The 71,085-nt window shown below is 53.0% G+C and overlaps 1 protein-coding gene across 1 annotated transcript; it reads left to right on the top strand.

The window, feature by feature from the left end:
- Positions 1 to 34,707: 34,707 nt before the first annotated feature.
- On the top strand, positions 34,708 to 52,203 carry LOC127580912 (uncharacterized). The gene is made up of 7 exons (XM_052034894.1): positions 34,708 to 34,827; positions 39,492 to 39,641; positions 39,818 to 39,868; positions 41,447 to 41,767; positions 43,290 to 43,610; positions 51,336 to 51,440; positions 52,090 to 52,203. The coding sequence occupies exons 1-6, from the start codon at positions 34,773 to 34,775 to the stop codon at positions 51,428 to 51,430; spliced, it is 993 nt and encodes a 330-aa protein (XP_051890854.1). The 5' UTR covers positions 34,708 to 34,772; the 3' UTR covers positions 51,431 to 51,440; positions 52,090 to 52,203.
- The last annotated feature ends 18,882 nt before the right edge of the window (positions 52,204 to 71,085 follow it).

Raw genomic sequence — 71,085 nt, 5'->3', positions numbered from 1 at the left:
CGTTTTATTCTCAGCTCCTGAATTCGCTGTAACATCCACCTCATAATCACCAGCGTCCTCTCTCCGCAGATCACGGATTTCCAGACTGAAGTTCCCGGCATGAAGAGTTACCCGTCGCTTGTACTCCTCAGCACCGGCGTATTCAATGTTGCCCCTTCGACGTACTTCACTATCCTGGTTCTGGGTGATATCCGCATCCACTCAACCTCAGCAACGTCCGGTCCGACTGGGATCCCGGGAGGTAAGGAGACCGAGTGTCCCAGAGCTCCGTTCACAGTGGGAGGGGGAGCCCCAGTCGCAGCTGAGGAGACAAGAGGAGGCAGTCAGCAGGTGAGCTCAGTGACTGGAGGGGGAATCGGAGCTGGGAGAACCACAGACACAGCAGCAGGCCATGCGGCCCATCGTCTGGCTCCCAGCCCTGTGATGGGCCCAGCCCACAGTTCCTACATCACACAGAGACCAGGCCCCCTGCCCCAGACCACGCCTCCCCTCCCCAGGTGCTTCCCTGCACCGGCTGCCCCTGCACACTCTGCACCGTCTGACCCGAGACATCCCTAGAGCTGCCTCCTTCCCTTCCCCACCCTCTCCCCACCCCCATTTATTACCCACGTTTGTGCAATGTTTATGCTTCACCTCCCCCCCACCCCACCCCCGGTCTCTGTCACACTCTCCACCTTGTCCGGTGGGGTGACCCTCCTTCAGAGCCATAGTGACTGCACCCGGCAGCTGCGTCCCTGCCAGCGAAGCCCCTCGCCGATCACAGTGGGGTCCAGAGTGAGCCCAGCCCTGTGTAACTGTGGAGGGGCTGCAGAGAGTCGGTGGCCAAGGCTACCAGTAACTCAGCCCCTGTTGCAGCCTGACACCATCAGTGGAGGCCGCCTTCTTCCTGAAGACCAAGCGGGCAGTGTCCCTGGTCCTGACCAAGGGGCTGACTGTGGGTGGGAGCTCCCTGCCGGTGGACCCACTGGAGGTCACCGTACAGAGGGTCATTCCTTCCCATGTCCCACCCCTCATTCTGGGTGGGCTCAGCCCACCACGTATCCCATCATATGAGGGTGAAATCGGGGATCACCCCAAACCCACTGGGTTCCCCGGTGAGCACCCCACCATGTTTCCTCCTCGACTCCCCCTTCCAGTCACCAGAGAAGGAGCGGGGTCTGTCAGCAGCTCACAGGGTTGGTGGGATCGGGAGATGAGTGGCTCAAAGTCAAGTGGCAGGGGTTACCAGTGATTGACTCTGGCCATTTATCTGCCTCAGCTTGTGGTATGATTGCATTTTGTTACAAAGTAGCCAGGAGATCCATTCTATTTAAATGGAAAGATCCCATTCCAATGGATTTCCCAAACTATATCATGTTTAAACTTAGAAAAAATCAGGAGTGGTACTATTGAGCCTTTAGTTAAATTTGAAGAAACTTTGAGCCCATTTATTCAGCATTTTCATATGATGTAAGTTGACCTTTTCTGAATCCTTCTCAATAACTTTCTATTCGAATATAAAGGAGCTGAGTTAATGACATAATCCTGCTTTTACCGATGAATTATGACAGCCCTGCTTTTGTTTAGATTTTGTGAATTATTAGTATTTGTTTTGTTTTTGTTCTTTTTTTTAGTTTGGTGTTTTTTCATATAATCAAATTTCTTTTTAAATCCTTTTCATTCTCAATTATCAAGAGATTGGGAGGTTCAGATTACATATTTTTACTCTGTGTCTGTATACGTTAACTGTTATTATTGCAATCTCAATCTCTTTGTATCACGTGTATAGTCACTACTGTAATGTTTATTAATTTGAAAATTAATAAAAAGATTGGAAAAGAAAGAAAGATTGGTGGCAGGGTGGGTTTCAACTGGTTGGGCTCCAGTCCTGGGGAAGGAGGGAGCTGTTCCATTGGGACGGACCACACCTGACCCAGGCTGGGACCAGAGTTCTGGTGAATCAAGGAACTAAGGAGGTAAAGAGGGCTGGAAACTACACAAGGAGTCAGTGGGTGTGGGGAATGTTGGGGAAAGTCCCAGTGGAGAGAAATCTGGATGGTAATGAGAAAGGACAAGACGGCAGTGCACACCAGTGAGTGGTGTAAGGAAAGGCACATTGTGTCGGGAAGGGACAGAGCACACAGACACAGGAGGGTCCGAACTAATCGAGTCTGTGGAAGGTGCAATGGACCCAAGGTCAATAGGACCAGAAAACTGCTGAAATGTCTGAAGTCGAGACGCAGGAGACAGCAGATGTGGAACCCGGAGCAAAAAATTAAACTGGTGCAGGAAGTGAGTGTGTCAGACGGCATCTGTGGAGGCAGAGGGATGGGGGATGTTTCCTGCATCAGGACTGAGAGTGCAGAGGGGAGACAGACAGAATTGAGGGGAGAAGTCACATTTGCTGAAGAAGGACATTTCAGATGTCATGGAACAGAAAGCCTCGCCTGGAGAACAGGAAATGTGGCTTCCCTTCTACCGTGGTCATTGGAGCCCTCCCCACATTTCCTATACGTCCATTCTCACACTACCCCCCCATGCCGCCCAGGCAGGACAGAGACCGGGTTCCCCTGGTCCTCACCTTTCACCCTACCAGCCCTCACCTCCAGCACATCTTCCACACTCCCACCAGCTGCAACGTGACCCCACCACCAGTTACAGCTTCCCCTCCCCACCCCTTTCTGCTTCCCCGGGGACTTCCCCTGCCCTCGCATTGAGTGTAACGCCTGTCCCCACACCTCCTCCCTCACAACCATCCCGGGACCTAAACAGCCCTTCCAGGTAAGGCAGAGATTCACTCTCACCTCCTCCCACCTCGCCTGCTGCACTCGGTGCTCCCGATGTAGACCGAGCGCAGACGAGGCAACCGTTTTTTGGAGAACCTGCGCTCTGTCCATCTCGAGCTTCCAGTTGAAGGTCATTTCAAGCCCCCTCCCCATTCCCAACTGACCTGTCTGTGCTCTGCCTTCTCCACTGCCAGGGTGAGGCCAAATGTAACCGAGAACAGAACCTCCTGCTCCACCTGAGTCGTCTATAACCCAACAACATCAGCACTGAATTTTCCAACATCAGGTGACCTGCACTCCCTCTGCTCCCTTCCCATTCCGACAGCTCCACCCAGGGACTCTCGCCCTTCGGTCCCCCTCTCTCCCTGTCCCATACTGGGCAGAGGGTGACAAATAGGGGTCAGTTCATCAACTTGTTGTGCACGATCCTTTAGGGAAGAGCGACCAAAACATGACAGAAGTTTTCATAGAGTCAGACGGCATGGAAACAGGCCCTTCAGCCCGATGCTTCAATGCCGACCACAGTTCCAATCTAAGTGAGTCCCATTTGCCTGCCTTTGGCCCATATCCCTCTAAACCCTTCGTCTCCATGGACCTGTCCAAGTGCCTTTTCAAATGTTGTTACTGTACCTGCCTCATCCACTTCCTCTGGCAGCTCGATCCACACACTGACCACCCTCTGGGTGAAAAAGTTGTCCCTCAGGTTCCTGCTAAATCTCTCACCTCTCACCTTAAACCAGTGCCCTCTAGTTCTTGATTCCCCAACCCTGGGGAAAGGACTGTGCACATTGACTTCATTCAGAAGGATTGTGAAGTTCACCCTGAAACCAGGGTCTGAAATGTAAGGGATTAATATCATCTCCTGCATTCAGGGCTCCAAGTGTGGCCTCCTCTACATTGGTGACACCAAACGTAGACTCGGTGACCGGTTTACAGACCACCTGCGCTCTGTCTGTAACCGCGATCTGCATCTCCCCGTTGCCAGTCACTGCAGCTCCCCCCCCCCCCCCCACACCGTCACTGATCCGTCAGTCCTCGGCCCCCTCCACTGCCAGGAGAATTCCAAGCGCAAACTGCAGGAACAGCACCTCATTGGAACCTTACAGCCTAACGGCAGGAACATTGGATTCTCCCACTTCAGGTAATCCTCTCCCCATTCCCCACAATCCCTCCCATCCCACCCCCCCCCCAACGTGCTCCTTCTCTTCTTCCCTCTCCCAGCCCATCTCCCTATTTTCTGCCCTTTTTCTCTCTCTCCTTCCCTTTGCCCCGTCCCCCGGTGGATCTGCTCTCCCCTCCTCCCCCGCACCCACCTATCACTGTCTCACCTGCATCTACCTATCACCAACCTGTGCCCACCCCATCTCCCCTGTTTTGTCCACCTATCACTGCTCTGCTTCTCCCTCCTATATATCGGGCTTCCCCTTTTCCTATCTTCAGTCCTGAAGAAGGGTCCTGACCGGAAACATTGACCGCCTGCTTTTCTCCACGGATGCTGCCTGGCCTGCTGAGTTCCTCCAGCATCATCGTGTTTTCCATCGAGTTTCCAGCATCTGAAGTCCTTTGTTTCTCATTGATGGGTACAGATAGGGTATTTACACATAGCAGAGGGACATAGCAGAGGGACCCAAAACTTGAGGGCTTGCTTTAAGGTGGATGGGGTCTTGATGGTCATCAGGGATACAATGGGTCGAAGAGCCTGTGTCTGTGCTCTCTGACTCTGTTCACAATGAACATCAATGAATCGGATTCAGGAACACCAAACGTGATATTCCAAAATTTGCTGACATGATACTGGGTGGGATTGTGAGCTGTGAAGAGGATGCAAAGAGACCCCCCGGTGGTCACCCACTTCAATTCCACATCCCACTCCCACACTGACATGTCCATCCACGGCCCCCTCTACTGCCACGTTGAGGCCAGACCCAGGTTGGAGGAACACCACCTCATATTCGTCCTTGGGAGTCTCCAACCTGACGGCCTCAACATAGATTTCTCCAACTCCCGGTAACCTCACCCCTTCTTTATCTTCCCCCCCACCCCCCCCAACTCCTTTGTCTTCCCTTATTCCTGTGGCTCCCCTCCCCTGCCTTGATGACCTGCCCGTCTCCTCCCCTCCCATCCTCCATTCTTTATTCCATGGGACGTACGGGTTAGGAAGTTGTGGACATGCTATGTCGGCGCCGGAAGCGTGGTGACACTTGCGGGCTGCCCCCAGAACACTGTGCACAAAAAGATGCATTTCACTGTGTGTTTCGATGTACATGTGACCAATAAAGAGATCTTATCCCTCCCACCAGATTCCTCCTTCTTCTTCAGCCCTTTGCCTCTTCTACCTGTCACCTCTCAGCTTATTACATCTTCCCACACCCCCCGCCCACCTACCATCCCCCTCTCACCTGGACTCACCTATCACCTATAACCTGCGTGTGCTCCTCCCCCTCCCTCCACCTTCTCATTCCAGCTTCTGCCCTCTTCCTTTCCAGTTCTGATGAAGGGTCTCGGCCTGAAACGTCGACTGTTTATTTCTCTCCATAGATGCTGCCTGACCTGCTGAGACCCTCCGGCACTCTCTGTGCATTGCTCCAGATTCCAGCAGGTGCAGAATTTCTTGTGTCTTCAAGATGATTTGGACGTTTAATGGGCAAATATGTGGTATAATGTGGATGTTATAATGGTATAATGGGGAGTGACTCACCTCCTCACACCACAAGACCTCTCCTCCATCTCCAAGGTACAAGCCAGGAGTGTGATGGAACACTCTCCACTGCCTGGGTGGGTGCAGATCCAACAACTCTCGAGAAGCTCGACACCGTCCAGGAAAAGCAGCCGCTCGATCGGCTCCCCGTCCACCTCCCTGAACACTCCCTCCTTCCCCCACTGGTACACAGTGACTGCAGGATACACTGTCCACAGAATGCACGCAGTTACTCACCCAGGCTACTGTGACAGCACCTCCCAAACCCACCACCTCCACCACCCAGGAGGACAAGAACGCCACCACCTGCAGGTTCCCCTCCAAACCCCCCACCCTCCTCACTGGGAAATCTGTCACCGGTCCTTCACCCTCACTGGGTCTGAACCCTGGAACTGCCTCCCCGACAGCACGGTGGGAGCTCCTTCACCAGAGGGACTGCAGTGGTTGGAGAAGGCAGCTCTCCCCCACCTCCTCCGGGGTAACTGGGGATGGGCAGTAAATGCTGGTCTTGTCCCTGATGCCCAGATCCTGAGGAATAAATACATAGATCCCATTTGTCTTTCTCCGTCACATTACTGACCTGCTGCCCCTTTAAGAAACTTTGGGCAGACACTCTTGTGTCCCTCCACACCACTTTATATCATTCAATAACGTGATAACACAGACCATTCGACCCATCGAGTCCATGCTGGTTCCCAGCAGGGCAGTCCTGCCTGTTACATACCCCTCTCCTTCCCTCCCTGTACCCCTGCAACCCTTTCTCCCTCACACATGCCATCAACCGCCCTTGATTTTTTCCATTTACCTGCACGAGGGGTAATTTGCAGTCACCAAGTAACCTACCAGCACGTCTCTGGGATGTGGCAGGAACCCACACTGTCTCAGGGAGAACGTGCAAACTCCACGCAGACAGTTCCTGAGGTCAGGATTGACCCCGGTGCCTGGACCAAAGGGTCCGCTCCCCTTTCCTTCCTCCCACTGAGCCCAGTTTGCATCCAATCTGCCCTCTCCCTCAGGTCCCGTGGGCTTTTACTGTCTGCACCAGCCTGACCTGTGGGACCCTGTCAACATCCTCGCTGGAATCCGATTGGACCAAACAAACTGTCCCAGCGCAACAAAGTGTTCTGAAGACACAAGAGACTGCAGATGCTGGAATCTGGAGCAACACACAAACTGTTCGAGACCCTTCATCTGGTTCGAGGTTCGAGACCCTCCATCTGGTCCACATGAACCATCGACTGTCCATTTCCCTCCACAGATGCTGCCTGACCCACTGAGTTCCTTCAGCAGTTTGTTTCTTAAAACAGTGTGGTGGTGTGGGTTATGTATTCTCTCTCTCTCTCTCTGTCTCTCTCTCTCTCTCTCTCTCTCTGTGTTTGAGGGAGCTGTCTCTCCAGTATGGTGACATCCTGTAGGAGCAGAGTGAGGACAGGAGTTGGAGTCTGTTAATTTTATCCATCAAAGAGCTGATGTGTCTGAACCCCCAGAGCCCCTGTGGGGGTTGGGAGCTGGTGTCAGGGTGTGGTGAGCTGGTTCTCACAGGCTGAGGAGTTAGTGAAACACTGCGTCAAATGGTGGCAGGAAGGAAGTGAGAGAGGCTGAGAACATTTCTGGGAAGAAGTGGAGAGATGTGTGAAGCAGAGAATGGAGCTGACTCAGGATATATATATATATATATATATATATATATATATACACACACATACAGAGAGAGAGAGAGAGAGAGAGGGAGAGAGAGAGAATCTGTGGTGACAAACAGAGAGAGGGACAGACAGACAGCCAGCAACACAGACAAAGGCAGAGGCAGACAGATCCACAGAGAGACTGAAGCCATTGAGAGACCAGGAGACGATGTGAATGAAACCAAGAGAGACGGGAAACGACAGGGACAGAGAGAAAGTGTGTGAGGACATTGACAGAGAGAGAGACGGACAGAGAATGGACGGGCTCAAGGAACTGAGGGAAAGAGAGAGAGTGGGAGAGAGAGGGAGAGAGGGATCAGTGCATCCTATTTCAGGCTGTGGGATAGCAGAAGCTACTGACTACGATGGGCTGAAAGGCCTATCCACACACGTCTTCCTGCTCTGCATTTCTCCTGCAGTTTCACCCCGGCAAAGTGACTGCCCCTTTCTTATTTCTATCCACATGGACTCATTGGAAGAGCCTTCCAAGACATCCTCCCGCAGCACTGCCCAGGTGTTTTCCCCAGTCGATGTTACGATTCTCCCTCCTCTTCCACCTTCCCACCTCTCACCCTAAAACTTCTCGACCCTGAAACAATGAGCTGCCGGTCCTGCCCTTCCTTCACCCACGTTTCTGTGAGTGCAATGACATCATATTCCCACGCAGCGATCAGTGCTCGAAGCTCATCAGTCTTGTGTGTCAGGCTCCTTGCAACAAGCTGGAAGCAGTTCAGCCTCCCAGTCCCCCAACGTGCCTCATTGTGCCTCTGTCTGCCCTGCCCACTGCACCTGCTGACTTTACCTTCTGTATTTGACTCCATCTCCTCACCTGCTGGACCACTGCTCTGCAGCCCATCGAATGAAGAGACTCGGACCAGAAACAGCAATGGCTTCTCTCTCCACAGATGCTGACTGACCACCGAGTATTTCCAGCAGCTTCTGCTTTGATGTTAAAATCTGATCTTGCCCACATGGCAAAGAGCACAGTGCGGGCAGGGGGCTCCTATCAAGGAGAATTGCTCCGTCTAGAAGCTTTATTTGGAAGTTTGCAGCTTTGGGGATGGTCAGAGGGACGACAGAAAACAGCAGGAACTGACCTCAGAACCACTCAGTGGTCTGAGACAGGGGAATGCGCAGCAGTGTTGCACACAGAACAGTGAGCACACACAGCAAGGTCAGAAACATGTCTCACTCACCTCTCTCTCACTGGCTCAATATCTGTCTGTCTCTGTGTATCTTCACACAGAGCTCCTGTCCGTTTCTCTCCCTGTATTTTCACCCACAGCTTTTCAGTCTCTCTCCCTTGCCAACCTCATCTCTCTCACCTCATCTGTGTATCGAATTCTTTCTCTCCCTCACTCTCTGCATCTCCTTCCCACTGCCTTTCTCCATTTGTCAGTTTCCATAGATGTGGTGTGTGTGTGGGTGTGGTGTGTGTCTCCCTGCATCTCCCTCTCCCTCTGCCTCTTCCTCCCTCTCTCTACCTCTATTTTGGAAGAGTCTTTCTCTCTATACCTCTCACACCCTGCCCCTGTCTCCGTCACTGCTCTCTGGAGGATGTGTAAAGATCGTCCAGTGTGTCCCGGAGCTGCCGTGAATCCTCCCCCTGCCAGCAGAGTTGCCCTTTAAGTGGTGCACACGTGGGGAACCCAGAGACCGGAGCTGTTTGTAGTGAGCTGACAAAGAACAGTAGTTTCCTGCACCTGGGGCTCCAATTTACACAGAGATGGTACAGACTGGAGGGGCCGAGTGGCCTCCTTAGGTTGAGATCCACTATCTGTTGACTGTTGCCACTGAGATCTGAGGCTGATGTCCAGCCCTGCAGCAGAATTGGTGATGGAAAAAGTCAGACACAGCTGTGTGGATCCCGACTGGAGATGTCCGGCCCGGAGTGACTACTGGGAGGTTTCACCTGGAAATGGGATGAACCTCATGCACTCCGGGTTGCAGTGATTTCCCAACATGCCCACTCAGAACAGGCACAGTGCGATCCAATCTCCAGACCCCTCTCCCTGCCCAGAGACAGGCACAGTCCCTGCTCCACATCCCTGACCAGGACTGTCCCAGACCCCCACACACAATTTGTGACAGGTGATCACACCCTCACTGCACCTTCCTGACATCACAGGCATTTGGCCGTTCCATTAATCAGCTCCCTGACGGCTAAAATTCAGATTCCAGTTCCAGATGCAGACAGCTGTTCCCACACAGAGTCACCACAGGAGAGACAACTACAGCCAGATACAAACAACACTCCCACAACCATAAATGGTGCTTTCCAGCTGTCCCTGCCCCAGGAGTGTGTGATGGGACAGTGTAGCGGGATTTTCACCCTGTTTCTGACCCTGGGAGTGTGTGATGGGACAGTGCAGAGGGAGCTTCACTCTATGTCTGACCCTGGGAGAGTGTAATGGGACAGTGTAGGGGGAGCTTCACCCTGTGTCTGACCTGTGCCCTGGGAGTTTGTGACGGGACAGTGCAGAGGGATCTTCACCCTGTGTTTGACCCGTGCCCTGGGAGTGTGTGATGGGACAGTGTAGAGGGAGCTTTACCAAACCCTGCTGCCCCTGCCCTGAGAGCACTGCATACAGAACGGTCCCGTATGCAGAAGCGATCGGAACCGGGAGAGAGGGAAGTGAAACAGAAAGACTTGTTTTAAATAAAACTCACGGACAGAGATGGAGAGAGTCAGCCAGAGTGTCAGCAGCTGCCCAGTGTCCATCTCTCTCGAGGACGGGTGGACGGGGTACTGAGATAGAGATGTCTTCTCCCCTCCCCGAGTCTCTGGTGGTGAGCAGTCCGGTCTGGCGGTGAGAGTGCAGAGGCGCAGTGTGAACAGGAAGCTGGGCTGAGAGGAGGTGTGACCACAGGCAGAAAGGCACAACCCCTGGTGTCAAGGACAAAACATTGCAACAGAGCGGCTGGGGGAGGGACAGCTCAGTCCCCGAAACCTCCACAACCTTGTCCTTCAGGGGTGCTCCTGAGGATCACCTCACTCCTGTTGGAATGTCACTCCTTCCCAGATCCCCCACCATCCCTTCCCTCAGACGGCTCAGTGGGGAAAGGACCCTGGGGTGAGGGGGACATTTCCATCCTCCTTCAGACAAGACACAGTGAGGAGGCAGGACTGGAGCAGTCAGCAGTGTGAAACAGAGAAACGTCCCGACTGCAACAGGGTCGGGTCTGACGAACAGAACACAGTGAATTCCTCTGCGCCCGCCCATAATCACAGCAGGATATCTGCACACTGACCGGTGACTCTCAGTCCTTCTCTCTCAGGGGGATATCAGTACACTGACTGGTGTCTCTCAGTCCCTCTCTCTCAGGGGGATATCTGTACACTGACTGGTGTCCCTCAGTCCCTCTATCTCGGGTGGAAATGATGTTCTCTGGTCAATAACTGGGAAGAACTTGGTCATCAAGTGCGATGTGCTCTCAGTGCTGCTGTACCTGGTGCAGGTGTGTTCTGTTCCCCGCTCCTCTGTCTCGGCAATCTCCTGGGACATCTTCTGGTTTATCAGGGGTCCAAGATGGAGTGAGACAGACGGGTCATGCTGCACAAGTCCCCTGAGAATGGGGGCAAAAGTGTACCCAACGTTGCCCTCATCCTGATGACCACCGTGTGTGGCTGTATCAGCCGGTGTGTGGACCCCAAGTATGTGGGCACCATGTGTCACTACTGCTGAGGTTCTACCCGTCCCTGGTGCTGCGAAAGGCAGGACTGGCCCCTCTACCACGCAACGTCCCAGTCAGCTGGACATTGCAGTACCACCTGTCCTTTGTGGAAGATTTCTTCATTTGACCACAAGTCCATCAGGCAGTGGTCAGCATGGAATGTACTTCAGACACTGGGGGACAGGGACACTATGCAATGTGTGGGATTGTTCCCGGAGCAAACGCTCCAAACCATATGGCAGAACGTCTCATCGCCAGATCTGACCAACAAGCAAAAAGACCTGGCTTGGCCGGTGGTGAGAGGTGCTCTAGCAGTCAGAGCTTTCCTCTACAGATGACGTATCATGGAATAAGAGGGTGACCAGAGTGAAGAGGAAACGTGTGCCTGGAGTCGGAAGAGGTAGGGGAGGTCCTTCATGAATACTTTGCTTCAGTATCCACAAGTGAGAGAGACCTTGACGTTTGTGAGGATGGCGTATGACAGACTGATGTGCTGGGGCATGTCGACGTGAGGAAAGAGGATGTGCTGGAACTATTCAAAAACATTAGGATAGATAAGTCACCGGGGTCGGACGGGATATATCCAAGGTTATTATGGGAAGAGATTGCTGTGCCTTTGGCAACGGTCTTTGCGTCCACACTGGCCACAGGAGTAGTGCCAGATGATTGGAGGGTGGCAAATGTTGTTCCTTTGTTTAAGAAAAGGGAGTAGGGATGACCCTGGGAATTACAGGCCAGTGAGTCTTACTTCAGTGGTGGGCAAATTACTGGTGAAGAGTCTCAGAGACAGGATTTATGGTCATTTAGAGAAGCATAGGCTGATTAGGGACAGTCAGCATGGCTTTGTGAGGGGCAGGTCGTGCCTCACGAGCCTGACTGAATTCTTTAAGGATGTGACAAAGCACAGTGATGAAGGCAGAGCAGTGAATGTGGTGTACATGGATTTCAGTAAGGAGTGTTATAAGGTTCCTCATGGAAGGCTTATTCAGAAAGTCAGGAGGCATGGAATCCAGGGAAACTTGGCTGTGTGGCTTCAGAATTGGCTCACCCATAGAAGACAGAGGATGGTGGTCGATGGAGCGTATTCTGCCTGGAGGTCGGTGACCAGTGGTGTTCCGCAGGGATCTGCTCTTTTGACCCCAGCTCTTTGTGATTGTTAGAAATGACTTGGATGAGGATGTGGAAGGGTGGGTTAGTAAGTTTGCTGATGATACAAAGGTCGGTGGTGTTGTGGATAGTGTAGAAGGTTGCTGTAGATTACAATAGGATATTGACCGACTGCAGAGCTGGGCTGAGAAGTGGCAGGTGGAGTTCAACCCCGATAAATGTGAAGTGATACACTTCGGGAGATTGAATTTGAAGGCAGAATACAAGGTTAATGGCAGGACTCTTGGCAGTGTGGAGGAACAGAGGGAGCTTGTGGTCCACATCCATAGATCCCTCAAGGTTGCTATGCAGGTCAATAGGGTTAAATAGGCTTGTGGAGTGTTGGCTTTCATTAGTCGGGGGATTGAGTTCAAGAGCCACGAGGTGATGTTGCAGCTGTATAGGACTGTGGTCAGACCACACTTAGAGTATTGTGTTCAGTTCTGGTCACTTCATTATAGAAAGGATGTGGAAGGTTTAGAGAGGGTGCAGAGGAGATTTACCAGGATGTTGCCTGGATTGGAGAGCATGTCTTATGAGGACAGGTTGAGCGAGCTGGGACTTTTCTCTTTGGAGAGAAGGAGGATGAGATGTGACTTGATAGAGGTGCACAAGATGATAAGAGGCATAGGTGGAGTGGACAGTCAGAGACTGTTTCCCAGGGCGACAATGGCTAACACGAGGGGACATAATTTTAAGGTGAATGGAGGAAGGTATAAGGGGTAAGTTTTTTACAGAGAGAGTGGTGGATGTGTGGAACGCACTGCCTGCAGAGGTTGTGGGAGCAGATACATTAGGGACATTTAAGAAGACACTCTTAGAGAGACACATGAATGATCGAGGAATGGGGGCTATGTGGGAGTGAAGGTTTAGATAGGATAAAATGGCAGCACAACATTGTGGGCCGAAGGGCCTGTACCATGCTGTAGTGTTCAATGTTCCTCGGGACGGCTGCGGTGGGGAGGAGAAGGTCACCCACCTCTTTGCAGACTGTGGATTTGCTGAGAGGCTGCGGAGAAGGATGCGAGGGGTCGTGTCCCAGTTCATCCCCAGCAGCTGTGTGACAGAGGACTCTCTGATCTCCGGGCTGTTCCCAGAGACTCGACTGAGACGTGCTTGACGTGACAAGGAATATCAATTTGAAATTAAATCATACAACAATACAGCATGGATACAGGCCCTTCGGCCCAACCGGTCCTTGCCAGCCACAGTGCCCACTCAACTGGTCCCAATCTCCTGCGTTGTCCCATATCCCTCTGAGACCCGTCGGTGCACGTACCTATCCACGTGCCTCTTAATGATAGTATTGTACCTGCCTCAATCACTTCCTGCGGCAGCTCGTTCCACCTACTCACCACCCTCTGTGTAAAATGTTGCTCCTTCCGTCTCTTTTAAATCTTTCCCCTCTCACCCTAAAGCTATTCCCCCCTAGTCTTTGACTCTCCTACCCTCGGCAAAAGATTGTTCTCATCCACCTTATGTATGCCTCTCATAATTCTAAACTTTGCTTTTAGGTCACCCCCTCATTCTACTGCATTCCAAGGAATAAAGACCCAGCCCGGCCAACCTAATCCAGGCAACATCCTTGTAAATTAACACTCTTGGGATCATTTGGGCCCTAGACACAGGAATATCTGCCTGAATGATGCTCTCCCTTCCAGTGACATCCCTGTCAAAGTTTCCTTGTACTGCCTGTATGAAATTTCATCTGATTCTCCTCTTGTGAAACACCGTGTGATGTTTTACAATGCTAAGGAGAAAACATTCTTCCTGCATCATGCAAGTCATGTGTCTTCCTTCCGAAAGTGACACAGCACACATAAGCAGGCAGATCTGGGTTGCCAAACCTTGCTGCAGTAACTGGTTACAAGATTGCTGTGTATGATGAGATTGCGTAGATTGGGAGTGTTTTCTTCTGGCTTAGAAGAATGAGAGGAGATAACAAATGGAGAGCATTCCAAATCAGAAGCAGCACCAGTATTCTGGAAGGTGCTATTTCACAGACACCTTACCTCATATGATGCAAGCATTTAGAAAGAAAGTTGTCCATTGACATGTCTTTCCTTGCTTCGGGGGTGGAGAACCAGAGACATCATGAAGAGACAAATGAACACATCACCAGACTAAGCGTGTGAAGTGTAAGAGCGTGAAACTGGAAAGACACTGCAAAGAAATTTCAGTCCAATCTGAGAGCTGTGAGAGTTAATTCTGACCTGTTGTTAATTGCCAGTCTGCCCGTTGGGTTCGACGATCGGAGTTGGGGGATCCAAATTCTTGCCGAGAATGCACAGTCTGTACGTATTGGCTACCGATTTCTCCTGCACAGTTATACATATTTTTTAAACAAGTACAAGCAAATAAGAAGGGACAACTATTAACTTCAGACAATTAAAGAGCAGAGGAACTTGAAATGAACATACACTTCTGGGCGTAACAAAGCGAGGTGGGTGTGGTGGGGAAAGATGCAGAGAGAGAAACAATCTCCCCCGGCTGAATTTTTGATTTCCCATTACCGGTACAGAATAAGTTAGCACAAACAAAGCCTCTGGCTTTGGACTGACAAACCTCTCAGATAAAGTTGTTCCACATTCATCACTACCTCAGCCCTGCACTTGAAGGTGAAACTCATCCAATCCACTCAGAGTCGAGAGCATAAGTTTAAAGTGCTCCATTTAATGAACCAGACAGTATCATAAACCACCTCTCTGCTGGTAACAGATAATTGGTCACATTGTGGATGAAGAAAATGATTTTTAAAATATATTTTAATGCTTCATTATTGTAGCTGTCAGCAATAATGTGAAGGAAGACCTTGTTAACCATAATGATTGGGCAGACATCGGTTCAGATTTTTCACTGGCGATCATGACGAGCTCTCATCAGTACCGAGTTGTAAATTGGACTGCAATTTCCTGCAATCACATGTGTACTTAACTGCAGAAGTCAGCAAGGTGATCCCCACGCTACACTGCTTTTTCAGAAATTTCACTCTAATAGTATCGGGACTTGAGACTTTTTGGTGAATACAATTTTAATAATTCATCAAGGTTTAATTACAAATGAACAGATTCTGTTACACTGTAAACTTACTTCTATCGTTTGGAGTCTAATTACTGATTTTAATTGTATTGGGGATTAATAAAGAGAAATGTGAGTTTGGTGTTAAGACACTGATCTTCATAGGTGTCATATCTGAAGAGGGAGACAAGGAAGACGTCAGCCATTGAAAACATGGAGAGCCCCCAAAACAAAGAGGAGGTGAGACGTTTCTTAGGGATGGTACCTTCCCTGGCTAAGATCAGCCCTCGACTGTCAACAGTGTCAGCACCACTTAGGTCACTCCTTGAGCAACAAAATGAATGGATTTGGTCTCATGAGCACGGAGGGTTTCCAGATGTTGAAAAGGGTCCTAACTGAAGAGCTCGTTCTGAAGTTTTGTGATCCAGAAAGGTGTATCGGGATATCAGCTGATGCGTCCCGGCACGGCCTTGGATCAGTACTACTGCAGCAGCATGTTGGCACATTGCACACTGTGGCCTCTGTATCAAGGGTTTTAACAAGTGCAGAAGCCAACTATGCACAGATAGAGAAAGAGCTTCTCGCCAGTACCTATGCATGTGAAAGGTCCCATCAGTACATCTATGGGAAGCTATTGAAGTGGAGACAGACCATAAACCATTGGTCTCAATTTTGTCCAAACCACTGAATGACTGTCCCATGAGGATACAGCGCATGTTGATCAGGCTGCAGAAATATGATGTGAAGATGATCTACACACCGGGAAAATGTATGTTTGCTGCTGACACGCTGTCTTGAGCAGTCGACAAGACAGAAAAGAGTGACCAACAGGTTAATGCAGATATACAGGCCGATGTTGACGTGATTGTCACATCTCTTCCAGTATCTCCGGATAGAACAGAGCAGATTAGGAAAGCAGCAGAGGCAGATGAAACAATGAAAGTACTCAATGATACAATACGGGAAGGATGGCCAGCTGCAAAGAATGACTGTCCAATGTGTGATCAGGATTATTGGGCATGTAGGGCTGAACTGTCAGTAGTGAAAGAAATGGTCTTCAAAGGGAACAGGTTTGTGATTCCAGTGTCACTACGCAAGGAGATGCTCCAGAAGATACACGAAGGGCATGCTGGGGAGGAAAAATGTAAACGTAGAGCACGTGAAGTGATGTACTGGCCAAGAATGAACCAAGACATTAGCCGGACCACTGCTTCATGTGAAATATGCCTTACCTACAGATCAAAGCAGCAAGCAGGACACCTCACACCACACCCTGTACCAGACAGGCCATATTTCAGAGTTGGAGTGGATTTGTTTGACTATAATGGGAAGAGCCATGTTTTTGTAACAGACTACTTTTCCGATTACCCAGAGGTGGCAACACTGCAATCAACGTCCAGCAAAGCAGTTATCACGTTCCTGAAAGTTGTGTTTGTGAGGAACAGAGTTCCATGTGAAGCAGTATCAGAAAATGGTCCACAATTGTAGAGCAGTGAATTTGAATCTTTTGCCAATGTTTGTGGATTTTAACATATAACCTCAAGCCCACATCACCCAAAATCTAATGGCCTAGCAGAGAGTTCAGTTAAGGTGGCTCCAGGCAGAAATTCCCTACTATGTCCGTGAGTGGTCCGACCTGCTCCCTGGCTACCCTCTTGTTTTTTGATGTACGGATAAAATGCCTTGGGATTTCCCTGAATCCCGCTTGGCAAGGCCGTTTCATGGTCCCTGTTAGCCCTGGTGATTTGCTTGTTTAAGTTCTATCCTGCTTCATTTCTGTTTCTGAAGAGGCTTGCCCAATTGCGGCTTCCTTTTCCTTTCTGACTAAATTTCTAACATGTCTCATCATCAAAGGTTTCTGCCCCTTGCCATCCTTATCTTTAATCTTCACAGGAACATGGTTGTGCTGAACTCTCACAAGCTGCCCTTTCAACAACTCCTACACGTCAGATGTGGACTTGCCCAATAACAGCTGGTCCCAATCTACTCTCCTCGGCTCCCACCTAATGCTGTGTTTATTAGCCCTCTCCCGATGCAGCCCTTCCCTCTGATCCAGAACTATTCCAAGACTTACAGTATTATGATCACTGTCCCCAGAATGCTCTCCCACTGAAACCCCGTTCACCTGGCCAGGCTCGTTTCCCACTACAACGTCTCGGCCTCTTCCCCGGTCGGACGATCCACACACTGTGTCAAGAAACTCTCCTGGATGCACCTAACAAATTCTGCCCCATCTAAGCTGCTGGCACGAAGGGAATCCCAGTTAACATCGGGGAAAGTAAAGTTACCCACAACAACCCTGTCGTCTTTACATCTTTCCATGATCTTCCTGCAGATCTGTTCCCCTCCCTCTCCCGCTGACTATTGCGAGGCCTACAGTGTAACCCCATCAGAGTGACTGCACCTTTCTTATTCCTGAGCTCTACCCATCTTGTCTCACCGGATGAGCCCTCCAGCATGAAGTGTCGCTGTGACATTCTCCCTGATCAATGGAGCAACTTCCCACCGACTGTAGATTAAAGGGATGAACAACTACACTTGTGACTCCATTCCGCTCTCGGCTACAGTCTGAAGTCCCACCTTGATTTTTCCTGAGAGAATGAAAGTAGTAAAGGTAGAAAGAGCTGGAATTGCTGCTCACCGATCCCTCACCCACCGAAGCCCACACTCTGACTCCGTGACACTCCGACACCACTCATTTTTAAAACAAGATGGTTCACGTTTATCTATTCACCCCGCTGGTCTCCCCACCTCCTCCCCTCCCTGGTCCCCTCCCACCTTGACAGGGCCATTGACAACCTCCACAGTCGTCTTTATATTGACCTCAGTGTCACTTGGGGTGGGGGCAGCTCTTGAACCCATGGTTAATGGTGGAGAGTGAGGGGGGAAAAGGGAGGGCAATGAGGGGGGAGTGGGGGGAAAGGGAGGGAAGTTTGAGGGGGAATGGAGTACGGGAGGAAGGTAGGGGCACACAAGGGGTGGACTCCGAGGGGCAGGGATGGGGACGGAAGAGGTGCCATGAGAAATGCCTCCAGCTCTGAGTGGGCAGAGCCCTGGAGGACGTGGCTGCAGGGTTGGACCTGTGGCAGAAGGTGAGAGAATGTCCACGAGTGAAGAGGCAGCTGGATCCGACCCTCACCGATTCTTCTGTCACAGATCCTTCCATGGGCAGCCCACTGCTACAACTGGTGGAACCTCTGCCTCAGGGCTCCAGAGACCCAGGTTCGATCCCGACCTCGGACGCTGTCTGTGTGGAGTTTGCACGATCTCCCTGCGACCGCGTGGGCTTCCTCTGGGTGCTCCAGGACCCTCCCACGTCCCACACACGCAGGTTGGTAGGTTAATCGGCCACTGTAAGTGGTCCCTGATGTGTAGGTGAGGGACGGGGAGGTGAGGGACGGGTGAAGAATAAAATGATGGGGTTAATGTTGGATTGGAGTGAATGGGTGGTTGTTTGCCAGTACTGTCCCTGTGGGCCAAATGGCCTGTTTCCATGCTGTATCTCTCCGTGACTCTATGAGAACAATTAAAATCCCACTCCCAGTTCGGGAAGGCCTCCAGAGAGCCAGTAGACACCGTGTGCTCCCACCCCAGGACAACTGGGCACGGATGTATCCTTGGAAGAGGGGCGGGAATCGGCTCGGGCAGAGCCCGCTACTGCCCGCCACCTGGACCCGTGAACGGCCACCTCGGCCAGGCCCAGGTGCAGACTGCAAAGGTGGTCCCCTGAACGACACACCCCCTCCACACCCCTCTCCTCCGCACCGGGTTCCGGATGGTTAGGAGCATGAGGCTGAAGTATAATCAGAACTGGGGGAGCAAACTCGGTAAGTACACAAACAGAGGCTGCAGCTCCCACATTCTGCACGTACATATCCCCAGAGACTGGGCCAGGTGTCATGAAGGATCAATGGGGAACTTCGTGGCTCTGAGGCCGGAGGAGCTGAGCACACTGGGAGGGGGGAGCGGGAGGATAGGCCGATGGTGTGGAGGGGCTGGTGTGAATGGGCAGAACAGTCTGTATCTATGGGTCAGAGTTGAACAGATTCCACTGTATCCCCAGGTTAAAGGCCTGGTCTGTCATGTTCAGGGATCCCAGTTGTTCCGTCTGTTTCCCAGAGCACTGCTTGTTAATTCCCCAGACTGAGGTCTGAGCTCAGCAAGGTGTTTATTCCTCAGCCTTCATGCTGTGCTTTGCTGAGCGATCCCCTGTGTGTTCATTACACAGAATGTAGTGTCCCAGTGAGTGACTCAGTACACGTACACACAGCACACTCACACCCAGCAATACAGTTCCTGACTCACTCTTACAATAATATAACGTTCCCAATAATCTCGCCCAGCAACGTCTGGCTGGAGTCTGGCTGAGAAATCTTCTCTCCTCCATCCCAGGGTTAAATGGTTCTCATTGGAGGGAGGAGAATATCAGAACATGGGAAATAGGAGCCGGAGGAGGCCATTCGGCCCCTCAATCCTGCTCCCCACTCACTGAGATCAGGGCCGGTCAGACCTTGGCCTCAGCTCCACTTTCCTGCCTGTTCCCCACAACCCCCGACTGCCCTCCAGACCAAAACTGTCTGTCTGCCTTGGCCTTGAATACATTCAGTGATCGAGAGCAGAAGGAAATGATGCCCCTGTAAGAGTAACTCAAACACAGAGGGACAGGTCCCCAGTGAGTTTCCACAGAACCAAAAAACAATGCAGCACAATACAGGCCCTTCGGCCCACCATGTTGTGCCGAACTTTAAATCACGCCTGTTTAGCTAACCCCTTCCTCCCACATATCCCTCTATTTTAAATTCCTCCTTATGCTTATCTAAAAATCTCTTGAATTTGACCAATGTATCAGCCTCCACCACCGCCCCAAGCAGTGCTTTCCATGCACCAACCACTCTCTGGGTGGAAAACCTCCCTCTGATATCTCCTTTGAACTTCCTACCCATTACCTTAAAGCCATGCCCTCTTGTATTGAGCATTGGTGCCCTGGGAAAGAGGCGCTGGCTGTCCACTCTATCTATTCCTTTTAATATTTTGTACACTTCTATCGTGTCTTCTCTCATCTTCTCTCCAAAGAGTAAAGCCCTTGCTCGCTTAGTCTCTCCTCATAATCCATACTCTCCAATCCAGGCAGCATCCTGGTAAATCTCCTCTGCACCCTTTCCAATGCTTCCACATCCTTCCTGTAATGAAGCGACCAGAACTGGACACAGCACTCCATGTTTGGTCTAACCAGAGTTTTGTAGAGCTGCATCATTACCTCACGGCCCTTAAGCTCAATCCCACGATTTATGAAAGCTAATATCCCATAAGCTTTCTTAACTACCCTATCCACCTGTGAGGCAACTTTCAGTGATCTGTGGATATGAACCCCCAGACCCCTCTGATCCTGCACACTACCCAGAATCCTGCCATTAACCTTGTACTCTGCCTTGGAGTTTGTCCTTCCACAGTGTACCACCGCACACTTCTCCGGATTGAACTCCATCTGCCACTTGTCAGCCCAGCTCTGTATCCCATCAATATCCTTCTGTAAGCTTCGACAGCCCTCCACACTATCCACAACACCACCGATCTTTGTGTTATCTGCAAACTTGTTAACCCAGCCTTCCACCCCCTCATCCAAGTCATTAATAAATATCACGAAAAGTAGAGGTCCCAGAACCGATCCCTGTGGGACACCTCTAGTCACAGCCCTCCAATCCGAATGCACTCCCTCCACCACAACCCTCTGCTTTCTACAGGCAAGCCAATTCTGAATCCACACGGCCGAGCCTCCCTGGATCCCTTGCCCTCTGACTTTCTGAAGAAGCCTACCATGCAGAACCTTGTCAAACTCCTTACTAAAATCCATGTAGACCACATCTACTACACTACCCTCATCAATCTTCCTGGTCACCTCCTCAAAGAACCCTATCAGGCTTGTGAGACATGATCTTCCCTTCACAAAGCCATGCTGGCTGTCCCTAATCAGTCCATGATTCTCTAAATGATCATAGATCCTATCTCTTAGAATCCTTTCTAGCAGCTTACCCACCACAGACGTAAGGCTCACTGGTCTGTAATTCCCTGGACTATCCCTACTAACTTTTTTGAATAAGGGGACAACATTTGCCACCCTCCAATCCTCCGGTACCATCCCTGTGGACAATGAGGACTCAAAGATCCTAGCCAGCAGTTCAGCAATCTCCTCCCTCGCCCTGTGGAGCAGCCTGGGGAACGTTCCGTCAGGCCCCGGGGACTTATCTATCCTAATATTTTCTAACAGCTCCAACACATCCTCTCTCTTGATATCTACATGCTCTAGAACATTAACCTCACCAACACTGATCTCAGCGTCATCAAGGCCCCTCTCTTTGGCGAATACCGAAGAGAAGTATTCATTGAGAACCTCACCCACTGCCACAGCTTCCAGGCACATCCTCCCACCTTTGCCTTTAATCAGACCGACCTTTACTCTCGTCATCCTTCTGCTCTTCACATATGTGAAAAAAGCCTTGAGATTCTCCTTAACCCTACTCACCAAGCCTTTTCATGTCCCCTTCTCGCTCTCCTCAGCCCCTTCTTAAATTCCTTCCTTGCTACTCTATATTCCTCAAGAGCCCTGTCTGAACCTTGCTGCTTACACCTTACGTATGCTGCCTTCTTCTTCCTAACTAGTTGTTCCACCTCTCTCGTCACCCACGGTTCCTTCACCCTGCCATTCCTTCTCTGCCTCACTGGGACAAATTTATCCCTAACATCCTGCAAGAGATCCCTGAACATCGACCACATCTCCATAGTACATTTCCCTTCAGAACTGTCATCGCAATTTACACTCTCAAGTTCTAGCCTTATAGCCTCATAATTTACCCTTCCCCAATTAAATATCTTCCTGTCCTCTTTGCTCCTATCCCTGTCCATGACAATTCTAAAGGTTATGGAGCAGTGGTCACTGTCCCTCAAATGCTCACCCACTGATAGATCTGTCACCTGACCCGGTTCATTACCTAATACTGGATCTAATATGGCACTCCCTCTAGTCGGCCTGTCAACATACTGTGACAGGAATCCATCCTGGACACACTTAACAAACTCTGCCCCATCTAGACCTTTGGCACTAAGCAGGTGCCAATCAATATTTGGGAAATTGAAGTCCCCCATGATAACAAACTTGTTATTCTTGCATCTTCCCAAACTCTGCATCCCAATCTGCTCCTCAGTATCCCTGCTGCTACCGGGGGGCCTATAGAATACTCCCAATAGAATAACTGCTCCTTTCTTGTTCCTAACTTCCACCCATGTTGACTCTAGAGAGGATCCTTCTACATTATCCACCCTTTCTGCAGCTGTAACAGTGTCCCTGACCAGTATCGCCACCCCTCCTCCTCTTCTGCCCCCCTCTCTATCACTTTTAAAATACTGAAATCCAGGAATATTCAATATCCATTCCTGCCCTGGTGACAGCCAGACAGCCAAGTCTCTGCAAGAGCCACAATATCATAATCCCCTGTACTTATCCAAGCTGTCAGTTCATCTCCCTTATTCCTGATGCTTCTTGCATTTAAGTAAATGCACTTTAGCCCATCCACCTTTCTACGTTTATACCCTATACTCTGCTTCTCCTTCCTCAAAGCCTCTCTACCTGTTAGATCTGACTTTTCCCCATGCCCTTCTTCCTCTGACCTACCCCTTTGGTTCCCATCCCCCTCGCAAACTAGTTTAAACCCTCCCGAACCACCCTAGCAAACCTGCCTGCAAGGATATTGGCCCTCCTCGGGTTCAGGCGTAACCTGTCCTCTCTGTACAGGTCCCACCTTCCCCAGAAGAGATCCCAATGATCCAAAAATCTAAAACCTGCACCAACTTCTCAGCCACGCATTTATTTGCCATCTCCTCCTATTCCTACCTTCACTATCGTGTGGCACTGGCAGCAATCCTGAGATTGCTACTCTTGAGGTCCTGTTCTTCAGCCTTCTGCCCAGCTCCCTAAACTCACTTTTCAGGACCTCATCCCTCTTCCTACCTTTGTCGTTGGTACCAACATGTACCATGACTTCCGGCTGTTCTCCCTCCTGCTCAAGAATCCTGTGGACCCGATCAGAGACATCCCGGATCCTGGACCCTGGGAGGCAACATTCCGTCAGGGATTCACACTCACTGCCACAGAACCTCCTATCTGTTCCCCTGACTATCGAGTGCCCTATCACTACTGCCTTCCTCTTCTCCTTCCTTCCCTTCTGAGCAGCAGGACCAGTCCCAGTGCCAGAGACCTGACTACTGTTGCTTGATCCCTGAAGGTCATCCCCTTCAACAGCTTCCAAAGCAGAAAACCTGTTGCTGAGGGGAACGGCCTCCGGGCTCCTCTGCTCTATCTGCCTCTTCCATTTCTTTTTCCCTTTCTCTCCCCTGACAGTCGCCCTTCTATCTGCCCCCTGGACCCTCGAAGTACCTGCTGTAAGGGGGTGGGGTGACCCATCTCCTGATGCACAGCATCTACATAACTCTCTCCCTCCCCGATGCTTCGCAGTGCATGAAGCTGCGACTCCAGCTCATCAATTCTGAGTTGAAGTTCCTGCAGCCTCCAGCACTTACTGCAGAAGTGGTCACCGTGCATCCCAGCAGGGTCCACTAGCTCCCACATCAAGCAAGCTGCAGCACATCGCCACCTCCTCCATCTGAACTATTCTTTCCCTACCTAGTTTTATCCTACTTAAAATTTATAACAATACAGGTAAACCTTACCTTTACTTACCAGCTGCTCACCCGCCTTCGCTTGTTACCACCTAAACTCGTCGAGCCAAAGTCAAATCACTCTGCTTCCTCTCGTCAGAGTGTTGGGCGGGACAGAGTGAGCAGTGAGGAGGACGGCAGCGGACTGCAGGAGACGTGGAGATAGAAACAGAGCCTTCCAGAAGCACTTGGCAGTGAAGGCAGAATCTGTGAAAATAGTCCAATGTTGCAGGTGGAAACGCTTCAGTGGGAGACTGTTGATGTCGGGGGGGGGGGGCGGGGGGTTGGTTGATCCAGACACTGGCAGCTCAGCTCAATGCTGAGATGTTCTGGTGGGAAGAATCCTAAAAGGGACACGAGGACCAGGAGAGTGAGGATGTGTGGACCTGGTTCACTGGAAGAGGCAGGTCAGGGACGGGGTTAAAGCAACACACCAGACCCTGGTTTATAACCAGAGGCAGGGGTACAAGAGCAGGGGAGTGGGGGTGAATCTTGATAAACCCGCGGTGCAGACACAGCTGGATCCTTGTGTATCATCCCGGGATCTTCACTTCGGGAAAGTTGTGAGGGCTCTGGAGAGGGTGGGGGAAGGGGTTTACCAACATGGTCCCAGAGATGAGGCGGTTTCGCTGTGTGGATCGACAAGGTGGACAACGCACCTGAACTTCCTGCCGTAATGAGGGTTCCGAGAGCCGTCGGCAGGCAGTGTCGGAAGAGCAAGCAGCCGTCTGCCCGCCGATCCTTGAACTCCATCTGTATTCAGTTCAGAGGAACATAAAACGGTCCCACCTGATCACAGTCGACTGCCGACAGAGCTGAGGGGTGTTTCCTTCTCCACCGACAGACCCTGACCCACTGGACCTGTCTTACAGTTCAGATCTCACAGCTTTTATGTTCCTGTGTTCTTACTCACTGCCCTCATTTCAGAGCTTGACCACTCTCTACATCTTATCCCCATGGCAACCCTGGCCTCACCCCATCAGTGACACTCTCTGTCCTATCCACCCCTCCCCACCCTCTCTGTAACTTAAAACTAACGTTTTCTCTTCCAGGTCTTCGAGCTGAACTAATAACTCTGCCCACTAAATGCTGCCTCATCTGCTGGGTGTTTCTGGCAGTTTCTATCTGTATATCTGAATTTGTGAAATTGTTCCCCTCGTTGTTGAGTCCAGAGGTCTGCGATGTGCCCAGTTGAAAGATGAGGTGTTGTTTTTTGAGCTTACTTTGGGGTTTGTTTGAACAGTAAGAACGCAGACACTCAGTGTGAGTAAACCAGAGAATCCAAGTGATCACCTTTTGAGACATCAGTGAAGTGCTGTGGACTCAGAGCATGGGCTTTGGTGAGTGAGGGGTAAGTGTATATTTTTCATTTTGTACGTCCTACATTTCACCCGTCAAGCTGGCAACTATTTCAGTGAAATCCTCGTGGGCCAGAAGAGTTCGGCTGAAGCTTGCAGTCAGGAGGACAGACCTAGCAACGAGAAGAAAGAGCAGCAGGTGCTTGTTCTGTGGTCAGTTAGCTTCACTCCCGACGCACTTGGCAGCAAGGAGAAGGGAGCTGGTCCTGAGCAGGGGGGACATTTCGGGAGGGGCTGCTTTGAGCTGGGAGTGCTGCTGGTCGGCCATATTGCGGGCTTTGGTGATCACCGGGCTTTGGTGATCACTGGGCTTCGGTGATGAGGGTGAGCAACAGCAGGGTAAGTGCAAGGTAAGGTTTTTGTTTCACCTTTTTCTCAAGTGGGCTAGCTTACTAAAGGGGCAGTGATGGCAGCCGGTGGAGCGGTGTGCTCCTACTGCGAGATGTGGGAGTCCAGGGAAGAGACCAGATGTCCCTGACGGCGGTGTCTGCACGAAGTGTGTCCTGCTGCAGCTCCTCTCACACTGCATGGATCGGTTGGGGCAGCAGTGTACTTACTGAGGAGCACACTCCCCTTCCATCAGGTGGAAGATACAGGAGGCTGAGGGCACGTACCACCAGGCTCAAGGACAGCTTCTACCCTGCTGTGATAAGACTATTGAACTGTTCCCTTATACGATGAGATGGACTCTGACCTCACGATCTACCTTGTTGTGACCTTGCACCTTATTGCACTGCACTTTCTCTGTAGCTGTGACACTTTATACTGTTATTGTTTTTACCTGTACGACATCAATGCACTCTGTACTGACTCAATGTAACTGCACTGTGTAATGAATTGACCTGTACGATCGGTTTGCAAGACAAGTTTTTCACTGTACCTCGGTACAAGTGACAATAATAAACCAATACCAATACCAAAACAGGAATTTTAGGGAGGTGGTCACACCACAGGTTCAGCTGGGTGGGTGGGTGAGCGCCAGGAGAGGCAGGCAGGTAGTGCGGGAGTCTCCTGTGGATGTCCCCCACTCAAACAAGTGTAACGTTTTGGATACTGTTGGGGGGATGGCCTCTCAGGGGAAAATAGCAGCGACGGCCAGTTCAGTGGCACCACAACCGACTCTGTCGTACGGCAGGGTAGGGCAAGGTCAAGGCGAGCAGTAGTGACAAGGAACACTTTAGTCAGGGGCACAGACGGGTGTTTCTGTGGCCACGGACGAGACAGCAGGACAGTGCGTTGCCCCCATCGTTCCGGGGTCAAGGACGTCTCTGAGCAGGCACAGAACTTTCTAAAAGGGGAAAGTGTGCAGCCAAAGTCCGTGGTCCAGATTAGTATGAACACAGGCGGGAAGAGAGATGAGGTCCTGCAGAAAGTTAAGAAGCTGGGACTCCATGGTTGTAAACTCAGGATTACTCCTTGTGCCACATGCTGGTGAGGCAAGAGAGCAGAAGGTAGTGCAGTTCAATACATGGCCAAGGAGCTGGTGCAGGAGGGAGGGCTTCAGGTACAGGGATCATTGGGTTCTCTTCCTGGGTGGATGGAACTTGTACAATGACAGGTTGCATCTAAAGTGGAGGGGAACCGATATCCTCGCAGGGAGGTTTGCTAGTGCTACCCGCGAGAGTTTAAACTCACACAGCATGGGTGGAAACCAGCCCAGTAGGTCAGCAAGTGAAGGAGAAGATTGGGGTTAGGTCAAGTGAGGCTGAAAGGAAGGACAGGCAGGGCCAGCTGAATGAACACGGTGGGGCTGATAGGGCTGATCATTTCAATACAAGGCGTGTTAGGTGTAAGGCAGGAGACTGCAGAGGCTGGAACCTGGAGCAACCTGGAGGAACTCAGCGGGTCAGGCAGCAGGCCTGTGGAGGGAAACAGAGAGCCGACGTTTCGGGTCGAGACCTTTCATCTGCACTGAAAGACAGAGGGCAGGTGGCCCGTCCAAAAAAGGTGGAGGGAAGGGGCGGAGCGAGAGCTGGTGGGTGACGGGTGGATGCAGGTGAGGTGGGGTGGGGGTGGCGGGGTTGATAGGCAGATGGGGAAGGGGGGAGGGGGAATGCCGCCAGAAGCTGGAAGGTGATAGGTGCAACTGTCGGAAGGCTGAAGATGACGGAACCTGATAGGAGAGGAAAGTGGAGCACGGAATCAGGGGAGGGAGGTGGGGAGGGCAGAGGGGGGCAGTGGGGGAGGGGAACCAGTGGGAGGAGCGTGTGGGTGACGGGCAGGTGGGGAGGGGGGCAAAGAGACAGGGTGACGGGGGTCAGGTAGATCGGGAGGGAGAGAAACGAGAGAACGGGGGAGCAGATACCGGAAGCTGGAGAATTCAATGTTAATGCCACCAGGGGAAACGTGAGGCTCTGTTCCTCTGCTCTGCATCTAGCCTCACCCTGGCAGTACAGGAGGCTGAGGGCAGATGTCCTGTGGGAATGGGAAGGGGAATTAAAATGGCTGGTCAGCAGGAGATCCAGACGGCCGTGGCAGACGGAACGAAGGTGCTCGGTGAAGCAGTCGCCCAGCGTCATCCGGTCTCACCGATGTAGAGGAGGCCACAGCGGGAGCACCGGATGTGATAAAAAACACCAGGGAATTTGCATGTGAAAGACTGCCTCACCTGGAAGGGCTGTTCAGAGGCCTGGATGGAGGTGAGGGACAAGGTGAAGGGACAGGTGTTGCACCTCCTACATTACAGAGGAGAATGCCTGGGGGAGTTGGGGGGGAGGGGTGGGGTGGGGTTGAATTGGGACCGATGAATGGAGTCATGGAGAGAGCGATCCCTGTGGAAAGCGGAGGGGAGGGGCAAGATGTGGCTGGTGGTGGGATCCCATTGTCGATGGCGGAAGTTACGAAGAATTGTATGTTGGACGTGGAGGCAGGTGGGATGGTAGGTGAGGATCAGAGGGATTCTATCCCGGTCTGCCTGGGGAGGATGGGGTAAAGGCAGAAGAGCAGGAACCAAGAAGGCTAAGAGGGACTTGAAATGTCCTGAGCAATTAGGAGAGGAGGGGAGGGGAAGAAGCTGTTCCTGAATCCTTGAGTGTGAGTCTTCAGGCTTCTGTACCTCCTCCCCGCTGGTAGTAATGAGAAGAGGGCATGTCCTGGATGGCGCCTTCCTGAGGCACCACCTCTTGAAGATGTCTTTGACGGTGGGGTGGGGGTGTCCCTGTTGATAAAAACTGAAATTAAGTCGATAGCAAGGAGCGATGTAGGATCAGAAGATGTGGAATCTATGTGGGTCGAGTTGAGGAACCGCAAAGGTAAGAAAGACCCAATGGGATTTATGTACAGGCCTCCCCCCATCCTCCCCCCCCCCCCCCGAGTAGTAGTCAGGATTTGGGGTACAAAATACACCAGGAGACAGAAAATGTGCGTGAGAGAGGCAACATACGGTGATCATGGGGGGACTTCAATATGCAGGTAGACTGGGAAAAGCAGGTTGGTGGTGGACCGCAAGTAAAGCAACTTGTGGAATGTCTACGCGATGGCTTTTTAGAGCAGCTCATGGTAAAGCCCACTAGGGAACAGGCAATTCTGGATTTGGTGTTGTGTAATGAGGCAGAGTTGATCAGAGAGCTTAAGGTGAAGGAATCCTTAGGAGGCAGTGACCATAATATGACAGAATTGAGTCCAGTTTGAGAGAGAGAAGCTGAAATCTGAAGGAACTGCATTACAGTTGAGTAAAGGTAACTACAGAGACATGAGGGAGGAGCTGGCCAGAGTTGATTGGAAGGGGACCCGAGCAGGGAGGACAGTGGAGCAGCACTGGGAGGAGTTTCTGGGAGTAATTCGGGAGACATAGCAGAATTCCATCCCAAGGAAGAAGCAGCACACTAAGGGGAGGGCGAGGCAGCCTCGGCTGACGAGGGAAGTCAGAGACAGCATAAAAGTGAAAGAGAAGGCATACAAAATGGTGAAGATTTGTGGGAAGCCAGAGAATCAAGAAGCCTTTAAAAACCAACAGAGGACAACTAAACAAGTAATAATGGAGGAGAAGATGAAATGTGAGGAGAAGTTAGCCAATAATGTAGATGAAGATTCCAAAAGCTTTTTGAAATACATAAAGGTTAAGAAAAAGGCAAGAGCGGAAGTTGGATCGCCGGAAAATAATGCTGAAGAAGTGGCAATGGGGAACGATAGAGAAGGAGCAATGGCGGTTAAGCTAAATAAGTACTCTGTGTCAGTCTTCACAGTGGAAGACACCAGTAACAAGCCAGAAATTTGAGGGAGTCAGGGGGCAGAGGTGAGTGTGGTGGCCATTACTGAGGAGAAGGTGCTGGGGAAGCTGAAAGGCCTGAAGGTGGATAAATCATCTAGACCAGAAGGACTGCACGCCAGAGACCTGAAAGAGGTCGCTGAAGTGGAGGCATTAGTCGTGATCTTTCAGGGATCACTGGAATCAGGGAGGGGCCCAGAGGATTGGAAAATCACGAGAAGGGAGGGAGGCAAAAGACGGGAAATGATAGGCCGGTTAGCCTGAACTCTGTTGCTGGTAAGATTTCAGTGTCCATAATTAAGGATGCTATTTTGGAAGTACGTGATAAAATAGGGCAAAGTCAGCAGGGGTTTGCGAAGGGGAGATCTTGCCTGACAAATGTGTTGGAATTCTTTGGGGAGGTAACAAGCAGGTTGGACAAAGGGGAGTCAGTGGGTGTTACTCACTTGGATTTTCAGAAGGCCTTTGGCAAGGTGTTGCATGTGATGCTGCTAAACAGGATAAGAGCCCATAGTGCTCGAGGCAAGGTACCAGCATGGATGGAGGATTGGCTGATTGACAGAAGGCAGAGAGTGGGGATAAATGGGTCCTTTTCAGGACGGCTGTAGTGGAGTTCTACAGGGGTCAGCGTTGGGATCACAACTTTTCACTTTATCCATGAATGATCTGGATGGAGGAACTGATGACATTGTGGCCAAGTTTGCAGATGAATCCTAGGTAGGTGGAGGGGCAGGTAGTGTCGTGGAGGCAGAGAGACTGCAGAAGGACTTGGACAGATTGGGAGAGTGGGCAAAGAATTGGCAGATGGAACACAGTGTGGGGAAGTGTGGGGTTCTGCACTTTGGTGGGAAGAATAAAGGTGCAGACTGTTTTCTAAATGGGGACAATTCAGATATCAGAGATGCAAAGGGACTTGGGCGTCCGAGTGCAGGACTCCCTGAAGGTTAACTTGCAGCATGAGTCAGTCGTAAGGAAGGCAGATGCAATGTTAGCAATCATCTCGAGAGGACTGGAACATAAAAGCAAGGACGTACTGCTGAGGCTTTATAAGGTGTTGGTCAGATCGCATTTGGAATATTGTGAACAATTTTGGGCCCTGTATCTAAGGGAAGATGTGCTGGTCCTGGAGAAGGTCCAGAGGAGGTTCACAAGAATGATCCCAGGACTGAAAGGCCTAACATATGAGGAGTGTTTGATGTCTCTGGGCCTGTACCCGATGGAGTTCAGAAGGATGGGGGGGGATCTCATTGACACCTACTGGATACTGAAAGGCCTGGATAGAGTGGATGCGGAGAGGATGTTTCCATTAGTGGGAGAGTCTAGGATCCGAGGGCACAGCGTCAAATAAAGGGACGTCCCTTTGAAACTGAGAGGAGGAGGAATTTTTTTAGACAGAGGGTGGTGAATCAGTGGAGTTTGTTGCCACAGATGGCTGTGGAGGCCAAGTAATTGTACTTAAGGCAGAAATTGATAGTTTCTTGACTGATAAGGGGGTTAACGGTTACGGGGAGAAGGCGGGAGAATGGGGTTGAAATGAAAATCAACCACGATTGAATGGCGGAGCAGACTCGATGGGCCAAATGGCCTAATTCTGACTCTATATCTTATGATCTTATGGTCCTATAGAAGACAGAGAGACAGAGGGGTGTTATTCTGGCTGGAGGACTAGAACCAGTGGTGTTCCGCAGCGATCAGTGCCAGGACCTCTTTGTTCATAATATACAAATCAGTCATTTGGATGAAAATGTAGCTGGGCTGATTGGTCAGTTTGCAGACGACAGAAGTTGGTGGAGCTGTGGATAGTGAGGAAGGGTGTCCACGGATTCAGCAGGATACAGACCAGTTGGAGACACGGATAGGAAATGGCAGGTGGAGTTTAATCAGGACAATTGTGAGGTGTTGCACTTGGGAAGGCCAAATGCACAAAGAAAGTACCCAGTGAATGGCAGGGCCCTGAGGAGCAGTGATGTACAGGCCGATCCTGAGGTGCAAGTCCACAGTTCCCTGAAAGTGGCCACACAAGCAGATTGAAGGTGTAGATAAGAAGCTGCTGACTTCCCTTCATCGGTCGGGTGTTGAGTGTAAATGGTACAAGTCCGGTTGCAGCTGCAGAAAGCTCTGGGTAGGCAACGTTCGGAGCACTGTGTGCTGTTCTGTCACCACGTTACAGGAAGGATGTGGAGGCTTTGCAGCGAGTCGCCTGGATCAGAGAGCATTCGCTATAAGGAGAGGTTAGACAGGGTGGTATTGTTTTCTCTGTAGCGGCAGAATCTGAGAGGGCAACCTGATCGAAGTGTATAAAGTATTGGTATTGGTTTATTATTGTCACTTGTACCGAGGTACAGTGAAAAACTTGTCTTGCATACCGATCGTACAGGTCAATTCATTACACAGTGCAGATACATTGAGTTAGTACAGAGTGCATTGAGGTAGTACAGGTAAAAACAATAACAGTACAGAGTAAAGTGTCACAGCTACAGAGAAAGTGCAGTGCAATAAGGTGCAAGGCCACAACAAGGTAGATCATGAGGTCAGAGTCCATCTCATCGTATAAGGGAACCGTTCAATAGTCTTATCACCATGGGATAGAAGCTGTCCTTAAGCCTGGTGGTATGTGCCCTCAGGCTCCTGTATCTTCTGCCCAATGGAAGAAGAGAGAAAAGATTATGACCCGGGTGGGTGGCGTCTTTGTTTATGCCCCAACTGAATCTATCTCACGTTCCTTAATTTGGAGGGGCGTTTCCCTGATTCTGTGCGCGTCCTCCCGGCACTCCTGCCCGGCAGATCCCAGACCCGATGCATGTCTGCTGCAGCAATCGACCCACTTGGGCCGCTTCTTTGTGCAGGTACCTCCTCGGGTCTCCTCCCCATCTCGCACAGCTGGCCGCCTTCCTCGGGGTCATTCAGGGAATCTGGAAAACGACCAGGTTCAGGTTCCGGCTTTGCTGATTTCTCACCCAGCCACCTCCGAGGCACAACCCCTCAGGGCTGACTTGCAGAGTTCCCCTCATCCCTAAACCATCCGAGCTTCAGACTGTCACAGTTTTGAAAGGCCTGGTTTATGGCCCGATTATTGGTGGGCTGCCTCTGTTCACCCGCTTAGTACTGGTCATCATGTGGGGCACCGACCCTCTGAATTCAGGATCAGGCAGGGTGTTCAGGAACACAAGGCTGGTGGGGGTCTGACTCTGGAGCACCTTATGGCAACTTCTTACTGAAGCCCACCCAGTGACGTCAAAACCGTTGCTCCTGCTCTTTCTGAGCACTTCCAGCAATGTCCCTCTGTGCATTTTACCCAGGTGCTTTTACCCAGGGCAAACAAGAGGGCACATCAGATCCCAGTGCAGACACAGGTTTACTTGCACACTCATACATGCCGTTAACACTGAACTTACACTCGAACTACCTGTCCCGAGTCCCAACTTTATCCGTTACACTTGCGGCTAGTCTCCGGGTTCCCGGAGTCCTGGGTCCTCCGCTCTTCACAAAAGGCCTCGGGTGGAGCTGCCACCACGTCGCTCTCTTGGCTGGAGCCCTCAGAGTTGGTCCTCACGGGCGTGGTCCTCATCGGCTACTGTTGAGGTCTCTTCCCTGGAGACACAGGAGACGGCAGAAGCTGGAATCTGGAAGAACTCACAAGATGCTGGAGGAACTCAGCGGGTCAGGCAGCATCTGTGGAGGGAAGTGGATAGTCGACGTTTCGGGTCAAGGCTCTTCATCTGATCTATGGAAGGAAGCAAAGCGAAATGGTTGACAAGTGTTCCTGACTGGAGCGGTTACCGGTGGGGCTCCGCAGGGTGTTGAGGAGAGTATTGACCTCGAGCTAAATGTGGGGGCTCCCTCAAAGAGACACACACACACCCACACACGCACACGCACACGCACACGCACACGCAGAAAGAAGGAAAGAGGCAGATAGAAGGAGGAAGAGCATATCCCACGGCAGAATAATTTTTTGTTTGTTTTTGAGACAGTTTGATGGGTCTGCATAGATTCCAGCGAGGATGTTGAAAAGGTCCCACAGGTCAGGCTGGTGCAGACAGTAACAGTCCTCGGGACCTGAGGGAGAGCAGCAGATTGGATCTAAAATGGGCTCAGAGGGAGGAAGGAAGGGGGAATGGGTGACGGGTGTTGGTGTGACAGGAGCCGTTACCAGTGGGACCCACGGGGTCAGTGCCCCGTCCCTCACTCTGTGTTGCAGACAGTAACGAGTTGGAGCTAAATGTAGGGGGCAGGGTTAAGAAGCCTTGCAGGTGGTACAAACATTGTCCGTGTGGACGGCAGTGAGGAGGAGAGCTCCAGACTGCAGGGACACCCTGGAGTACAGTGGGCAGCATCCGTCTCCTTGATGAAGGGAAGGTGTCAATGGGCTGGAACTGGTTGAGAGAAGGTTCACCAGGCTGAGACCTGGAACAGGTGGGATGTTTGTGGGGAAAGGCTGGAGAGCAGAAAGTTGTATCTGGGGCAGTTTGGAAGAGTGAGGAGGGACTGAAGTGAAAGGTGTGGGACCCTGAGGGAGCTGACAGGGTGGGTGTGGGGAGGATGTTCCCCCCGCGGGAGATCGAGAACAAGGGGTCACCGTGTGAAAAGAAGGGGCAGCCCATTTAAACAGGGATGAGGTGAAATCATTTCTGTCCGTGGTGGTGAGTCTTTGGAACTCTCTTCCTCAAAGGGCGCTGGAGGCAGGGTCTTTGATCGTCTTAAGGCGGAGGGAGAGAGATTATTGACGTGAGGGGGTGACAGGTGACGGTGGACGAGGGTGGACGGGAATGTGGAGCTGAGGTTACAGTCGGATCAGCCGGGAGGGAGGGAGTGGCCTGATCTGTGTGTCCGTGTGAGGGATCAACAGGTTGGGCAGAAAAGCAGCAAATGCAGTTTAGTACAGCACGGAAACAGGCCATTCGGCCCATCTCGTCCACACTGACCAGTGGGCACCCATCCGTGCTGATCCCATCTCCCAGCACCTGTCCTGTAGCCATCTATGTCTGAGGGGTTCCAGAGCTCGTCTGGACACTTGTTAAGTGCTGTCAGTGACTCTGCTTCCCCCACCGTCCCCGGCAGTGTGTTCCAGGTACTCACCGCTCTCCGGGTGAGAAAGGACCCCTCAGATCCCCTCTAAATCCCTTCCCCCTCACCCTGAATCTGTGCCCTCTCGTTTTATCTGCCTCTGGTATGGGAAAGGTCTCCTGCAGCCTGCCCGATCTATAGCCCCCATAATTTTATATACCCCAGTCAGGTCCCCACTTAACCCACTCCGCTCCGGGGAAAACAGACCCAACTCCCCATAAATGACGTTTTCCGACGAAACGTCGAACAACATCAGATTTTTTTAAAGACCGCGCTGTGCCCAGTATCTGCTGTTCCTGTTACCGACATTGGGTGGGGCTGTCTGAGCATTTGCTTTCAGTTTGCTTTTTGCTTTCACTTTGCTTTTTGCTTTCACTTTAGATTGGTTTCAACACAAGCTCACGCTTGGACATCTTCAGGTCTTCAAAGTCTGAAGAAAACTTCAAGATGACGCTGTGGCTCTTGTGTCAGCTGTGTGGCAGTCCCATCACCTTCCTCCTGGGTAGGTTCAGATTTTCATGGTTGCCTCTGGCTGTGGAACAGTGGTGTCCGGGGTTTCAGTGTGGGCAGATACTTTTCAGTCCATTGGGGTCACTTGCCAGTTCTCTGTCACAGCGCTCACCCTGGAACAGTACACCGACCTTCACACGTTCTCTCTCTCCCCACCCCTCTTCCCCACTGTGTTCAGCCCCATTCTCTGCTTCACACCCATCTCCCGTTTTGAGTCTCTTCTCTCACTTCCTGCCACCATTTCACGGAGTGTTTCACTCACCCCTCACCCTGTTTAATTTAACCAGCTCACCGCACCCTGACGCCAGCTCCCGACCCCCATGGGGGCTCTGGGGATTCAGACCCAACAACTCTTCAATGGATTTATCTGTCCCTGGATGTCAGGGCATCACTCTCAATGCCACCAATTACTGGCCATCCCCAGTTACCCCGGAGAGGTGGGGGGTGGGGGTGAGCTGCTTCCTGACCCACTGCAGTCCCTCTGGTGAAGGAGCTCCCACCGTGCTGTTGGGGAGGGGGTTCCAGGGTTCTGACCCAGAGGGTGAAGGACCGGTGACAGATTTCCCAGTGAGGAGGGTGAGGGGTTTGGAGGGGAACCTGCAGGTGGTGGCGTTCCCCTGCACCTGCTGCCCTTGTTCTCCTGGGTGGTGGAGGTGGTGGGTTTGGGAGGTTCTCTAGGAGTAGCCTGGGTGAGTAACTGAGTGCATCTGTAGACAGTGCACCCTGCAGTCACTGTGTACCAGTGGTAGGTGGAGAGAGGGTTGAGAGTGGAGGGAGGGAGTGTTTAGGGTGGTAGAGGGAGGTGGACGGGGAGCCGATCGAGCTCTGTCCTGGACGGTGTCGAGCTTCTCGAGAGTTGTTGGATCTGCAGCCACCCAGGCAGTGGAGAGTGTTCCATCACACTCCTGGCTGGTTCCTTGGAGATGGGGGAAAGGCCTTGGGGTGTCAGGAGGTGAGTCACTCCCCACAGGATACCCAGTCTCTGACCTGCTCCTGTAGCCACGGTGTTTATGTGTCCGGTCCAGTTGAGTTTCTGGTCAGTGGTGACCCCAGGATGTTGATTCCAACTCCTGCCCTCGCCATCCGTTCCTGCAGGGCAGCACAACACAGGAGAGACAGCTCCCTCGAACACACCAACACACGCACGCACGCACACACGCGCACGCACACAGACACACACATAGACACACACACAGACACACACACACAAACAAAGAGGGAGGAAGAGCATATCCCACGGCAGAATACTTTTTTGCTTGTTTTTGAGACAGTTGGATTGTTCTACATAGATTCCAGTGAGGATGTTGACAGGGTCCCACAGGTCAGGCTGGTGCAGACAGTAAAGGCCCACGGGACCTGAGGGATAGGGCAGATTGGATCTAAAATGGGCTCAGAGGGAGGGAGGAAAGGGGAATGGGTGACGGGTGTTGGTGTGACTGGCGCTGTTACCAGTGGGACCCACAGGGTCAGTGCCCCATCGCTCACTCTGTGTTGCAGACAGTAACGAGTTGGAGCTAAATGTAGGGGGCAGGGTTAAGAAGCCTTGCAGGTGGTACAAACACTGTCCATGTGGACGGCAGTGAGGAGGAGAGCTCCAGACTGCAGGGACACCCTGGAGTACAGTGGGCAGCATCTGTCTCCTTGATGAAGGGAAGGTGTCAATGTGCTGGAACTGGTTCAGAGAAGGTTCACCAAGCTGAGACCTGGAACAGGTGGGATGTTTGTGGGGAAAGGTTGGATCTGGGGCAGTTTGGAAGAGTGAGGAGGGACTGAAGTGAAAGGTGTGGGACCCTGAGGGTGGGTGTGGGGAGGATGTTTCCCCCTGCACGAGATTGAGAACAAGGCGTCACTGTGTGAAAAGAAGGGGCAGCCCATTTAAACAGGGATGAGGTGAAATCAGTCACATCTTCTTCTTCTGGAGCATCGGATTAAAATTTAAATATTTTCCATCCCAGATTTAACAAACAATTAACAATTTTTCACTCACTCAGGTGAACTCACAAGTTACCACACCTCATGCAACATTTAAACTCTCACAGACCATTCACACACTTCAAACAACATACAATTTTGACTCAAAAATCCCAACAGAGAGTAAAGCACAATCACACATGCCTCAAGGAAATCGTTCAAACTCTCTGAATACAACAGAAAACTGGAAAACATTGACCAAGCAAAGACATGCGCATAAACATCTCCACATCAGTCGAAACCCCTGCAGCCTCCAATCCCTCTCAGCATTTAAAAATTGAGGAAACTCTGATGACTCCCCGTCCCTCTGGTGCTCCTGGACTGAGCCCATCCTGAGAGGCCGACCAGGTCCCAGTGTGAGACATCCTGGTCCCTTTCTTGGTTCCTGTTAGGGTGACCTACGTTCCCTCGCAAACTAACAGTTTTCCACAATTAAAACCCATGCCCTCTAGTTTCTGTTCCTGTTCTTTCACTGTTCTCCTATTTCTACACATTATTGCTGGCACCTCAACCTCTTGTTTCTTGAATGTCCCTTTTTCCCACACTTTCATCATTTGCCTCAACACCCGTGACCATAGTCGTCTGGATCATAAACTATTTCAACCGTCTCCTGAAGAGTCAGATTAGCATGAGAGATGGCTGCTTCAACCATCTCCTAAGTTTATCCCCAGTCAGCTGATCCCATTGCCCTGGTCCATAAACTACACAACAATACGTCCTCAGTCTATTCAGTTACCTTTCAGGATGTTCCTCCCGTCCTTGCTGTCTTACAAAAGCAGATCTGAATTTGCCCACTAAAATCTTGTGTTTCCAGGAGGGTGGGTTCACTCAGTGATACTACCTGTTCTCCTCCCCCTAAGAGATTGGGGGAGGAGATTGAGGGGTGAACTGATAGAGGTATATAAGATCGTGAGAGGCAGAGACAGGGTGAAAACACAAGGTCTTTCTCCCAGGGAGGGGGAGCTAAAAACAAGAGGGCACAGGTTTAAGATCAGAGGCGAGAGGTTTCAAAGGGACATCAGGGGCAGCTCCTTCACACAAAGGATGGTGCGTATTTGGAATGAGCTGCCAGAAATAACGGTTGAGGTGGGGATATTAGCAACATCGAAAAGCCATCCAGATGAGTACATGGATAGGAGAGGTTTAGAGGGCTTTGGGCCAAACGCGGGCAGATGGGAGCAGCTCGCTGGGCAACACAGTCGGCATGGACGAGTTGGGCCGAAGGTCCTGTTTCCGTGCTGTGTGACTCTATGACCCTATCCAACATATATTTACAATTTTTTCAGTGAGGGGTAATTCACTATCAGTTACGGATACGGACACACCAGTATCTATTAAGATCTCTTTATTAGTCACATGTACATCGAAACACACAGTGAAATGCATCTTTTGCGTTGAGTGTTCTGGGGCAGCCCACAAGTGTCGCCACGCTTCCGGCGCCAACATAGCACGCCCACAACCTCCTGACCCGTACGTCTCTGGAATGTGGGAGGAAACCGGAGCACCCAGAGGAAACCCACGCAGACACGGGGAGAAGGTACAAACTCCTTATAGACAGCGGCTGGAATTGAACCCGGGTCGCTGGCGCCGTAAAGCATTACGCTAACCGCTACACTACCGTGCACTAACATGAACACGTTGCAATGCCGGCCCCTAACACCGCATCAATAAAATGCCCGTGATTCTTGAGGACGTACCCGTCACACTTTCAAGTCTCTCAGCCGTTTACCCAGTTCACCTGCTGAGATTTGAATGGTCATTTTTGATGGATTCCCCACACCGGAGGCGCCCCCTGATTCTGGTTGCCTGCTCTGTTCTCCTTGGGTCCTTGTTCCCCCTCGGCCTCCACCCTTCGCCCAGCAGCCCCCTTTTCAAGTGCCCCATCTTCCGACAAACGCTGCACCGTGGCTGTTCAGGGGTCGTGTCCTTCCTTTCCTGACATTTGGCAAAGTGCCCTGTCTCTCCACACTGATAACATTCTAAGTTGCCCTTCTCTTCTACCGGGCTGAGTTTAACCTTGGCACCTGATCGGCCTCAGCTTTCATGGCCCAGGTCGGTATCTCATTGCAATTGTTCCCCACTGGGACCCCCATGTCCAACATCCCCACTTCTGACCTCGGGATGGAAGGAAGGTCACTGATGAAGCAGCTGAAGGTGGTTGGGCCCAGGACACCGCCCTGGGATGTGACCTCTGACACTCACACCCACCTCCCTCTGTGTGAGGTCTGACCCCAACCACTGGAGAATTTCCCCCAATGCCCATTGACTTCAGTGTGACCAGGGCTCCCTGATGCCTCACTCAGTCAGATGCTGCCCTGACGTCGAGGGCAGTCCCTCCCACCTCGCCTCTGGAACTCAGCTCTTTGGTCTGTTCTCAGACCGAGGCTGTGATGGGGTCTGGAGATGTGGTCCTGGTGAAACCCCCCAACTGGGCATCAGAGAGCAGGTTATGGGTGAGTGAGTGCTGCTGACTGCAGTGTGGACAACACCTTCCCTCACTGTGCTGAAGGCTATGAGGATACTGAATGGGAAGTCATCGTCTGGATTGGACTGGTCCTGCTTTTTGTGGTGTTGGGGTGATGGGGAGTTTTCTCTGGCCTGAGGTGGGATAGAGTGGATCTGTCGATCCCGGGTCTCCGGGAGCGTGAGGGTGGGATTAATCACAGAATCCTCTCTCCTCCCCAGGACTGGGAACGTCTGTGCTCCTCACTTACCTCCTCTTCAAAGTTATTGAGTCGAGATGGAAGCAAAGAAATCTGAGCAACCTCCAGATACTGATGGAAATAATGCACTTCTCGACAAAGGGAGAGAACAGCTGGATGGACATCATGTGCTGTAAGTGCCCATTCCAGTCCCTGAGAGAGGGGTCACTGAAAGTGGGGGAGGAGGGGGAAGGAAGTGAGGGAGGTTGGGGGCAGGGGCAATGTGACAAGGAAGGCTGGTGTCTGCTGGGGGAAGTTGCTGGACACATCACTGAAAAGGACCTCATGGCTTGTCTTCTGCCCCCACAGTCATTTGGAAAGGAGGAGAGGCCAGCGACACCACTCGAAGAATCAGAGACGGTAAGGTGCCATTCCCGAGTCATCATCTGTTCCTCTATCCAACAGTCAGAACACTTGGCTGGGCAGAGAGGGAACGCAGCTAAAATCGCCACCCAGCCACCCAAACGTGAGGGCATGGACCGCTGGTACCAAGGGCTCACCGTACATCAGAACTCATGCACATATACACTGACCCCTCACACACCCAATCACTGGGGTACACTGTCCCCACACACCCAGTCACTGGGGTACACTGTCCCCACACACCCAGTCACTGGGTTACACTGCGCCACACACACACCCAGTCACTGGGGTACACTGTCCCCCACACACCCAGTAACTGGGGTACACTGCCCCACACACACTCCCAGTCACTGGGGTACACTGTCCCCCACACTCCCAGTCACTGGGGTACACTGTCCCCCACACACCCAGTCACTGGGGTACACTGTCCCCCCACACTCCCAGTCACTGGGGTACACTGTCCCCCACACACCCAGTCACTGGGGTACACTGTCCCCCACACTCCCAGTCACTGGGGTACACTGTCCCCCCACACTCCCAGTCACTGGGGTACACTGCCCCCCACACACACCCAGTCACTGGAGTGCACCGTCCCCATTCCCTTCTCTGCTTTTGAACAGGACATGGCTCTTCATGCTCCCTGAGGGCTGTTTGGGGCGAGGTTCTCTGCCTCTCCCCATCTCAGGAAGCGAGTCCCAGACCCACGCCCTCTGGGAAAAAAACTTTCCCTCCTCTCCCCTCTGACCCCTGCCCCGGTTCCTGTAAATCCCTGCCCCTGGTCTCGGGGAAATCGTTCCTTCCTGTTGACTCTGCCCAGACCCCTCACCATTTTACAACCTCCACCGTCTCCCCTCAGCCTCCTCTGCTCCAGGATTAAAAACCCCAACCCCTCTGATCTCTCCTCACAGTGACAGTGTTCCAGTCCCGGCAACATCCTCATAACCCACCCTCACCCTCTCCAGTGCAACCCCGTCTCTCCTGGGCTGTGGTGACCACAACTATCCCCAGTGACGGGATGGGGTCTCACTGGTGTTGGACACAGTTCCAGCCTCCCCTCCCTGATCTTACACTCTGTGCCTTGGCTGAAGGAAAGTGAACCGACTGCCTTACTGAACAATTGCCTTTTTAACCCCTTTATTGACTGGACCCCCTCCTTCAGGGATCTGTGGACATGCTCTCCAAGGGCCTGCTCCAAGCTCCTTCTGCACCCCCTCCCGACACAAATCACACCCTCCCATTTATCCCGTGTTCCCTCACTGTTTTCACGCTCCCCAAACACCCCACCCCGCTTCTCCGGACTGGGTCCCATTTGCCGTGTTTTTGCCCCCCTGACCCATCCATCGATATCTGGCTGCAGGCTGCAAATTCCTTCCTCAGGGTCGGGTGCAGAGAGTCTTCACTCTGTTCCCCCCGTGGGTCACTGTGTGATGTAGGACCTGTGGGCCGGGTCCCTCACAGGGCCGGTAGCCAGACGATGGGCCGCATGGCCTGCTGCTGTGTCTGTGATTCTCCCAGCTCCGATTCCTCCTCCAGTCACTGAGCTCACCTGCTGACTGCCTCCTCTTGTCTCCTCAGCTGGGACTGGGGCTTCCCCTCCCACTGTGAATGGAGCTCGGGGACACACGGTCTCCTTACCTCCCGGGATCCCAGTCGGACCAGACGTTACTGAGGTTGAGTGGAGCCGGACATCACCCAGAACCAGGATAGTGATAAGTTCAAATGCGACCACTAAATACTTCGGTGCTGAGGAGTACAAGAGACGGGTAACTCTTCATCCCGGGAACTTCAGTCTGGAAATCCGTGATCTACGGAGAGAGGACGCTGGTGATTATGAGGTGACTGTTACAGCGAGTTCAGGAGCACAGACTCTGGTGACAGTCCGACTGGAGGTGTCCGGTGAGTGAGACTGCTCTGGAGGGGCCTGGGTTTCACTGGTTTCTGAAACACCCCTAACTAATGGGTGAGGGCAGATCCAGTGTGTTCCCCTGTTTACTGAACCCCACTGACTGCCAGTGTCCAGAGCTGGGGGGTCACGGTCCCAGTGTAGTGGGGCTGAGGCAGTGTCAGGCTGGGGGACACACCCACCACACCCCTGGATACTGGGCCAACGGCCGCAAAGGATCAAACTGTTAATGGGGAACCTCGTGGCTCCGAGGCCGGAGGAGCTGAGCACACAGGGAAGGGGGAATGGAGGGATATGCTGGTGGGAGGGTTTATTGTGGATGGGCCAAATGGTCTGTATCTGTGGGTCAGAGTTAAACAGATCCCACTGTATCCATAGGTCAAAGGCCTGGTCTGTCATGTTCAGGGATCCCAATTGTTCCGTCTGTTTCCCAGAGCACTGCTTGTTAATTCCCCAGACTGAGGTCTGAGCTCAGCAAGGTGTTTATTCCTCAGCCTTCATGCTGTGCTTTGCTGAGCGATCCCCTGTGTGTTCATTACACAGAATGTAGTGTCCCAGTGAGTGACACAGTACACGTACACACAGCACACTCACACCCAGCAATACAGTTCTTGACTCACTCTTACAATAATATAATGTTCCCAATAATCTCACCCAGCAACGTCTGGCTGGAGTCTGGCTGAGAAATCTTCTCTCCTCCATTGCAGGGTTAACTGGTTCCCGTTGGAGGGAGGAGAACATCAGAACATGGGAAATAGGAGCAGGAGGAGGCCATTCGGCCCCTCGATCCTGCTCCCCACTCACTGAGATCAGGGCTGCTCTGACCTTGGCCTCAGCTCCACTTTCCTGCCTGTTCCCCACAACCCATGACTGCCCTCCAGACCAAAACTTTGCCTTGAACACATTCAGTGACTCTCCCACAGCTCTCTGGGGGAGAGAATTCCCAAGCTTCCCAACCCTCGGAGAGGAGAAATTCCTCCTCATCTCCGTCTGAAGTGGGCGACCCCATATTCTGAGACTGTGGCTGTCGTTCCAGATCTCCCCACGAGGGGGATCATCCTCTCAGTACCCACCCTGTTGAGCTCCCTCAGAATCTTATGTCTCCCTCCTCCCACCGTCCCACCCATCACCAGAATCCTCCTGTTCCTCTCTCCCTTGTTTGCTGATCCAAATTTGCTTAAATCCGCTTGCGAAATTCGTTGATGCCGCTCCAAAAGTGCACCTGACCTTTGCCAGACTGGGTCCCATTTGTCATGTCTGTGCCCCCCTGACCCGCCCATCGATATCTAGCTGCAGGCTGCAACTTCCTTCCTCAGGGCCGGGTGCAGAGAGTTCTCACTCTGTTCCCCCCGTGGGCTCACCGTGTGATGTAGGAACTGTGGGCCGGCTCCCTCACAGGGCCGGGAGCCAGACGATGAGCCGCATGGCCTGCTGCTGTGTCTGTGATTCTCCCAGCTCCGATTCCTCCTCCAGTCACTGAGCTCCCCTGCTGACTGCCTCCTCTTGTCTCCTCAGATGCGATGGGGGCTTCTGTTCGCACTGTGAATGGTTTTCGGGGACACTCGGTCTCCTTATGTCCGCGGATCATGGACTCTTCTGAAATTTATGAGGTTTTGTGGAGACGACTATCACCTCAAACCAGGATAGCAAGTCACTTGGGGAAGTCTACAACGTATTTTGGTCCTGAGGGGTACCAGCAACGGGTAACTCTTTATCCTGGGGACTTCAGTCTGGAAATCCGTGATCTGCAGACAGAGGACACTGGTGATTATGAGATGACGGTTACAGCAAATTCAGGAGCTGAAACTACAGAGAGAGTGCGACTGGAGGTGTCCGGTGAGTGAGACTGCCGCAGAGGAGCCCGGGTTTCACCGGTTCCTGAAACACCCCTAATTAATGGGTGAGGGCAGATTCAGTGTGTTCCCCTGTTTACTGAACCCCACTGACTGCCAGTGTCCAGAGCTGGGGGGTCTCGGTCCCAGTGTAGTGGGGCTGTGGCAGTGCCTGGTTGGGGGACACACCCACCACATCCCAGGAGACTGGGCCAGGGGCCGTGAAGGATCGAACCATCAACAGGGAACCTCGTGGCTCTGAGGCTGGAGGAGCTGAGCACATGGGGAGGGGGGAATGGAAGGATAGTCTGATGAGGTGGGAGAGGATGGTGTGGATGGGCCAAATGGTCTGTATCTGTGGGTCACCGTTAAACAGGTCCCACTGTATCCCCAGGTCAAAGGCCTGATCTGTCATGTTCAGGGATCCCAGTTGTTCCGTCTGTTTCCCAGAGCACTGCTTGTTAATTCCCCAGACTGAGGTCTGAGTTCTGCAAGGTGTTTATTCCTCAGCCTTCATGCTGTGCTTTGCTGAGCGATCCCCTGTGTGTTCATTACACAGAATGTAGTGTCCCAGTGAGTGACACAGTACATGTACACACAGCACACTCACACCCAGCAATACAGTTCCTGACTCACTCTTACAATAATATAACGTTCCCAATAATCTCGCCCAGCAACGTCTGGCTGGAGTCTGGCTGAGAAATCTTCTCTCCTCCATCCCAGGGTTAACCGGTTCCCATTGGAGGGAGGAGAACATCAGAACATGGGAAATAGGAGCAGGAGGAGGCCATTCAGCCCCTCAAGCCTGCTCCCACTCATTGAGGTCAGGGCTGGTCTGACCTTGGCCTCAGCACCATTTTCCTGCCTGTTCCCCACAACCCCCGACTCCCCTCCAGACCAGAACTCTATGTGTCGGCCTTGAATACATTCAGTGACTCGACCTTCACAGCTCTCTGGGGGAGAGTCTTCCAAAGATTCCCGACCTTCGGAGAGGAGAAATTGCTCCTCTTCCCCGTCTAAAATGTGTGGCCCCTTATTCTGTAACCGTGCCCCTCGTTCCAGATCCCCCCCATGAGGGGGAGCAGAGTGGGCGGCCTTATCTCGAGAACAGATGTGGTACAGCTGCAGAAACTGGGAGAAGGGGATAGCATCCTTACAAGTGACGGGTGGCAGGAGGTGTAGTCGACGTAGCTGTGGGAGTCCGTGGGTTTCAAGTCGATATCAGCGGCCAGTTTGTCTCCTGAGGTGGAGACGGAGAGATCCAGAGAAGGACGAGAAGTGTCAGAAACGGTCCAAGTGAATCTGAGAGCGGGTGGAAGTTAGTAGCGAAGGTGATAAGCTTGCAGCACCGACGCAGTTGTGGATGTAACAGAGACGGAGCTGGGGAGTGGTACCGGAGAAGGTTTGGAACAAGGACTCTTCCACGTCACCAACAGGCGTGGCAGGGCCCATGTGGTTGCTCATGGCGACACCTATGATTTGTGGGAACTGAGGGGAGTCACAAGAGCATTGTTCAGGGTAAGAACAAGTTCTGCCAGGTGACTGCAAGTGTTGGTGTCGGGAAACCCATTGGATCCATGTTACAGAAGGAAGCAGAGGGCTTTAAGACCTTCCTGACGGGCGGTAGAGGCACGTAAAGACCATTTCCTAGAGAAAGATAAGACCTCAGATGCTGGGATCGAGATGAAAAACACTATAACGCTGGAGGAACTCAGCAGGCCGGGCAGCAGCCGTGGGGAAAAGCAGGCGGTCAACGTTTCAGGTCAGGACCCTTCTTCAGGACTGAAGATACGAAAAGGGGAAGCCCGATATATAGGGGGGAAAAGCAGGGCAGTGATAGGTGGACAAAAGAGGGGAGGTGGGGTGGGCACAGGGTGGTGATAGGTAGGGGCAGGTGAGAGACAGTGATAGGCAGGTGCGGGGGAGGAGGGGAGAGCAGATCCACCGGGGGATGGGGCAAAGGTCAGAAAGCAGGCGCCCCTTTGTGGGAGGGGGGTAGGGGAGGAAGGTAAAACTGATAGTCGAGGAGAAAAAAGAGAGATAGGCCAGGGAAGGGAAGGGAAGAAGAGGCATGGTTGGTTGGGTGGCGGAGGGGGTGGGGAGTTGGTTGTTGTTTCGGGTTACTTGAAGTGGGGGAGTTCGAGGTTCATGCCGTTGGGCTGTGAGGTCCCGAGACGGAAACGGATGTGCCGTTCCTCCAGTTGGCGTTTGGTTCCTTCTCTGCCACCGCTCCCCAATTCTTTCTCTACATCCAGTCCTCCCATTTCCGCCCCCATTCCTAAGCCCCCCTCCTGCCCCGTCACCCATTTCCGTCCCCTCCCCCTCCTCATTCCATTGGCCAACTACCTCCACATGTCACCCTCCGGGTCTCCTCCCCCACCTGGTCCCACCTGCCATGCACCTCTCCTCCTAATGGTCAGGCACTGGGAGCCTTGGTGTTGCTGCTTCACCAGCTGTCTGCACCGTCACCTTCCTCTCCCCCCACCTGGCACCATCCGCCTCTGTCTCCCGACTCCACCCCCCCTCACCCCCCCACCTGGCTTCATCTGCCTGTCAGCCTTCACCTCTCTTCTGTCCACCTATCGCAACTGGCCCCTGTATCGCCCCTCCCCTCTCATCTTTCTGCTGGCTACCTTCCCGCTTCCCTCTCGGGGTCTCAACCAGAAACATCAACATTTCCTTCCACCCCACCCCCCCACACCCCCACCACAGGTAGCATTCAACCCCCTGAGTTCCTCCAGCAGATTGTTTGTTGAACCAATAACTCTGCGGTTCAGGCTGGAGGTTTCAGGTTCTGGCTGAGGGCATCTGACCTGAACCACTAACTGTCTCTCCCTCCACAGTTACTGCCTGACCAGCTGAGTCCTTCCAGCATTTTCTGCTTTGCTGGAACCTACAGCACAGAGACGGACCCTTTCAGCCCAGCTGGTCCGGGCTGACTGTGATGCCTATCTGCGCTGAACCCATTTGCCTGCAGTGATCCTGAATCCCTGCACACCTTATCTATCCAAGCACACACCCAAATGCCTTTTAAACATTCTAATTGTACCTGCCTTCACCACCTCCTCTGGCTCGTTTCAGATACCCACCACTTCTGCACGGTGCTCCCAGTGTGGTCTAACCCCGGGATACAGAGACCAGAACTGTGCACAGTGCTCCCAGTGTGGTCTGACCGAGGGATACAGAGACCGGAACTGTGCACGGTGCTCCCAGTGTGGTCTAACCCAGGGATATGGAGATCACAACTGTGCCTGGTGCTCCCAGTGTGGTCTGACCCAGGGATACGGAGACCAGAACTGTGCACATAGTGGCTGGACACAGAGTAGAGCTCTCTCCCTGAGATGGGAGGATGTGAGGGTTGGAATTGCAGACAGGAGTGATTTATTCACAAGGAGACAGCTTCTGTGGGCTGTGAAGTAAAGCAGTTTCCTACTCAGGGGATTTCTGCTTTGTGTGGTTTGCAGCTGTGGTTCCGAGATTGTCCTGTTGAACCACCACTTGACGGGAACTGGGAAACTCTGGAACACCAGCCCCTCCCGTGGAACAGAGTGAGGGTGTCCCTCTGGTTGGGGGAGGGGACCCTCCTGGTGCCCCTTCCTTGGTGGGTGACCTGGGTGCGGAGATGGGCGCGGCCCGTACAGGTCATGACCTCCGTTCGGACTCCAGGAGGGCCCGTGGGCTGCCTGTCCCGGGGACGAGAGGTACGGCAGTGGGCGGTGGCAGTGTTCGGGGGACCAGCCACTCTCTGCCTCAGGACCCGGCTCCGGTCAGACGTCTGGGACCAGGCGCGTTGGGACCTTCCTCATGCCTGACACCAGGGGTGGAGAGGGACCCTGTCCGGCTGCTGCTGGTGGTCCCAGATTCCCCAGAGGGACTGCGGAGGCTCCCTCCGTCACTGATCCTGGGAGTGGGACGGTGCCCGAGGTGGGTCCATTTGGCATTGTCGGAGCAGCCACTGTGCTGAGTGAGGTGGGCATGTCGGTCGCCGGCGGTGACTGCCCAGGGGAAGACGGGGACTGGGTGTACGGAAAGGGGGACGGATCAGAGTCCATCGGTAGTGAGAAAATGGACTGCCCCGTGCCCAACGCCGTGTCTCCACTCGTCCCTGTGGGTGAGATCAGTAAGTTCCAGCCCAACCCCAGGGGGAGCCGTTGGTCAGATTTGCCGGGGCTCCTGCACTCCATCCGTGCCGTTCTCAGGAAGAAGGGGAAGGATGCAGAAGTGGGCCGGAATGAGGGGCGCCTCTTCAGTGGCTTCATGAAGGTCCCAGCAGAGGTGCCAGCGGTGAGCAGCTCCGCTACTTCCTCACAGGGTGCTGGTGACAGGGTCTGATGTACCCCTGAGATGGAGACCACCACAGCCTGAACGACAGTGGCAGCAGGGGGTCTCTCCGCAGGTTTCACCATCTCTCGGTCCTCAGGGACAGGAGATATGTGGTGAGCTTCCTGCAGTAAACACACACCAATCCATCGGCTCCTGGAGTGGCGAGGGGTGGGGGGGTGGTGTTTACATGAGTCACCTCAGCTCCACTTCCAGTGGGGTGGGTATCTTATTGGCCCCGACTTTTCATTCGGAGATGTCGGGGGTCAAGCATCTTGTTCCAGGCCACCTGCTTCACCTCGCTGTGTGCCTGGATGGCGCGCTGTTGCAGTTCGTGAACGTGTGCGCCCCCAGGCCCGGCGTGATGCAAACACACTTGTTTTGAGAGGTGTCCGTGCTCTTGTGCTCCATCGACCGCGGTGAGTGCATTATCCTTTGCGGGGGGGTGGAGGGTGTGGGGATTTCAACTGTAATGTCGAGGAGGGGGATCGCTCTGAGCTCCAGTGGGGCCAAGTGTCGGTGAAGAAGTTGAGGGAGCTGGTTGACTCCTTTGACTCAGTGAACATCTGGTGAAATCTCCATCCCGACTCCAGTGCCTTCACCTGAGAGTCGGGAGGACGGGGAGGGTCTCGGATCAACCGTCTGTATGTTTCACAGGTGAGCATCTCCTGTGTCTCGGTGGTCTTTATGCAGCCGGTGCCTTGTTCGGACCACCACCTGGTGTGAGCGGAGCTCAGTCCACTGCCCGCGCGGGTGGGGTCCACGTACTGGCACCAACAACAGGGTGCTGGAGGACAGCCAATTCCAGGATTCGTTCCAACTGTTCTGGGCTGAGGGGATGATGGTGTTAAACACCGAGCTGTAATCCATGGACTACAGCCTGATGTATGTCTTGCTGTTGTCTAGGTGCTCCAAGGCAGAGTGGAGAGCCAGTGAGATTATGTCCGCTGTAGACCTGTTGTGGCGGCAGGCGAATTGCAGTGGGTCCAGGTCCTTCCTCAGGCAGGAGTTAATTCCAGCCATGATCAAAGCACTTCATTATGCAGATGTGAGTTCTATCGGGCGATAGTCATTGAGGCAGCTCACCCTGCTCTTCTTGGGTACCAGTGTATGATTGCTTCCCTTTTGAAGCAGGTGGGATCAGCCATCTATAAATTCGTCGATGACACTACTGTTGCTGGTAGAATCTCAGATGATGACGAGGAGGTGAGATAGATGGCTGGTTGAGTGGAGTCACATCAACAAGCTCGCACTTAATGTCAGCAAGACTGAGAAATTGATTGCAGACTTCAGGAAGGGGAAGTCGGGAGAACACGCATTCATTGAGGGGTCAGCGGTGGAAAGGACGAGCAGCTTCAGGTTCCTGGGCGCCAACATCTCAGAGGATCTATCCTGGGCCCAGCACATTGCTGCAATCACGAAGAAGACACACCAGCAGCTCTACTTCATTAGGAATTTAAGGAGATTTGGTATCTCACCAAAGACTCTTGCAAAATTTCTACAGATGTACGGTGGGGAACATTCTGACTGGTTGCATCACTGCCTGGTATGGAGGCTCCAATACGCAGGATCGAAAGAGGCTGCAGAGGGTTGTAGACTCAGCCAGCTCCATCACGGGCACAACCCTCCCTGCCATCGAGGACATCTTCAGGAGGCGGCGCCTCAAAAGGCGGCATCATCATTAAGGACCCTCACCACCCGGGACACGCCCTCTTCTCGTTACTACCATCAGGGAGGAGGTACAGGAGCCTGAAGACCCACACTCAGCATTTCAGGAACAGCTTCTTCCCCTCCGCCATCAGATTTCTGAACGGTCCATGACCCCATGACCAATACCTCGTTATTCAGCTTTTGCACTATTTCATTTATTTTTGGTACTTACAGTAATCTTTCTATCCTGCACTGTACAGCTGCCACAGAACAACAATTTTCATTGCATATGTCAGTGATAATAAACCCTATTTGGATTCTGAACGCTAGGCAGAACAGTGGCAGGTAGAATTTAATCCAAATAGGTGAGACAATTTTGAGTCGTCTAATCCTGGATGGGCATATTCAGTGAACGGAAGGGACTTTTGAAGCGTTGATTTACAGAGGACCTTGGGGTGCATGTTCTTGCCTCCCTGAAAATGCTGACACAGGTGGATAGAGTAGCGAAGGGTCCGTGTAGTTTGCTTACCTTCAGAGGCAGGGTGTTGCCTGTAAGAGTTGGGATGTCATGTTACAGCTGTACAAAACCATCATCCCCTCAGTACCAATCTCCAAGCTTCAAAACCTGGGCCTCTGTACCTCCCTCTACAACTGGATCCTCAACTTCCTTATCCAGAGACCACAGTCAGTGCAGATCGGTGATAACGTCTCCCCCTCGCTGACAGTCGACACAGGCGCACCTCAATGAAGCGTGCTTGGCCCACTGCTCTACTCTCTCTACACTCATGACTGTGTGGCTCAGCACAGCTCAAACGCCATCTACAAATTCGCCGATGACACCACTGTTGGGAGAATCTCAGATGGCGACAAGGAGGTGTACTTGGAGTATTGTGCGCAGTTCTGGTCACGGCGCTGTAGAAAGGATATGGTAGTGCTACAAAGAGCACAGGACAGATTCACCAGGATGTTAGCTGGAGGGCTTTACCTATAAGGAGAGACTGGATAAATAAGCTGGGATTGTCGCCGCTGGAACGCGGGAGGCTGAGGGGTGATATTACAGCAGTTTATAAACGAATGAGGAGCAGAGACAGGGTAGAGAGTCACAATCATTTTCCCAGGGTGGGGGGTCTAAAAACAGGGGGCATGTTCAAGGTGAAAGGGGCAAGATTTAAAAGAGATCCAAAGGGCAACGTCTTCACACAGGGGGTGGTGGGAATATGGATCGAGCTGCCAGAGGAAGTGGTGCAGGTGGGTACAGACAACAGGTTTACAGACCGTTTGGACGGGTTCACAGATGGGAAAGGGATGGAGGCGTCCAGTCCAAATGCAGCAAAATGAGATGAGTGTAGATGGGCTTCACCGCCGGCAGGGACTAGATGGGCCGAGGGGCCTATTACTGTGCTGCAGAACTCTGTGACTGGGATAATGTGATCTGCACATAGCACAAAGCTTTGATAAACAGTAGAATGTATAATATTCTACTGAGGAGTATTGGAGGGGTTGGGAGGGGGTGGAGGGGAGTGACGTGGGGGTGAGTGGAGGGGACTGAGGGGTGTGGGAGGGGAGGGGATGGAGGGGAGTGGTGAGGGGTGTGTGGAGGGGACTGAGGCACGGTGTTGGGGTGACGGGGAGTTTTCTCGGGCCTGAGGTGGGATGGGGTGGATCCGTCGATCCCGTGTCACTGGGAACGTGAGGATGGGATTAATTCCGGAATCTTCTTTCCCACTGCACCTCCTCCCCCGCCCCCCCCCCGGTGCAGAGCCCGGACTGTGGAGAACTGGACGCGCCAAACTCTCTGAAGCCTTTCGTGCTGTCAAGCGCTTTGTGAAAAATCTTTTCAGCTTCTGGAGATAGAGAGCAGGAGGTAAGGAAGAGCGTGGTGCATTGGGTGAGGGGTAAGGGGGGGCTGAGGGGTCAGGCAGAGGGGGGTGGGGACTGGGGGCAGGTAGGAGGAGGAGTGACGAGGGATGAGGAGGGGGACCTGGGGCAGTAGGGGAGGGAGAGGGGGGATGGAGGGGCAGGGGGAGAGGGGACTTGGCAGAGGGACTGGGCGGCAGGAGAGGGGGAACGGGAAGGGGGTACTGGGCAGGGGGACTGGCGGTTTGGGAGGGGGATGGGGAGGGGGGAGGGATAGGAGTGGATACGGGTAGAAGAGGGACGGGGACAGGAGGGGGGCAGGGGAGGGGGGACTAGGGAGAGGATATTATGGGATGGGGAGGGGGTATTGGGGGGTGGGGAGGGGGATGGGGAGGCGGCACTTGGGGGGTGGGGTGGGGGGACGGGGAGAGTGGATTGTGGGATGGGGTGGTGGTATTTGGGGGGATGGGGAGTGGGATGGGGAGGCGGCACTGGGGGGCTGGGGAGGGGGGACTGGGGGTGGTGAGGGGGGATTGTGGGATGGGGAGGGGGATGGGGATGAGGGGTCTGGGTTTTCACTGGGAAATGTCTGTCACGGTGGGGAGGAGGGTGGTGTCACTGACGGACACACATCACCTCCACTCTTTGTCCCACAGGAACGGTGGGGACATCACAAGATCGCAAGACAAGGGAGCAGAAGTAGGCCATTCAGCCCATCGAATCTGATCCAAAGAAAAGGAAAAAAGAAAAAGAAATGAGAAATTGAGGGGTGGGGGCCAAAAAAAACCTAACCCCAATTTCCGGCCTTATCCCCATATCCCTTGATACCCCGACTATTTAGATATCTATCTATCTCTTCCTTAAACGCCTCCAATGATCTGGCCTCCACTGCTGTACATGGCAAGGAATTCCCCAAATTCACCACCCTCTGGCTAAAGAAGTTTCTCCTCATCTCTCTTTTAAACCTGTACCCTCTAATTCTAAGATTGTGCCCTCTGGTCCTGGACTCACCCACCAAGGGCAACAGCTTAACCACATCTACTCTGTCCAGTCCTTTCAACATTTCAAATGTTTCTACGAGGTCCCCTCTCATTCTTCTGTACTCCAGTGTGTACAGCCCAAGAGCCGACAAACACTCATCAGACGTAAGCCCTTTCATTCCGGGAATCATCCTCGTAAATCTCCTCTGAACCCTCTCCAACATCAGCACATCTTTCTGAAGATATGGAGCCCAAAATTGTGCACAGTATTCCAAATGAGGCCTCACTAGTGCCCCGTAGAGCCTCATCAACACTTCCTTACTTTTATATACTGTACCTCTAGAAATGAATGCCAACATAGCATTGGCTTTCTTTACAACCGATCCGACTTGGTGGTTAACCTTTAAGGTATCCTGCACGAGTACCCCCAGGTCCCTTTGTACTTTCGTACTTTGAATTTTCTCTCCTTCTGGATAATAATCTGCCCATTTATTTCTGCTTCCAAAGTGTACAACTGCACATTTCTCAATGTTGAATCCTATCTGCCATTTCCTTGCCCATTCTCCTAAACTATCTAGGTCTCTCTGCAACCTTCCTGTCTCCTCAATACTCCCTACTCCTCCACCTATCTTGGTGTCATCCGCAAATTTAGCCACAAAACCATTTACTCCGTCGTCTAAATCGTTAATGTACAAGGTAAAAAGAAGCGGCCCCAACACCGACCCTTGTGGAACACCACTAGCAACCGGTAGCCAACCAGAACGAGATCCTTTTATTCCCACCCTTTGCTTCCTGCCAACCTGCCAATGCTCCACCCATTCTGTTATCCTACCTGTAATTCCATGAGCTCTCATCTTATGAATCAGTCTCTTATGCTGCACCTTGTCGAAGGCCTTTTGAAAGTCTAAATACACAACATCTACTGCCTCTCCCTTATCCACCCTACCTGTGATTTCTTCAAAAAACTCCAATAGGTTGGTCAGGCAGGATCTTCCCTTCACAAAACCATGTTGGCTTGGATCTATCTTGCCTTGCACCTCTAGGTATTTCATAACCTAATTCTTGAGGATCGATTCCAATAACTTTCCCACCACTGACGTCAGACTAATAGGTCTGTAATTTCCTTTATGCTGCCTCCCACCTTTCTTATACAGCGGAACTACATTTGCGACCCTCCAGTCCTCCGGAACCGTGCCTGAGTCTATCGATTCCTGGAAAATTATCACCAATGCCTCCGCTATCTCTAAAGCCACCTCTTTCAGAACCCGGGAGTGCACCTCGTCCGGTCCAGGAGACTTATCAGTCTTTACCCCATTTAGTTTTCCTAGCACATTCTCTCTAGTAATCTTAACTGAATTCAGTTCCATTCCGTGAGACCCCTGACGAACCAGTATATTGCTGATGTCCTCCGCAGTGAAGACCGATGCAAAATACTCATTTACATTCCTCTGCCATCTCTTTATCATCCATTATAATCTCTCCCGCACCATTTTAGATTGGTCCTCTCTCAACCCATGTCTCTCTTTTACTCCTTATATATTTAAAAAAAGCTCTTAGTATCCTTTCAAATGTTATCTGTCAACTTCCTTTCATAATTCATCTTTTCTTTCCTAAAGACCTTCTTAGTTTCTCTCTGCAAGTTTTTAAAAGTTTCCCAGTCTTCTGATTTCCCACTAATTTTTGCTTCCTTGCATGCCCTCCCTTTTGCGTTTATTTTAGCCTTCACCTCTCTCGTTATCCACATTTGTGCCTTTTTTCCATTCAAAACCTTTTTTCTTGGAATATCTCTATCCTGCATTTTCCTTATTTCTTGTAGAAATTCCTTCCATTTCTGCTCCGCCGTCCCTCTAGCTAGCTTACTCTTCCAATCAATTTGGGCCAACTCCTCTCTCATACCACTGTAATTTCCTTTGTTCCATTGAAATATCGATACACCAGTTATCAGCTTCTCCTTCTCAAATTTGAAACTGAACTCAATCATATTGTGATCACTAGTTCCCAATGGTTCCTTTACCTTTAGTTCCCCAATCACCTCCGGTTTGTTACTCAGCACCCAATCCAAAACAGCCGATCCCCTGGTGGGCTCATCAACAAGTTGCTCCAAAAAACCGTCCCGTAGACATTCCACAAACTCACTCTCCTGATGGAGATGGACCCTCAACATTCAGAACATTATTGCGTCACCGAGTCAGAGAGTGGATCGGTGAGGCAGGGGGGCGAGGGAGGGTGAGGGGTGGGGAGGAGGGGCTGAGGGACAGGAGACAGGGAGATGAGGTCCAGCAGCCCCCTGAGGGAGACCCCAGCTCACAGACTGCCCCCCTCCAGCGGGAGGCGAGCTCCTCTCCACAGACCCAGTCACTGGGGGACGGTGCCCACCCCCGGCGCAGAGGGAGGGTGTCGGGGGTGGGTTTCCCTCCCACTGGAACTGCAGCAACCTTTCATGATCTCGTTCCCACATCTGTGATCCCCAGTATCCCAGACTCTCTCCCGCCCTCGGTCTCTGTGTCCACTCCTCCCTCCCTCCCTCTCACCCCCACCTCCTCCTCCCACCTCCTCCTCCTCCCCACCCCCTTTCTCCCCTCCCCTCCTCCGAATCCTCTCTCCTCCTCCTCCCGCTCTTCCTTCCTCTTCCTCCTTGCCCTTCTTCCTCGCCTCTCCTCCCACCCACCTCCTGTCCTCCTCCTCTCCTCTCATCCTCCTCCCCCTCCATACTACCCAACTTCACCTCCCTCCTCCTCCCCATCCTCCTCCTCCTCCCCTCCCACCTCCACTCCCGACAGCCCTCCAACCCCCATCTCCAACTCCCCTTCCTCCTCAGCCTCTTCCCTTTCCTTCCCCTTCCTCCTCTGCCCACCCCCTGCGTCACTCCCCCAGCCACATGTCACTCCCCCAGCCCCATCACTCCCTCAGCCCCCCTGTCACTCCCCCAGCCCGTGTCACACCCCAGCCCGTGTCACTCCTACATCCAGTCCCCCACTCTCGATGATCACTGGACATCCCATCCTCTGTTCCCACCTTTGTTCTCTCCAACCCCGCAACACGCATCGCCCCCTCCAACCCCACCGCCCCCCTGACCTGGGTTGTTCCCCAGTAGGCTGTTTTCTCTCTGATAAACGTGGGCGGCCCCAGCTGATCAGCTGCAGTCTGCTTCACAATGTACCGCGGCCCCCACACTCCAAACTCCTGCTCCCCCCTCCCACAGCCCCTCCCGGGACTTCCCTCCCAGCTCTGGTTCCCCATTTCACCATTTACATCCCGAGGAAAGTCCCAGAGGTCAGATCCGAGGGAGGAGCCCGTGGAAAATCCAGGGAGACCCCACCCAGGGGTTTGGGTGTGATGATGGGTCCTGGGACCCCTCTCCCTGAACCCCAGGGCCCCTCTACCTGGACCCTGGGGCTGGGGGAGGGGCACTTATTGCCAATGGTTTATTGTTGATACTTTGTGCTCTCTGCCAACATTAACCCGTGAAGTTTCAGCAGAGAAACCACTCTCAGCCGTTCAGTCCGGGAGCTGGTGATGTGGTGAATCGGGCAGTGGGCACATTATTCAGCTGTGCACTGTCACACATCGAGCGGGTCAGGCAGCAACTGTGGAGGGAGTCACAGTGTTAATGTTTCACGTCTCACACCCTTCGTCTGAATCTCCCTCCACAGATGCTGCCTGACTGCCCAGTGTTTCCAGCATTTCTTGATTTCCAGCAGATGTAATTTGCTTGATTTTGATTTACTGCTTAAATCCAGCTGTTTTATAATAAACTTCCCCTTCCCAACCATTCTGTTGTTGGATGTCTATGGGGCCAGAGGGGGTTACAGAGAAAGTGAGGGGTACAGGAGATAAGGGGCTTTTCTTTACTCAGTTCTCAGGATCGGGGCATCACTGACAATGACCAGCATTTGCTGCCCATCCCCAGTTACCCTGCAGAGGGCGTGGAATTGGTATTGGTTTACTATTGTCACATGTACCGAGGTTTTGCATACCGTTCATACAGATGAATTTATTGCACAGTGCTCTGAGGTAGTACAAGGCAAAACGATACAGAAAGCAGAGAAAAATGTCACAGCTACAGAGAAAGTGCAGTGCAGACGGACAATAAGGTGCAAGGTCATCATGAGGTACATTCAGAGGTGAAGAGTCCATCTCATCGTACTAGGGAACCGTTCAATAGTCTTAAAATAGCAGGATAGAAGCTGTCCTAGAGCCTGGTGGCACATGGTTTCTGGTTTTTATATCTTCTGTCTGATGGGAGAGGGGAGAAGAGAGAATGTCCAGGGTGGGTGGGAGGGTCTTTGATTATGTCGGCTGCCTTCCTGAGGCAACGAGAAATACAGACAGAGTTTCATGGAGGGGAGGCTGGTTTCCGTGATGTGCTGAACTGTGTCCACAACTCTCTGCTGTTTCTTGCGGTCCCGGGCAGAGCAGTTGCCGTACCAAGCCGTGATGCTTCCAGATAGGATGCTTTCTGTGGCGAGTGTCAAAGGGGACATGCCAAATTTCTTTAGCCTCCTGAGGAAGTAGAGGTGCTGGTGAGGTTTCTTGGCCATGGCATTGACGTGGGTGGACCAGGACAGGCTCCTAGGAACTTGAAGCTCTCAACCTTCTTGACCTCAGCACCATTGATTTTGACAGGTGCATGTACACTGCCCCTTTTCCAGAAGTCAATGATCAGTTCTTTTGTTTTTCTGACATTGAGGGAAAGCTTGTCATGACACCATGTCACTAAGCTCTCTATCTTCTTCCTGTACTCCGACTCACCGTTATTTGAGATACAGTCTCCAACGGTGATATCATCTGCAAACTTGTAGATGGAGTTAGAGCAGAATCTGGCTACGCAGACATGAGTGTACAAGGAGTAGAGTAGGGGGCTGAGGACGCAGCCTTGTTGGGCACCAGTGTTGAGAATAATCATGCTGGAGGTATTGCTGCCTCTCCTCACTGATTGCGGTCTGTTGGTCAGGAAGTCAAGGATCCAGTTGCAGAGTGAAGTGTTAAGTTCCAGATCTCAGAGTTTGGTGATAAGTTTGCTTGGAATTATAGTATTGAAGGCAGAGCTGTAGTCAATAAACAATAGTCTAACGTAGGTGTCTTTACTGTCCAGATGCTCCACAGATGAGTGTAGGGCCAGGGAGATGGTGTCTGCCATGGAACTGTTTTGACAGTAGGCAAATTGCAGTAGGTCGAGGTTGTCCGGGAGGCTGGAGTTGATGTGTGCCATGACCAGCCTCGCGAAGCACTTCATGATGGTGGATGTCAGAGCCACCGGGCAGTAGTCATTGAGGCATGTTACCTTGTTTTTCTTTGATATCAGGATGATAGTGGCCTCATAAGGCAGGTGGGGACCTCAGATTGAAGCAGGGAGAGGTTAGAAATGTCTGTGAATACCCCCGGCAGCCGATCTGTGCAGGACCTGGGAACACGGCCAGGAACAGCATCTGGGCCAGCTGGTTTCCTCAGGTTCACTCTCCGGAAGACTGATGTTACATCCTCGACGGTGACCATGGGTTCAGGTGGGTCAGAGGCTGTCGGGACGGGTGAAGACACACCAATCTCCCTCTGTTGAAAACGTGCAGAGAATGTGTTCAGCTCATCGGGAAGGGATGCGTTGTTGTCGGCGACACTGCCTGACTGTGTTGTGTAGCCCGTTGTAGCGTGTAAGCAGGGGAGAGCTGCCTTCCTGACCCACTGCAGTCCTCCTGGTGAAGGTTCTCCCACAGGGTGTCGGGGAGGGAGTTCCAGGGTTCAGACCCAGTGAGGGTGAGGGACGGTGACAGATTTCCCAGTGGGGAGGCTGAGGGACTTGCAGACAAGGGCACAGGGACATGGGAGCAGGAATGGGCCACTCGGCCCCTCGAGGGGAACCTGCAGTTGGTGGTGCTCCCCTGCACCTGCTGCCCTTGTCCCCCCACTGGGCACCGGTGGTGGGGAGTGTTGGGGGAGGGCGCAGTGTTCGGTGGGGAGAGCGAGTGTTTCGTGGGGGAGAGGGGGGGTATTTAGGGGAGGGAGGGAGTGCGATTAGGAGAGGGAGGGAGTGTTTAGGTGAGCGAGGGAGTGTTCAGGGAGGGAGGAGGTGTTTAGGGGAAGGAGGGAGTGTTTCGGGTGGAGGGAGGGAATGTTTAGGGGAGGGAGGGGTGTTTATGGAGAGGGAGTGTTTCAGATATGGAGGGAGTGTTTACGGGAGGGAGGGAGTGTTCAGGAGCAGGGAGGGGGTGTCAGAGGGAGAGAGTGCTGAGAGAGGAGGGAGGGAGGGAGTGTTTAAATTCAAGTGCAGTGTCAGGGACAGACACACCCAGGGTGTGAAGATTCGCCTTTCACAGCAGCAACGCCGCACATCACAAACATAAATTACAAACCCCGAGGGTAACGTGAATTATCCAGAAATCACACGACAACATGAACAAATCAAACAGAATAACATCAGTGCATCCGAGGGAAATACAGTCCGAGGCAGACCGAGGGTTTCTCCGCTCAGTTCAGGAGGCTGCGGGCAGTGGGGAGAAGTCCGCCCCACCCTCCCCGATCCGCACCGAGACGGGCAGACTCACCGAATCACCCGGCACCAGTCCGCCTTTATTTCAAAATCAGTTATTCACAGGATATTCGGAAACATAGAAATGCAGAGCGATCAAGACATTTTCTCGTCAGTCGGTAAAACGAAGGAGTCGGTGAGGGTTTCAGCCAGTGTTCAGCTCCATGAGGTGTGTTGCGAGGCCCCTCCACACCTCCCGCTGCCGGCTGCTCTCTCCACGGTGCGTTGCCCGTTCACTCTGCACAGCCCGGACCCCTTCAACACGTCTGACGCGCTGCTCCCGGCTCCCTCTCCATGTTCCCGCACCGGGACCACATCTGCTTCACCCTGCCGGATCCGCAGCCTCTCCGCACCGCCCGCTCCACTTCTCACCACCCTCCTCCCCCTCGGCTTCCAGTTGCCCGCGGCCCCTGCTCCGTGCGCGGCCGTTCATCGCTGCGCTCTCCGGGGCCGCTGCCCCTCCCGTCGGTGCGCTCCCGATTCACCCGACACGCTCCGCCTTGTCGCTTCCCTCTCAGCTCCGCCTCTCGGGTCGGCACAGAGATGGCCAGAGACACACCTCCCCACCATGAACAATTCCACTTTGATTTCAAACACGTTACTTTCTGGGTATTCGGATCCATTTCAATACAGAGCGGTCACGGCAGGTTTCCACGTCTTGCCGAGCCCTGCTCCGGCTTCACCCCACACGGTCCCTCCGGCCAGCCAGGTCCGCACCCACCTCCCCTCCACCCCGTCCCTCCCCGGGTCTCCCGGGGTGGAGTGGGACCGCTGCCGCGGCGCTCTGCCCGCCCAGCCTGGTCCTGCTTCATCGGGGGGTCAAAACCTGGGACGCCCCGCCTGAGGGGGAGCTGGAGGCAGAGACCCCCGCAACAGTGAAGAGCTACTGCAGCACTTGAGTCACCGGGGCAGAGACGGCTGCGGATCAAGTGCCGGTGAATGGGATTGGTGTAGAAGGGTACGATGGGCCGAAGGGCCTGATTCTGTACTGCGGGACCAGAGGGCTCTGTGATTTAAAACAGAGTCAACCTCCAGGGCACGGCTTCGACAGAGAGGTGAAATCCTCGTCACAGAGTTACAATCTCTCCTGACAGGGGAATTTGTGGAAAGTGATCAACAGTTTCTCCTCACAAACGTGGCGGTGAAGGGCGCGTTGAAATCTCTGGATCACTCATTCCGAGCTTGACGAGAGAGGTCTGGAGGGGTATGGGCTGGGGGCAGGTCAATGGGACTAGCTGAATAATGTTTCGGCACAGACTAGAAGGGCCGAATGGCCTGTTTTTAATGCTGTAGTTTTTCTATGGTTTCTATGGTTTTGGAGGCTTGAAGGAGCTGATGTTGCTGGAAATCCCCGGGTTCCCATCACAGATGCCGGGGCACTGACCACACGTCGGCTGCAGGTGGCGGTGATGCCCCTCTCTTTTCCTGCAAACATCTCCCACCCCACCATCAACATTGCAAATTCCTGTCCAATGCCATCAAAGGCAGCCTTGCCCCAAGTTAGCACTTTAATCTGTGGTCAAGTCTATGTTTTTCCAGAACCAGTTAAAAACTGATAGAATTATTTCTGGGTTCCACCTATTTACCTTCAGTGGATGTTCCCCCAGGAATATCCTCCCTCAGTACAGCCCTGATGTTCTCCCTGATCACAAACACGACTCACCCTCCACTCTCACCTCCACCCCCGCAGCATCTGTCCCCGGAACACTGAGCTGCCAGTCCTCCCATCCCGCAACCATGTTTCTGCAACAGCTGTGATATCCCAGTCCCGTGTTCCCGTCCGTGCCCTGAGCTCATCTGCCTGAGCTGTCAGGCTCCGTGCATTAAACTAAATGCAGTTTAGTCCCTCAGCCCTTCCCCACTCCCCGTTCCTGCCCCTGCCCGTCCTGCCGACGGGACTTGCTCGCTTTAACTTCGATATTTGCCTCAACTTTCACATCTGCCACACCACTGCTTTGGGTCCCACCCCTCTGCAGGCCCATCCAAACCCTCCTGGATAACCCCCCAGCAGGTCATTGGTCCCCCTCCAGTTCAGGTGCAACCCTTTCCCCTAGTACAGGTCCCAGAAGAGATCCCAATGATCCAGGAACCTGAATCCCTCCCTCCTGCGCCACCGCCTCAGCCTCACATTCACCTGCCCGGTCCTCCAGTCCTGCCCTCACCAGCGTGTGGCACCAGAAATAATCCGGAGATTACACCTCTGAGCTCCTGCTCTTTAACCTTCTGTCGCTTCACTCTGCAGGATCTCCTCACTTTGTGCCGTCAGTACATGTGGACGAGGACCTCTGGCTGCTCACTCACCCCCTTGAGGAGGTCCCAAGACCACTTCGGAGACGTCCTTGACCCTGGCACCCGGGAGGTAACACACCATCCTGGAGTCACACTCACGGCCACATAATCTCCTGCCCGTCCCCCAAACTATCGAGCCTCCAATCACCACAGAGCCCTCGACCCCACCCTCCCCTGCTGTACATCAGAGCCTGTCATTGTGCCCACAGACCTGGCTGCTGCTGCCCTCCTCTGAAAGACCGTCCCCCCAACAGTGTCCAATATACTGAGGGGAATGGTGACAGGGGAATCCTGCACTCTCTCCCTACACCCCCGTCTACCTTCCCTGCTGGTCACCCAACTACCTGCTGCCTGTAGCTTCTGCGTCACTACCTCACCAAAGCTCCCGTCTGTGATGCTCCGGCATCACCGATGCTCCTGGGTGAGTCCAACTGCAGCTCCAGCTGCTCGATGCAGTCAGTCAGGAACTGCAGCCGGACACACTTCCCACAGACATGGTCACCAGGGGCACTGGAACGTCCCCTGCTCTCCCACATCCTGCAGGAGGAACATTGGGCAGCACGGTAGTGCAGCAGTTAGCCTGGCTCAAACCACACCACCACCCCCCTCCCCCCCGAGGTTGTCCGGGAGGCTGGAGCTGATGTGTGCCGTGACCAGCCTCTCGAAGCACTTCATGATGGTGGATGTCAGAGCGACCGAGTGGTAGTCATTGAGGCACATTACCTTGTTTTCCCAGGGAGGGAATGATGGTGGTTTTCTTAAAGCAGGTGGGAACCTCCAATTGAAGCAGGGAGAGGTTAAAAGGTCTGCAAATACCCCCACCAGCTGATCTGTGCAGGATCTATGGACATGTCCAGGGACATCAACCGTGACAGATGCATTCCACGGGTTCACTCTCCAGAAGACTGATCTTACATCCACAATGGGTCAGGTGCATTGGGGGCTGTCAGGGTGGGTGGTGACATACCAATCCCCTTCTGTTCAAAACGTGCATGGAATGCCTTGAGCTCATCGGGAAGGGTTGCGCTGTTGTCAGCAATGCTTCCCGACTTTGTTTTCTACCCCTGCTCTGCTCCCTGTACACTCACGACTGTGGCCAGATTCTGCTCTAATTCCATCCACACATTTGCAGATGACGTCACTGTAGTGGGCTGAATCTCGAATAACGATGAGTCGGGGTACAGGAAGGAGATAGAGAGCTTAGTGACATGGTGTCATGACAACAACCTTTCCCTCAATGTCAGCAAGACAAAAGAGCTGGTCATTGACTTCAGGAAGGGGGCAGTGTACATGCACCCATCTGCATCAATGGTGCTGAGGTCGAGAGGTTTGAGAGCTTCAAGTTCTTGGGAGTGAACATCACCTTTAGCCTGTCCTGGTCCAACCACATTGGCACCACAGCCAAGAAAGCTCACCGGCACCTCTACTTCCTCAGGATGCTGAAGAAATTTGACAGGTCCTCTTTGATCCTCACCAACTTTTATCTATGCACCACAGAAAGCATCCTATCTGGATGCATCACGGCTTGGTATGGCAACTGCTCTGCCCATGACAGCAGGAGACGGCAGAGTGTTGTGGACACAGCTCAGGACATCATGGAAACCAGGCTCCTCCTTTACATCCCACTCCCCCACACCCATCACCCCCGAGATGTTTGACTGTGGAACTGAGAGCTGCTGGTCCTGCCCTTCCCTCAACCGTGTCTCAGTGAGAACAACAGTACCTCATTCCCAAGTGCTGATCAACGATCTGAGTTCAGCCCGGCCACAGTCTTCCCTCTCACCAGTTGGGACACTGAGCACAAGAGCAGGGAGGTTGTGCTCCAACTGTATAAAACACTGGTCAGGCCTCAGCTGGAGGACTGCGTGCAGTTCTGGTCACCACACTACAGGAAGGAGGTAACTGCACCGGAGAGGGTGCAGAGGGGATTCACCAGGATGGTGCCTGGACGGAGCATTCCAGTTATGAGAAGAGACCGGAGAGGTTGGGTCTGTTCTCCCTGGGGCGGAGGGGATCAGGAGGGGACAGGACTGGGGTTTATACAATTATGAGGGGTACAGATAGGGCAGACTGCAGGAAACTTTTCCCCACACCCGAAGCAGATAAAATGAAATGACATGGATTCAGGGTGAGGGGGAAGGAATTTAGAGGGGATCTGAGGGGTCCTTTCTCACCCAGAGAGGGGTGAGTACCTGGAACACAATGCTGGGGACGGTGGGGGAAGCAGAGTCACTGACAACATTTAACAAGTGTCCAGACGAGCTCTGGAATCCCCCAGACATGGACGGCTGCGGGATAGGTGCTGGGAGATGGGGTCAGGACGGATGGGTGCCCAGTGGTCAGTGTGGACCTGGTGGGCTGAATGGCCTGTTTCCGTGCTGTGTGGTTCTGGGACTCTCTCTGGGCAGAACCTGAGTGATGGAGTCTCCCCGAGGCATTCCCAATGGACCCAGTTTCTTCCTGATACCTTCAACATTGCTCTTTCCCTGTCCGTGCTGTGAATCACAGCGAACCTCTGTGGCCGCGGCCAGTGTTGGCAACAGGCCGGAGACTTTCTCCCAGGGCGAGGCCCGAAATCCTGGGCTTGTCATTTCGGGTCTGCCTGCAAATCCCCGGCCTCAGTGTTCTGGGTGAGGCCACACAGCCTGGGGCTGGAGTTTGGAGCCAGGCCACACAGCCTAGGCCTTCTGTTTGACTCTGATTCAATCCCCAGCCTGGACTGAAGCCGCGACAATAACGACCCCAGACCTCTCTTCAGCTGAATTTATTGCACAGTGTGAATCCACAGAGAACTGAGAGCGGCGAATGAGTGAAGCAGCAGGTTGTCCCTTGAGCTATTCGACCACATGTGCCTCACCTCCTGCTTTCAAGAGCCAAAGCATGTAGATCTCCGTAGATCTCATGTAGATCTCCGTAAACACCCCTACAGTCCCCAGTCCTCGTGTTCCCCTTCACCACAACCTGACCCCCACCCAAACATAGAGGGGCTGATTGGCTTCCTGCTGTCCCCATGTCCCAGACTTGAGGGGCTGAATGGCATCAAAGGACAGGAGGAAGGACAAAGGGTCCCCACAGTCACACAAACCATGTTGGGTATCACGGTCTTGACGGCAACAAGGACTGGATGACTGAGCTGTTACCCACCCCCCCCCCACCTACTCCCCCTCACCCACCCCCAACCTCTGCACCACAGCTCAGGTGATCCGCCCCATCACTTCATCTTCGCAGGAGTCTGGAGCTGCAGAGTTTCGTACGTATCAACGCGGTGTTCTCCCAGAGCCTGGGGGGAGAGAGAGGGGGGTGAGAGATAATCTGGGAGGGAGGGAGAGTCAGAGAGAGAAAGAGAGGGGAGATACTGAGTAAGAAGAGAAACAGAGAGTGTCAGGGAGAGAGTAGGGAGAGGAAGAGTGGGGATAGAGGGTCGGGAGGGAGAGTGGGGGGGTGAGAGTGAGAGGGGAGGGGTTGGGGAGAGAGTTGGGGGAGGAGATAAGGGGATAGTAGGGGAGGGAGTGGGGCAGAGTGCAGGGAGAGAGAGTGCGGCAGAGAAAGTCTGAGAGGATGAGAGTGGGGGGATGGACGGGGGAGTGGTGGGAGGAGAGAGCTATTGAGAGAGTCTGATAACTAGAGAGCTACACTGCAGTAGATGCAGGCAGAGAGAGAGTGAGGTAACAGAGAAACAAGAGGGAGAGACAGAACGAGCAGGAAAGTGAGAAAATGGAAGAGGGAGGGAGACAAAAGAGAAAGAGAAATAGACAGAAAGAGAGAGAGAGAGAGAGAGAGAGGGGGGGGGAGGAAGAAATAGCAACGGGAACACAAAAGAATCCCGGAGAGCCGAGGGAGAGAGAAGGAGGTGCCCGTACCATGTAAATGCCGTCTTCTTGCTGTGGGGAGAAGAGAAAGGGAGAAAAAAGATCATAAATATGTTGTTGCAACAACTGAACATGTCCCGTCACACACTCCCAGGGCACGGGTCAGACACAGGGTGAAGCTCCCTCTACACTGTCCCATCACACACTCCCAGGGCACGGGTCAGACACAGGGTGAAGCTCCCTCTACACTGTCCCGTCACACACTCCCAGGGCACGGGTCAGACACAGGGTGATGCTCTCTGGCTGTACTGGGAGAATCTGAAGGAAGGAGAGTTTATTTGCAACAACCTCTGCTGCTGGAAAGGGGATTTCCTTTCAGAGAACAGCTGCGTTTATAAGGTTGGTTCCAGAAAGTGTTGGCGGAGGTTGAAGCGGCTGGAAGATCGTGGGGGTCGGACTGTCCGCCCAAAGGGAGCAGAGACGGTGAGTGTTTTGGTTGTTAACGTCAGTGAACTCCCTCCCCAGCCCGATTACTTGGACCGGATCAGCTGCAGCTGTCTGGGTGAAGGATGTTCCTCCACAGCCTGGACTTTTGTGAGGCTGATGCAGCCTCGGGCTGTCCTGGGTGAAGAGGCCTCTCCCAAGCTGAAGGGTCGGTGCAGAAGGGTCATCGACGCAGCCATATTCCTGGGTCTTCACTCCCTCTCCTCCCTCTCCTGTGCCTTGTTGTTTCAGTATCGGGCTCCGTGTTGTCTGCACTGTTGCTCCTGGGATAGACGGCCGTGTGGGTTGTGTTATAGTTCCTGTCGGAGGGTGTGTGGACCGATGGACAGCCGACCCTCTCCAGTGGTGGGGGCCCTCCCACAGTTACACCACTGTGGCAGCTCCAGTCACCCGTGGCCCTGTCACCCTTCCAACTGTTGTCTTCAGGCAGTGGGAGGATGAGCTCCGTGCAGCCCCACATGAGAATGAGGTGTGTGTGAGCGCGACGGTTGAGGTTGTCGCCCTTCAGCTATTGGCAGATACATGAAGATGTCCAGGAAGACCGTGTTCTCCCTGAACACCGAGCGGGTGGTGTCGCTCACCCTCAGCAATGGGCTCACCGTGGCTGGGACCTTCCTGCCAGTGGACACACTGCAGCCACCACACAAAGGTCATCCTTTCAAATATCCCCGTCCCTTCTCTCCCAGGGAGCTCCTCTGCCCCCACCTGCAGCTTCTGGGGGAGGTGTGGTTCAGATCTCCCCAATCCACCCATGGGCTTGGTGGGAGGAGGCAGAGGGTGAGGGTGGAGGGTTGTTTCTCAGACTGGAGACCTGTGACCAGTGGTGAGCTGCAGGGATCGGTGCTGGGTCCCTGTTGTCTGTCATCTGTATTAACGGCTGGGATGGGAATGCAGGTGACACGGTCAGTCAGTGTGTGGATGGCACCAGAATCGGTGGGACAGTGGACAGTGAGGAAGGTGTCTAAGGTTACGGCAGGATCCTGATCAACTGGGAACGCGGGACATGGAAAGGCAGAAGGGATTTAAGATCAGACCAATGTGAATTGTTGCATTTTGGGAACTTAAACCAGGGCAGGAGATACACAGTAAATGGCAGGGCCCTGGAGTGTTGTAGAACAGAGACCTTGAGGTAAAGTACATAGTTCCCTGAAAGTGGTGACACAGGTAGACAGGGGGGTGAAGAGGGTGTTTGGCACACTGGCCTTCATCACTCAGGGCAGTGAGTACAGGAGTTGGGACGTCACGTTGCAGCTGTACAAGTCATTGGTGAGACCACACTTGGAGTATTGTGTGCGGTTCTGGTCGCCCAGCTACAGGGGGGATGTCATTGAGTTGGAACTGGTACAGAAAAGGTTCACCACAATGTCACCAGGACTGGAAGGCTTGAGTTATAAGAGAGACTGGATAGTCTGGGTCTTTTTCCCTGGAGTGTAAGAGGCTGAGTGGTGAGCTTATGTATAAAATACTGAGAGGCATAGATAAGGTGGCCAGTCACAGCCTTTTCCCAGCGTCAGGGAGTTGAAAACTAGAGGCCACAGGTTGAGGGTGAGAGGGGAAAAATTTAAAGGGAACTTGAGGGGCAACTTCTTCCACACAGAGGGTGGTGGGTGTATGGAACGAGCTGCCACAGGAAGTGCTAGAGGTGGGGACTAGTGTAATGTTTAAAAGACACTTGGACAGGTACAGGGATAGGAAAGGTTCAGAGGGATACGGGCCAAACACAGGCTAATGGGACTGGCTCAGTTAAACAACTGGCTCAGCAAGGAGAAGTTGGGATGAAGGGCCTGTTTCCGTGCTGTATATCCCGATGAATCTGATCCCACTGCATCGTTGGGAGAGCAGCCTGTGCCATGTCTTCTCATTCTGGCGTCGGCTGTTCATGCAGCTGGTGTGGGAGGAGGATGTTTGGGGGACAGTTCAGTGCCCAGTTCCAGGGGACGGATGATGCCTCTTCTGGGCCTTGGAGGAGGAAACACATTGGCAAGAACTGCCCTGACCACCGGGCTGCCAATCCAACCTCGGCGGTCCAGGACGTACCACGGCCCCTCCCCTCCGCCCTGTGCCCAAGGTGGTGGACGCTGTGGTAGAGCAGGTGCAGTGGGGGAGTGGGAGTGGGGAATGGTTCAAGAGGAAAGGAGGTGAAGAAGACCAAACCCCTCCAGGAGCATCCCCTGGATACACAGGGGACTGCACTTGCCCCCAGTCCTGATTCGGGGGATCTCACCTCCCCCGGGGCTGAGACAAGAGCCTGAGGGAGCCGGGCAGGAGGGGAATGTATAACATCAAAGGAAATAGACATTAACGATCTGGATGAGAGTGTACCCCAGTGAATGGGTGCGTGGGGGGACAGTGTACCCCAGTGACTGGGTGCGTGGGGGGCTCACTGGAAGTGGGGTGTATACAACCGTTACATCTGCCTGAGGCCTGGAGTTCACTGAGGCAAAGATTTAACTTGTTCCTCATTGGTTCGTGGGATCTTGCTATGCCTCAGTGTGTGGTGCTCAGTTCCAGAGCAATGGGTGGAAGGAACTCCCGTGACAGGGACCTGTGGCTGATCCTGGGATGGTGCAAATTCCCTGCAGGACCTTATGTTCTGTTTGTCCCGGGGATGGTGAGTGTGGTCCCAGGGGTTTGAGAGGTTCGGAGCCCCCAGTTCCCCCCTTCCCTGGGTACTGTGTCTGCCGTTACCCTCTTGTTCCCCTCGGGGGGCTGCCGGCCAGCGCGACGGTTCTCCATCTGTTGAACATTCTCGTAAACTGTGCCGGTCTCCGCTGGGCCTGTGGGACAGAGAGCAGAGGTGACGGGGTCCGTACTGAAACCCTTCCCCACTGTCCCCCATCTAACCCCTCCCTCCACTCCCCCGATGTCACCATTCCTTCCACCCCTACCCTGCCCCCACCCCCTCTCCCTCCCTCCCCCAACCCCCAGCCTCACGGACTGGGTGTCAGATACACTTGCCTTCAGTGCCTGCAGCCCTTCTCCTCCGGATGACCAAGAGAATCACGGTGAGAGCGGAGATCAGGAGGGTCACCAGCACCGCCAGGACGATCGGCAGGGTCGTTTTATCAGGTATCGTTGTTGTATCAGATGTTGTTGTTGTATCAGATGTTGTTGTTGTATCGGGCACTGCACCGGGGAGGAGAGAAGATTCCGTGATTAATCCCATCCTCACGCTCCCAGTGACGCAGGATCGACGGATCCACTCCATCCCACCTCAGGCCGGAGAAATCTCTCCATCACCCCAACACCGTGCCTCAGTCCCCTCCACTCACCCCTCACCACTACCCTCCATCCTCTCCCCTCCCACACCCCTCAGTCCCTTCCACTCACACCTCACCACTCCCCTCCACCCCCTCTGACCCACCACAGCCCACCCTCCATTCACCCCTCACACTCTGCTCCATCCACTGCCGTTCTGCTGAACAGGAGAGACTCGGAACAGGTCTGGCAGCTGAAAACGGGGTGTCCGTGAGGCACTGTGGACCATCAGCGGCACCAGACATGTCCCCCACACAGTCTGTAACCCAGCACATCCCTCACCTCACCGTCACCAGGGTAACAGAAGAGATGCCGAGGAGAAATCCAGAGCAAAGCTGAAGAAGGACGGAAAACTGTGAGGAAGAATTTGGAACTGGGTCGTTTGCAAGGGTCTGTCGACTGAGGAGGTTTTCCTGCTGGATGGTTCCTGCTTTGCGAGGGCTGTGCCGGTGTTTCAAGGGCTGTGGGAGCAGCAGTGGCTGGCAGGTTGTCAGGGTGCGCTGAGAGGGAGATGAGACTTTGTGCACTGACTTGGTGAAGGATTTCTGGCCACTTCTTGGACCTTTGTGAAATGGGAGCAGCCTTGGGCCACATAGAATATACGACAGTACGGCACAGTAACAGGCCCCGTGGCCCATCAGGTCTGCCCCAAACGTGATGCCAATTTAAACTCAACCTGTTCTGTGTTTCCATGATCCACATCCCCCACTCCCTGCACTTTCATGTGTCTATCTAACAGCCTCTGAAATAGCACTGTAGTGTCAGCTTTGCAACTGAACAGACCATAATTCTTGGGCAGCAGCCCCTGCTGTGGGCCAGCAGCCTGTGCTCTGTAGACAGAGCTGCTTGTTTGCAAAGTTGTGCTTTTAATATCACCCTGATTACTGCTTGCAGTTTACATTATGAACTGAAGACTGGTTCTTGTTGGAATTATAACATATGATAAGCTCTCTTTATTAGTCACATGTACATCGAAACACACAGTGAAATATATCTTTTGCGTGGAGGGTTCTGGGGGCAGCCCGCAAGTGTCACCACGCTTCTGGCGCCAACATAGCATGTCCACAACTTCCTAACCCAGATGTCTGGGAGGAGGTGGGACATATTCCAAAGAACTGCCCTCTATGTTCACCTCGATGGCCCAGAATGGGACAACTGCCCCTTCACTCTACCCTGTGCCCGGTCCAGTGGATGCCAGGGTAGAGTGTGTCGTAGGTGACGGAGTCGCGATTTCCGAAGGGAAGGAAGGCAAAAATGAAGCATAACCACCTCCAGGTGAGCGCCCCGGAGGAGTAGAGCCCACATCTGTTCCCAGGTCTGAGCACAGGGAGTCCACCTGGACCGGGGTTCAGTGAGGGACGATGTGACGGAGGCGACGGAGGCTGAGAATTCCCCATAACGGAGGTCTCTGTTCCTCCCCACATCAGTGGGATAAGATGGAGGAGGCATGTGCCCCGTGTCAGAGGACGGCCCTGTAGTAATGGGGCCACAGGATTGGGGAGAGAAGTCTGTGGGACGAACCAGTCAGCTGCTGGCAGCATGGGCAGGGTGGAGGGCGAGGTCCCGGGGTGTGGACGGGGGCCAAATTGGAATCCATCGACAGTGAGATGGCGGAAGCCTTGTACCCCAGACTGTTTCTCTGCTCGTCCCCGAGGTGACATCAGGAAAATCCCAGAGGATGCACGGTGCACCAGTAATCAGGCAAAACTGGCCTCTGACCACTGCATCCATTCATCCTCAGAAGGGGAAGGATGCCGAGGTGAACAGGTATGAGTGGTGCCAGTTCTGTGATTCCTGAGCCACCTCATGAGGAACTGCACGGTGAGGAATGTCTGCGCTCCTCTTAGAAAGGTACTGGTGGCAGGTTCCAATGTGTTCCTGACATGGGGACCACCACAGCATCAGCAGCAGCAGCAGGGGGTCTCTCCGCAGCTTTCACCATCTCTCGGTCCTCAGGGTTGGGAGAGATGTGATGAGTTTCCTGCAGGAACCCCACACCGTCCCGGGAGATGAACCCGCCGGCTCCTGGAGTGGTGTTGCGGGGGGCAGTTGGAGAGGTCTACATAAGTCACCTCAGCTTCACTTCCAGTGGGATGATTAACTTGTTAGTTCCGACTTTTCAGCCGGAGATTTTAAAGGTCCAGGAAAGCACGCCAGGCTGCCTGCTTCACCTCGCCGTGCGCCTGGACGGCGTGCCATTGCACTTTGTGAACGTGTATGCCCCCAGGCCCGGTGTGATGCAAGCGCACTTGTTTCAAGAGGTCCATTGACCACGGTGAGTGCGTCATC

This window comes from Pristis pectinata, chromosome 20 (genome assembly GCF_009764475.1).
Source record: "Pristis pectinata isolate sPriPec2 chromosome 20, sPriPec2.1.pri, whole genome shotgun sequence".
NCBI classification, from domain to species: domain Eukaryota; kingdom Metazoa; phylum Chordata; class Chondrichthyes; order Rhinopristiformes; family Pristidae; genus Pristis; species Pristis pectinata.
The sequence above is the reverse complement of the archived record's forward strand: the minus strand, read 5'-3'. Positions and strand labels throughout refer to the sequence as shown.

Coding starts and splice junctions, on each gene's coding strand:
- LOC127580912 (XM_052034894.1), top strand. CDS start 34,773: ATGACGCTGTGGCTCTTGTGTCAGCTGTGTGGCAGTCCCATCACCTTC. Junction 39,642..39,817: donor CTGGATGGACATCATGTGCT/GTAAGTGCCCAT, acceptor CTGCCCCCACAG/TCATTTGGAAAGGAGGAGAG. Junction 39,869..41,446: donor CACTCGAAGAATCAGAGACG/GTAAGGTGCCAT, acceptor TTGTCTCCTCAG/CTGGGACTGGGGCTTCCCCT.